Here is a 68,061-nt window from a genome sequence, read left to right on the forward strand (position 1 = left end):
GGACGGACGGACGGAGCCTGCTCTCCGATGTGGATGCTCTTAAGCCCTTACCCAAAATGTATTTTTTTTTGTTTTTTCTACTTCTATGTTCTTTTAAATTTTTGAAAAATCATCTATAGCCCCTTACTAAATAAATGTTTTTGAAGTCTAAATCATCAAAAATTATATGACAAAAGGACTGAAATAAATCTGAAAACAAAAATTGAAGATAAAAAAGGACAACAATGGTTGTTCGGTGTTTGTGAAGAAGATGATTCAATTTATAATAATACTACTAGTGTCTAAAAACTGTGTCAAATTTTTTATTGATTTAAAATATACTTAAAAGCTATGTTGTTTATTTATTGTTTTAGAATAATAATGCTACTACTATTTCTTTCATTAACAGATAGTAATGAAATACATAATGATTTTTTTTCTTTTTTTTAACAGATGAAATACATGATGGTATCACAAAATTGCATAGTACAGAGTATTAATTTTCCTTCCAAATTCTTAACCTATTTTCAATAAATTGTATCCGCTTGTCCCAATAATAATGAAACGTTTTCTTTTTTGAATTGTTCCATTAAAAATGAAACGTTTCTTAAAATAAAAATACCATCATCTCTACTTTTCTCTCTCTTAATTTTATCTCTCTTCATTAACTCACAAAATAACACTACATAAAATTTCGCTCCTAAAACAAGCGTTTCATATTAAATGGGACGGATGAAGTACTATATTAACAAATTATAAATCTATCAACAGATTTAATGTTTTGGGTTTAATATTTTTATAGTTGTTGTGTTTGTGATTTCTAATATCTTTTTGTACTATTTTCGCTCCGTAAATGTAGACAATTTTAAAACGATACTAGTTTTAATGTGCAATTTGTAAAATAAAAGAGAGATAAAAAATAATTTAAATATTATTAGTAGAGGACGAAAAAAATAAAAAGATTATTTACTATTCTAGCACTAATAAAAAAGAAAATAGTGTCTTGTTTTTATGTAAAGAAAGAAATATAAATAGTAGTTATAAGATATATAGTCGGCCCCGACTAGGATAATTTTCTGCGTCTGCCTATGCATATGTCTAATTAATATGTAACCAAATCTAGTAACTAGCATCGTGAAAAGCAACTGCAAGAACAATTATCGGTATAAAAGATATTCAGATAACTTCCCACTAGATTAATGCGTTGATAGGTAAAAATGTCCACTTTCTTTAAAATGAAAAATGCCCACTTTTTACAAATGCATACATCCTATGCCAAAACTGAAGTGCACAGGCTATATTACTCTTATTTTGACTTGTTTTATTGGTTATTTTATTAACTCACATTCTTACACAATTATGTTAAAATTACCTTACTGTACATGTAAGAAAAAATGGGGCTTTAATTTTGGGATTTGATTTATTTTTAATTTAGACATTAAAAACTGTGGTTTAGACTATTTCAGCATTTACGATTAGCTTAGGTAGATAAAAGTTGTAATAATGGAGTGCTCATTTCAGTTGGAAGAAGAAGGCAGAAGAAGGAAGCTCGGCTTTGAGCTGGAACTAGCCGAGAAGGGAGTTCGGTTTTTGAGCCGAGAAGGGAGTTCGGTTTTGAGCCGAGAAGGGAGTTCGGTCTTGAGCCGAGAAGGAAGAAGCAACCTAGAGAAACTAGCCGTTAGAGCAGCAGTTAGTTAGCTGAGATGTAGCGGTTATTCTTCTTGTTTTCTTGATTCTTGTTGTAGTTAGTTAGTAGCAGTTGCTACTTGTTTGTAGAGCTTTAAATAGCTCAAAAACCGTGTATGTAGTAGTAGTTTAATCAATAAAGAGTTTTCCAGTTTCTCTCCAAGATTATCATCTTCAATACTCAAAGTGTGAGTGTGTGTGTTTCTGCATTGTGTGATCTCATACAACAGTGAGTGTGTGTGTGATCTTCTTGAGTGTGTGAAAGCCTTGTGTGTGTAAATCCCAACAAGTGGCGCCGTCTGTGGGAAGGGATATTGAAGCTGATTTGCAGAGGATCAAACGGTTTCAGAGATGGCAGCAAGGCTTGATGCAGAAAAGTTCACAGGCAAGAATGATTATAGCCTGTGGAAGATGAAGATGAAGGCGGTTTTGATTCAACAAGGCTTGGCCGCAGTTCTTGCAAAACCAGAGGAGAAAGGAAAGGCTCCAGTGCTTGATGATAAAGCTCAGGCAAAGATGGAGGAGATGCAGCTCAAGGCACATTCTGCAGTGATTCTGTGCCTTGGAGATAAGGTCTTGAGGGATGTTCAAGAAGCCAAGACTGCGGTGGAGATCTTGGACAAGTTGGATGAAGTTTACTTGGCCAAATCCTTGGCTAACCGGCTGTATCTCAAGAAGAGGCTGTATGCCTATAGTTTTTCTGGAGATAGGTCCATCATTGAGCAGCTAGAGGAGTTCAACAAGATCATTGATGACCTGGGATCTGTTGATGTCAAGATTTCAGATGAGGATAAGGCCATTCTCACATTGAATGCCTTGCCTAGCTCGTATGACCAGTTAAGTGATGCAATTATCTATGGAAGAGATAAACCTATCACCTATGCAGAAGTCTATTCAGCCTTGATGGCCAAAGAACTCCAGAAGACAGCCAACAGAGGCTCTGCAAGCTCCAATGTTCAAGCTGCAGAGGCCTTGAATGTGAAGAAGTTCAAGAAGCAGAACTTCAAGAAGAAGTTTGAGGGCCCTAAACCCTCAAGTTCTGATGCTCAGAAGGAAACCAGAGCTTGCTATTGGTGCAAGAAACCTGGACATTTGAAGAAAGATTGTCATGCATGGAAGAGAAAGATGGCCTCTGAGGGACACAACCAATCTGATTGTGTGGAGAGTGCTGATCCCCCGGCTCAACTTATGAATATTAGTGACAGTGGGGTCAGTCACAGGTGGATAATGGACTCGGGGTGCAGCTTCCATATGTGCCCCAATAGAAGCTGGTTTCATGATCTTCAAGAAGCATCGGGTACGGTTGTTCTTGGAAATAATCATACTTGTCAGATAAAAGGGATAGGGAAGGTGAAGCTAAGCCTACAAGATGGCTCTGTGAAGATCCTGACTGGGGTGAGGTATATTCCAGAAGTGAAGAGGAACCTCATCTCATTGGGAATGCTGGAGCAGAGGGGGTTCACTATATTAATGAGTCAAGGAAAATTGTTTGTGAAATCTGGAGATGCAGTGATGATGGAGGCTGACAGAGAGCATATTCTCTATTATTTGAAGGCTAAGGCTGTTGATGGAGAAAGCAATGCTGTGTCAGATGATTCCCTAATGCTATGGCACAAGAGGCTGGGCCATCCAGCAGAAGGAAGCTTGAAAGAACTCATCAAGAAGGGCCTGATCTCTGGAGATTTCAACAAGATGGACCCCTGTGAGCAGTGTATACTTGGAAAAGCAAAGAAGGCACCCTATCCTACAGGTATTCACTCTTCTACAGCCCCTTTAGACTACATACATAGTGATCTTTGGGGGCCTTCGCCGGTGTGTTCAATTGGTGGAGGAAAGTATTATCTAGCTATCATTGATGACTATACAAGGAAGTTGTGGGTATATATTCTTAAGGAAAAATCTGAAACACTCACTAAGTTCAAGATATGGTGTAAGGAGGTGGAGCTAGAGAAAGGAAGGAGTGTTAAATGTTTAAGAACTGACAATGGCTTGGAATTCTTGTCTGCTGAATTTGATATATTTTGCAAAGAGAAGGGTATGAAGAGGCACCGTACTGTTCCTGGTAATCCCCAGCAAAATGGTGTTGTGGAGAGGATGAATAGGACTATCCTAGAGAGGGTGAGGTGCCTGCTTCTTGGTTCTGGTTTGAGCAGCAGGTTCTGGGGAGAGGCGGTGTATACAGCAGCCTATCTCATCAATAAATGCCCATCTACTGCCCTGAAATCTGAAACTCCTGATTACATGTGGTATGGAGCTCATAGTGACTACTCAAAATACAAGGTGTTTGGGTGTGCAGCCTATGCTCATGCTAGGCAAAGTAAGCTTGAAGCTAGGGCTCTGAAATGTATCTTGCTGGGATATCAGAGGGGTGTTAAGGGGTATAGGCTCTGGTGTATTGAACCTGGTAGGCAGAAGGTGGTGGTGAGTAGGGATGTGGTGTTCTTGGAGGATCAGATGCCCTACTTGAAAGATAAGCTGGACTTCAGTGACTCCAGTGAAGTTGAGAGTGATTTCTTCAAGGTGGAGCCTATGGGAGTTGGCCTAGGAGCAGGTGGAGTCACTGACTCAGAAAATGAACCTGATCCAGAGGGTGATGGTGCTCCAGCTCAAGGTAGAAGAAATGATGAGCCCACAGCAGATCCTACCAGAGAGTACCAGATTGCAAGAGATAGGGGAAGGAGAAATGCAAAGCCTCCTGAGAAATTTGCAGATATGGTCTATTATGCACTGTGTGCTGCTGAGAGTATTGATATTGCTGATCCTCTCACCTATAAAGAGGCCATGAGAAGCAAAGACAGAGAGAGATGGATAGAGGCCATGAATGAAGAAATAGAGTCTTTACTCAAGAACAAAACCTGGATTTTGGTGGACAAATCCAAGCTGAATACAGATGGAAAGGAGAGGAAGCTGATCAGTTGCAAGTGGTTGTTTAAAAAGAAGGTAGAGACCACTGATAAAGACAGAATCAGGTTCAAAGCAAGGCTGGTGGCAAGGGGATTTACACAGCAAGAAGGAGTTGACTTCAATGAGGTGTTTGCTCCGGTTGTTAAGCACACTTCTATTAGGATTTTGTTGGCTGTGGTGAATCAGCTAGATTGGGAATTGCAGCAGCTTGATGTGAAGACTGCCTTCCTAAATGGAGACCTAGAGGAGACTATCTTCATGGATCAGCCAGAGGGCTATGTGAAGAGTGGTGAAGAAAGCAAGGTGTGCTTGCTACAAAAGAGTCTTTATGGTCTTAAGCAAAGTCCTAGACAGTGGAACAAGAAGTTTGATGCACAAATGAAGAAGATTGGCTTCATTAGATCAGAGTTTGATGATTGCATCTACATCAAGAGGAAGGGCAAAACACCTATTGCCTATCTATTGCTCTATGTGGATGATATGCTACTTGCAGGACCTTCTATGACAGAAATTCAGCAAGTCAAGGAGGATTTGAAGTCTAGCTTTGAAATGAAGGATCTAGGAGAGTCAAGGAAGATCCTAGGCATACACATTCAGAGAGACAGAGGCTGCAAGAAGCTGTGGATGCTTCAAACTGACTATATTGAGAAAGTTTTGCAGAGATTCAAAATGGAAAATGCAAAAGCTGCATCAACTCCTCTGTCCCAGAGTTTTAAGCTTTCAAAGGAGCAGGCCCCTAAATCTAAGCAAGAGGCTGAGGAGATGGAGTCTATTCCTTATGCTAGTGTGGTTGGAAGTGTTATGTATACCATGATCTGTACCAGATCAGATCTGGCACATGCTATCTCAGTGACTAGCAGATACATGGCTGACCCGGGGAAGGAGCATTGGAATGCTCTTAAGTGGATATTGAGGTACATGAAGTCAACCAGTGGCTGGGGAATTGTCTTCAATGGCTGGGAAGGTGAATCTGAGGAGGTTGTGCAGGGCTATTGTGATGCAGACTATGCTGCAAACCTGGACAACAGAAAGTCCCAAACAGGTTATCTTTTCACCATGTTTGGAACTGTAATCAGCTGGAAATCAGGTTTGCAAAGTGTTGTTGCTCTCTCAACAACAGAATCAGAGTATATAGCTCTCACTGCAGCTGTACAGGAGAGCTTTTGGATTCAGGGAGTGATTTCTGACTTTGGTTTTGACCAAAAGACAATGGTGATTCATTGTGACAGCAGCTCAGCTATGTGCTTGGCTAAACATCCGGGTTTTCATGAAAGGAGCAAGCACATAGACATAAAGTTGCATTTTATTAGAGATGAGATTGAGAAAGGGAGAGTGAAGGTGATTAAGATTAACACCTTGCACAATCCGGCTGACATGCTAACAAAGTCTCTAGGTAGAGACAAGTTTGATCATTGCAAGAAGTTGATCAATGTTTGTGCAAGAACTGAGATGAGCCCTCAGGTGGAGAATTGTAATAATGGAGTGCTCATTTCAGTTGGAAGAAGAAGGCAGAAGAAGGAAGCTCGGCTTTGAGCTGGAACTAGCCGAGAAGGGAGTTCGGTTTTTGAGCCGAGAAGGGAGTTCGGTTTTGAGCCGAGAAGGGAGTTCGGTCTTGAGCCGAGAAGGAAGAAGCAACCTAGAGAAACTAGCCGTTAGAGCAGCAGTTAGTTAGCTGAGATGTAGCGGTTATTCTTCTTGTTTTCTTGATTCTTGTTGTAGTTAGTTAGTAGCAGTTGCTACTTGTTTGTAGAGCTTTAAATAGCTCAAAAACCGTGTATGTAGTAGTAGTTTAATCAATAAAGAGTTTTCCAGTTTCTCTCCAAGATTATCATCTTCAATACTCAAAGTGTGAGTGTGTGTGTTTCTGCATTGTGTGATCTCATACAACAGTGAGTGTGTGTGTGATCTTCTTGAGTGTGTGAAAGCCTTGTGTGTGTAAATCCCAACAAAAGTAATTAGAGTATTTCATCATTAATTAAGAGGATGAGTTGGAACTTTTGAACATTCATCAATATTTTGGCCGCTCACAACCAATTGATCGATAGATTAAATACAGTAGATGCTAGAAACTAGCACAAAGAAAAAAAGGGAAACCAAACAAACGACAGAACAAAACAAATAACTAAATATACTATAACGTCGTAATTTATAATCTTACGATCGCTATCAATAGTATTTTTTATTCGATAATAAGAATATATTGTAATTTGAATATATACATATTTCAAGTGAATATGCGTTTCTTTTTTTTTTAACATTTGTTCATGAAGATATGAATCTATGACATAGTTGCACCATGCAAGTTTTTATTATTTGACAACAATATATAAAAGTAAATATTTATGGGATTGAACGAGTAACGTGATACGATTCCCCAATGCACGAATGATGAGGCGGAGGTGGACGCGTCGGAGGAGCACGGGACGACTCCGCAATGCACGAACGACGCGTCAGAAGAGCTTGGAACAGGCGACGTAGCGCGCGAAGAGCAATCTATCGCGAGATCGAAGCCCACGAGGAACCGACGCCCTCCCGAGAGGCTCGGCGACTTTGTTCCTAAATAAGTCGTTTTTTTTATTTTATTTAATTTTATAGTTTTATTTGTCGGTTTATTTTATTGCAAAAACAATTGCTTTTGCTATTTATTTTACGTAAGTGTCGAGCGTAATTATAAGCTCCGTTTCGGGTTTTCTTTGTTGGTTCTTTCCCGAGATGAATTAGGATTAGGAGTCGAACCAACCCTAGGGTCCTTAGTCTATAAATAGGGCGTTTTGTTCATTATTTCCATCGTGAATAAAATTATTAATTTGGCCCAAGTATCGTTTACTATCTAAACCTAATTGACGCCCTGCCCGACGGGAGAAGCATCCCGCGCACAGGAGCTGATCAACGTCCGCCGACCCAACCTTGGGCGCCGGAGAGTGACTGTTCATCGACGACAGTGATCGTCGAAGCGTTGAGGGAGCAAAACCCTTAACATCTGGTGCTTTCATCCGTGAATTCATGAGTCGTTTCAATAATTTCGGTAAGTCTGCATGGGGCGGTAGTCGCCCGGATACGTTTCATAATGGGGCCTCTCGTCGCCCGAATTATAATATTCGACGCAACGAGATCTTTCAACGTCAGGAGACCGACGATGGCGAATTGGAGGGTCGCCCAACTGGGGAGTCGCTTCGTCAGGACCCCATGAACGAGAAACTTGATCGGTTACTTGACAAAATGGAGAAGTTCGATCAATGGAGGGATACTGCGGATCGCCGTTTCGAGAGTATGGATCGATCGGCGCCTCGCGCGACCAACCCCACCCTAGGGTTCGACGACGGGGACGAAGAGGAGTACGAGGAGCTCAGACGGGGGAAGTCGACAGAGATTGGCGCTCGCGCGAGAAACCCTAATTTTGAATTTCGCGACTATGCGCCGGATGAGAGGGTTCGACGCACGGCAAGGGGATACGGAGGCTCCGACTGGGACCCACCAGGGAATCGTTATGGTCGAACGTGTTGGGACCCCCCCCAACGATTTCAGCCAGCAGCTTCGCGATTGGACAGGAACCAAGTATCGATGAAACCCCCCCGGTTTGATGGGAGCGAGGCTACGAATTGGATTGCCAGAGTTCAGTATTACTTCAATCACCTCATGATGCCGGACGCACAACGCCTTCACTACGCAGTCATGTTGTTCGATCCCCCAGCATCGGAATGGGTATTTAATTATTGCGCGAATAACGAGTTTGTGACGTGGCAGGAATTTCTGGAGGACGTGCGACATCGTTTCGACAGACAGAGCTTCAAGGACTATTTTGGCTTGATCGCTAAGCTGACTCAGACAGGAACAGTTCTGGAATACCATGATACTTTCGAAAAGTACCTAAATCGGGTCCAGGGGGTTCCGGAGGCAAAACTGTTTACTCTGTTCGTGGCGGGCCTGAAACCAGAGATACAGGAACGTCTCACATTACACCGCCCAACATCTTTGGCGGCAGCCATGGCACTGGCATTAGAGATTTCGGATACACATTCGGAACGAGCAAGTCCGCATCCTAGTTCCACTTTCCAGCGCAGACAGTGGAATGGACGTGAAAACCGTCCCTCTGCGGGCCCATCAGGATCACAACTGCCGTCGACAACGGCAGCCGGAGTGAGCCCCGCTCAGGTTCAACCACAACGGCAGAAGGACCAGCCACGCCAGCCAATGATAAGGGTGTCACAAGCAGAGCGATCCGAACGATCACGGCTGGGTCTATGTTGGCACTGCCCCGAAAAATGGGTCATTGGGCACGTGTGCAAGCAGCGGATGCTTTGTTATGCGGACGAGGATGAGGAGGCGTTTGAAGAGGGCGAGTGCGATAGAGGAGATGAGGAGGCGCCGACGGAGGTGGCGCATATTCATTCCCTTGATGGAGGACGGCGTGTGAGACCACTTAGGGTGGTGGGTCAGATTCAGGGACGTGACATCTCTATACTTGTGGACACAGGAAGTGATAGGGACTTCCTCCACCCGGACGTCGCGGAGCGTCTACATCTGCCATTATCCCCGGTCCGCCCCTTTCGAGTCTTTGTAGGGAATGGAGCTGCCTTATTGTGTACTCACATAGCGAAGCAAACAAGGCTGAAGTTACAGGATGCCGTTTTCATGGTGGACCTTCATATTTTACCGATTCATGGCCCGGATGTGATTTTGGGAATGGATTGGCTGGAGTCGCTAGGCAAGATCTCAGCAAATTTCGCTAGCAAGACCTTGGAGTTCGTTCACAACGGCCAGCCGTTCACCCTCCAAGGTATCACGGTCCCACCGCGGAGACTGGCAGCTCATTCTGTAGTAGCATTGCATTCTTCATCAGATGTGTCCGTTTGTTTTGAGATAGTTATGTTGGATCTCGATTCGGAGACCCCGGAGTTGGAGGCGTTCCCTGCGGATTTACCGGTAGGGATAGCGAGGGTGTTGGAGAGTTTTCGATCGGTATTCCGCGTACCTACGGAGATGCCACCAATACGGCAATATGACCACCGAATCCATTTGTTACCGGGGTCCAAACCGGTTAATGTGCGACCTTACCGATATCCGTATTTTCAGAAGAACGAGATAGAACGGCAAGTACGTGAGATGCTGGAACAAGGAATTATTCAACGCAGCAACAGTCCTTTTTCGTCACCTGTCCTGTTAATAAGGAAGAAAGACGGTTCTTTTCGATTCTGCATTGATTACCGAGCGTTGAACCATGCCACAATCCCCGATCACTTTCCAATCCCTACAGCAGATGAACTCTTTGATGAATTAGGGAAAGCACGAATATTTTCGAAATTGGATTTAAGATCGGGCTATCACCAGATTCGGATGCATGAGGAGGACGTATTCAAAACAGCTTTCCGCACCCATGATGGCCACTTCGAGTTCTTGGTGATGCCGTTCGGATTGACTAATGCGCCTTCCACTTTCCAGGCCGCCATGAACTCGATATTTCAGCCTATGCTCCGTAAGTTCGTGATTGTATTCTTTGATGATATCCTGATTTACAGCCCCACCGTCCAAGATCACGAAGCGCATATATCAGCAGTGCTAGCAGTGTTGCGGGAGCATAGTTTCTTCGTCAAACTGTCAAAATGCTCTTTTTGTAGTTCGACGGTGGAATACCTTGGTCACCTAATCACGGACGGTTCCCTAAAAGCAGATCCGACGAAAATTGAGGCGATGACAGCATGGCCTGTGCCCCGAACAGTCAAGCAGTTAAGAGGATTTTTGGGTTTAACGGGCTATTACAGGAGATTCATTGCTCATTACGCCTTGATTGCCGCCCCGCTTACTGATCTCCTCAAAAAGGAGGCGTTTTGTTGGTCACCGGCCGCGGACGAGGCTTTCCTGTCGTTGAAGGAGGCAATGACAAAGACCCCAGTACTCCGTTTGCCTGATTTTGAGAAACCTTTTTGCATTGAGACTGATGCCTCGGATTCAGGGATTGGAGCAGTATTATTACAAGACAATCACCCAATCGCGTTCTACAGTAAAAAGTTGGGACCACGTCGCAGGGTTGCCTCAACGTATCATAAAGAACTGTATGCTATTGTCGAGGCTGTTCAGAAGTGGAGACAATATCTTTTGGGCCGTGAATTCGTAATTCGCAGTGATCAGAAGAGTTTGAAAGAGTTGCTTCAGCAGGTAGTTCAGACTCCGGATCAACAGTTGTACGTGCGAAAGCTCATGGGATATAAGTTCACTATAGAGTATAAGAAAGGGAGTTTGAATAGGGCGGCGGACGCCTTATCCCGTCGGGAGGAGTCCCAGGTGACAGCCGACGCCGCATGTGTGGAGGACGACGCAGCTCAGTACTGTCAGGAGCTGATTGCGGTCTCGCAACCAATCCCCGAACTCCTGGACCTGCTTCGCCGAGAGACAGCCTCGTCGCCAGAAATGCGAGAGCTGACTGCGGCTATTCGAGGGGGAACGGCACCCCCACACCTTCACTTCGTCGACGGGCTGGTATACCATAAACGTCGCATTTTTGTTGGGTCCCGATCGTCCGCACGAGCCATGATACTCACGGAATATCACAGCTCTCCGTCAGCGGGACATCCGGGATTTGAGCGCACTTTGCGACGAATAGGAGCAGATTTTTATTGGCCGCGGTTAAAGAAGGAAGTTAAGAAGTTTGTGGAAGCGTGTATGACGTGTCAGACGACAAAATATTCAACGCAGAAACCGGCAGGTCTTCTGCAGCCGCTCCCGGTACCCACACAAGTTTGGGAGGACGTATCAATGGATTTCATTACAGGGTTACCACAGTCTAGAGGTTATACAGCGATTATGGTTGTGGTGGACCGATTATCGAAATATGCCCATTTCGCGCCACTCCCAAATCGTTTTGACGCTCTGCGGGTGGCTCATTTATTTGTCAATATGGTAGTTCGTCACCATGGATTCCCCGCGACATTGGTGTCGGACAGAGATCCGATATTTCTAAACCAAGTGTGGCGGGAATTGATGCGTTTAAGTGGAACCAAGTTGAACTTCTCTACCGCGTATCACCCACAATCGGATGGGCAGACGGAGGTTCGCAATAGGGGCCTGGAGCAATACCTTCGAGCATTCACTGCGGATCGGCCTTCTAAGTGGGCCAATTTCCTTCCTTGGGCGGAGCTTGCTCTTAACTGTTTTCACCACGCCGGATTAGGCGTTTCTCCTTTTAAGGCATTGTATGGTCGTGATCCTCCAAATTTGGTGTTTGCAACTCCATCGAATTCTACCCCCCCTTCAGTGGCCGAGATTATTCGTCAGCGGAGCGAACTTCTGGTCAAGTTGCGGCATAATTTGAAGAAAGCTCAGCAACGTATGCGCGAGGCAGCAAACAAACATCGTCGACACGTGGAGTTTGAGATAGGGGACTCGGTGCTGTTGAAACTTCGCCCATATAGGCAGCATTCGGTGGCTCGCCCCCAGTCGGCAAAATTGGCTAGGCGATACTACGGGCCTTTTGAGGTGATAGAACGCGTGGGTCCGGTCGCTTACAGACTACGCTTGCCAGAAGGGAGTCGAATACATAATGTGTTCCATGTTAGCCTTCTTCGGCCGTTTGTGTCAGGTGACGCAGAGGGAGTAGGCATGCAGCTGCCAACCGAGTTTTTTGGTGATCACCCAGTGGTCTACCCAGTCCGGGTGCTGGATCGAAAAGTCCTATGGCACGATGGCCGACCCATGGAACACGTTTTAGTACGATGGTCCGACGGGACCGATTCGCCTACGTGGGAGCCGACCGAGTTGGTGCAGAAACGTTTTCCTAATGTGCTCCTTGAGGACAAGGAGGTTGCTTTGGGGGAGGGGGTTGATACGATTCCCCAATGCACGAATGATGAGGCGGAGGTGGACGCGTCGGAGGAGCACGGGACGACTCCGCAATGCACGAACGACGCGTCAGAAGAGCTTGGAACAGGCGACGTAGCGCGCGAAGAGCAATCTATCGCGAGATCGAAGCCCACGAGGAACCGACGCCCTCCCGAGAGGCTCGGCGACTTTGTTCCTAAATAAGTCGTTTTTTTTATTTTATTTAATTTTATAGTTTTATTTGTCGGTTTATTTTATTGCAAAAACAATTGCTTTTGCTATTTATTTTACGTAAGTGTCGAGCGTAATTATAAGCTCCGTTTCGGGTTTTCTTTGTTGGTTCTTTCCCGAGATGAATTAGGATTAGGAGTCGAACCAACCCTAGGGTCCTTAGTCTATAAATAGGGCGTTTTGTTCATTATTTCCATCGTGAATAAAATTATTAATTTGGCCCAAGTATCGTTTACTATCTAAACCTAATTGACGCCCTGCCCGACGGGAGAAGCATCCCGCGCACAGGAGCTGATCAACGTCCGCCGACCCAACCTTGGGCGCCGGAGAGTGACTGTTCATCGACGACAGTGATCGTCGAAGCGTTGAGGGAGCAAAACCCTTAACATAACGTGTCACAGATTTACAAATAGACCTTATATATCAATCAATATCAATATTTAAAATGGAGTTTTCAATTTGCAATCAACTGAAAATTGATTACAGTGAAAATTGAATAAAAATCTAGGTCAAATCTATTTAAAGAAATGTCATTCTCCCTTTCAAAACAACTAATTCCTTGCGGTGAGTGCTCGTATTATTTTCAAAATTATATACCTATGAAAATTCAAATTGAAGATGATCGAAAGAGCTTAAATTTTGCTATATGTCAGTGCGTATTAAAATAAATAGATATAAAATGTTTTGATTTGTATGCTTATGGAGAAAATGGATAACTCGTTCCGCATCCCAGTAGTCATTCAGTCGGATGATTATGTTATCACTCTTGAATTAGTTGATTAATCATTTTTAATCCATATTACATGTTCTTAAAACAGACTTATAAAATTTATTATTAACTTTATTTATTCACAATTTTACGTATTTTTGTATGATTATAAATAAATCCCAATTTATCGTATTTTAATAAAATTCTTCAATTTACCATACACATAACACACCTATCAATAAATTCTAATATAAAACGAAATAATCTAACAGTCAATCTAATTGAACTCATACAAATGCCCCCTTCAAATTCTAAAGGCTATTATTAACTTGTTAAAACTATATGATATAAATAAGTATTATACTATATATAATAGCAGTTCCTCTCACGACAGCTATACAGCTCTTAATCAAGATTGAATATGTCATTAAAAAATAGTAGGAGTAACAGTTACGACTTACCAGTTCAAGAAATTGTGTAGACCTTTTGCCCAACTTTAGTCTGGCTCAACTTTATGTTGGTTTGATTAAAGTAATTGTTTGTATATTTAAAATTTATATTGGTTTTATTGATTAATTTATTAGTGATCCTAATTAGTAGTATTAACCGTAACTGCATACCTAAAAGTATAATAATAATAATAATAATAATAATAATAATGATGATGATGATAATTGTTTCATATGTCAATTTCAATATCAAGGGATCTGGTACTTCATTTCTACCTGTACATACTGATTACTTTAGCAGTTGATTGGTATATTATTCAATAATTTAGTCTGATAACACACGCGTAATTTCCAAATTATTTCAATTGGTTAAGATTGCAATTTATAGCGCGTGGATTCGTCACAATTTTGTTCGTCAACGTAGATTATATTGCGTGGATGTTTTCGGTTAAACTAGAACATAATTCAATGGTAAATTAAATCAACTTATGACAATTATTAATTTATACTATGACCGAACAAAATTAGTAGTGGAATCCAAATAATATTAATCTTAAGAGCATCCGCAGCGGTGCTTGCTGGGATGAACGGCGTCTGTGCTGCTGGCGCGGCAACGCGCTGCTCGATGCATCGAGCTCGTCCGTGCCCTGAGCAGGCTGACGTGGCGGGACGGGATTGGCCAACGGCAAAGCCGTTGGCATTTTCGATTTTTTTTTAAAAATCAAATTTAATTTAAAAGATCAATTTTAAATAAAAAAATATTTTCCCACTTCCCAATAAATTATACTCCCTCTGTCCCGGACTACTTGCACTTATTTCCTTTCTGGGCGTCCCAAGTTATTTGCACTCTTTCCATTTTTACTAAAAATTATCACCTACAGCAGCAATTGTTGACTTTGCTATACACTCATTCCTTAATCTCCGTGCCGAAAAGGAAATGTGCGAGTAGTCCGGGACGGAGGGAGTACTATATGTTTTCTCTCCACTTTTAATTTATTTTTCAATTTTTTCCCCAAAATTCACATTTTCATCTATAAATACCCCCACTTCCACACAAAAAATTTCACACCACACTACACAATTCTCATCTAAGAGCATCCACTACGATGTCCCCCCACCGTCCCTTAAACTACTATTTGAGGGCCCCACTGTACTTTATTCCTCCATCCCTTAACTAAGGGACGGAACCTGCAACGCTCCGTCCCTTAACCTTCCCTTAAATTACTATTCATTAAATTTCATTTTTATTTTTTTCTAACCCAATTCAATTAAAACAAACACACTTTATTAAAATTAAAACAAAAAAATGTCCGGCTTCAGCGATCACTCCTCCACTCCCGCGATTGAAACCACGAATGGTTCGGCTCACAACCATTCCCTAGTCCGGAAACGCAATTCTCGGTCCCTCCTCAAACCCAAGGTTCTCAAGTTCCGGGTGGCTACCGGCCTTACCCGGTGGACGACCAAGATGCCCCCGATGGGCGATACGGGTGGGCACCCGAACCCAGATAGGGAGGGACCGGCGACTCTCAAACTCCTCCTCTTCTTACTCCTACTCCTACTCCTTGTGGTGTCCGCACTTCGTACACTATGGCGGAGAAAGATCAATTATTCAAAACCTATTGATTATCTCCGAAGATTAGGAGGTTGACACGAACCAAAGCAGGGATAGGTTTTGGTGCCGCATCTCTCGCCGGTACAATGAAAACCGTCCGGCTGGAACCATCGAGCGCAATGAGAGTATGGTGCGCAATGTCATATTCAGAGCCAACGAAGAAATCCAAAAGTTACAGGGGTATTATCTCCTGGAAGAGCGGTCGGCGGGGAGCGACAGGAACGAGCTCGACATCATCAGTGCCGCCTTGGCGACCTACCAATCTCTAAATTACAAACCATTCAAGTACCTCAGCGCTTGGTAGGAGGTACGTGTGCATCCGAAGTATAGGGGAGGCGTATCCTCCTCCTCCAGCAAAAGGTCAAGGTCAGTATCCCTATCCGACGCCGACGAGGATGAGGTGGCTAGCCAGCTTGCCGGAGCTAACTTGGGTAGCCCCGACGCCAGCCCGAGCAGTTCCCAACGCCGGCCGCAAGGAAGGAATAAGGCGACGGCCAAAGGCCGTCGCGCCGCGACTCCATCCGCCCCCGCTCCCTTTGTGCCACCTCAACCCCCCACCAACTCGTTGTGGTCCCTTTTGGCCAAACTCAATTTGGCCGATAGGTCAAATATGACCCCCGAGCAACTTGATTCACATTTGGCAATGATATTGGGTCTCCAAAGAACATTGGGGATAGGGCCAGAGGAATAGTCTTCCACGTGGGTTTTTTTTAACCTTTAATTATGTATTTTTTATGTTTAGGATTTTAATTATGTATTTTTATTTTTTAGGATTTTAATTATGTAATTTTTAATTTTTAGGATTTTAAGTTTGTAATTTTTATTTTTTAGGGTTTAATTATGTAATTTTTATATTTAATGTATTTTTAGTAATTGAAGTATTTAAATTAAATAATGGAATGATGGGACTTTTGAGCATGTCTTTGCGAAAGAGCATGTATGTGGGTATTGTGTTCTTGGGGAAGAACATGGAGTAAAAAAGTAATAAAAGTGGGTCCGGGCCCACATCCGTGCTCTTGCACGGATGTGGATGCTCTAACTAGTTCTTATTTAAATTTTCATTTGATAGTTTCATAAAAAGTTAATATATACAGATAATACAGTAAAAATTTACTACAACTAAGCAAATTCGACGTGTGATATGGCTTTGTTTATGATAGATCATAAATAATTTGTGAGCATAGTATCATCTAGAGCTTAACTAACATACTTCTGATTTCCGAGAATCACTTAGTCTGGATTTTTTAAAACCGCAATTCATTTCTAATTTGCAAGCAAAAGACGAAAGATTTTTTATAAAAAAATCAATGTTTCGATTAAAGAACATCATTTCATGTCAATATATAGTTATTTGAAAGAAAAAAATATCTTATAATCACATTATGCACCTCTGAATCTTGAAGCTCCGAGACACCATGATCTTCCAATTCAAAGTTATACTAGATCTTAGAAAACGAATCAATAATTATTCGAAAAGCTTGCCTATCATAGTTAATTTAATAATTTAATATCATATATAAACATTTTAATATTACATCCATTTAAAACTGAGCATTGGTTAAAAGTGAGTATTCTAAAGGGTGTTTGCCCTCAACTCGAGCATTTTTTACTTATAAGACATAGAAATCGGAGTAGGGTTGGGGAAAAATACTAAAATATTGTTCTTATCATATCGAAAAAATATCAAAAATACTGAATTTTCGGCATACCATGATTTTCGGTAAGGTAACGGTATGGATTTTCATATACCGCGGCATACCGAAATTCGGTATATACCGTAATTTAAGGTATATACCGTGAAATATAAAATATATTATATATAAAATATATTTTTTATATTTTTAAATTATAAAATCTATTATGAATTACGAATAAAAATATTCAATATATTTTTTAAATTATAAAATATAAATAATATTATAAAAACTCAAATATTCTATTTTTATTGATGTTGAAAGTCAGGTATACTGCAAAAATACGGTACAACAAATTTCGGTACGGTATCGGTATGGAAATTCCCCATACTGAAAATAAGGTATACCGAAGTTCGATATATCGAAAATTTTGGTAAGGTAAAGGTATGATTTTTTCACATACTGAATTTACGGTAAGATATACGGTATGATGGTTTCGGTAAGGTATACCGCACCTACTCACCCCTAGACAAGAGATATATCCGACACCGTATTACTTACTCGATCAAATTAATTTTTTCAATAAAAACATTGCTATATATTTATTAACCATATAATTAGATGGATATTTAATAATGTAATTATAAAATAATTAAGTTCGATTTGTTGTTAAATGAGAGAATAGATATGGTGTACTAATTATCACATGCTATATGTTTTCACATGCTATATGCGAGAAAAGATTATAGATAAAATATTCAATGTGAGATTAAAATTATAAAATGATATAAACAAGAATTTTGATGAATAAGAACTGAAAAGAAAGGTACAGTCATTTTTTCTATCATATGTATGATTAACATAGTCACTCTTATTTTTGTTATTTAGTCGAAGATCTAACATTTTTTATTTTTATGCATAAAATCTAATATTATTAAATGTACGTAATAGATAAGAGTAAGTACTCCGTATATCGTTTTCTATAATTTAAAATTTATGATATAGTCAGAAAATTTGTCTTTTCTTATTCTGTAATCATAATTTTGCCAATTTTGTGATTTTTTTAATAATGATAATGATAAAACTCAGAGCAACAAGTTGTAACTTTAGACTGATTAATATAATGGAGTAGTAGTTATTATGACATAATTAAGCGTTATAAAGAGTATACTAGAGTACTACATACCCTCTGTTTCATAGTAGTAGAGTTATTTTGACATTTTAGTACGTTACATAGTAGTGAAGTCATTTATCTTTTTAGTAAAAGTCAACACATTTCTTTCAACTTACTTTTCTCCATCTCTTACTTTCTTCCCCTTATTTTTTCTCTCATACTTTATTATCTTTTTATTCAATACATTACCTAACGTTTTTTGTAATTTTCATGCCAGTATGGCAGTATGCTATAACTTATCATAGAAACATTTTGCTGTTGGCATGACAAAATAGAAACTCTATCGATGCACTATTTTCTAAGACTATAATTAACTACAAGTGGATAAAATAGAACCACTTTTTTTTCAAAACTTAATAAACTAGTCAAAACAACTAACCATAACGCTAATCTATTTTCTTATTTCAATTTTAAACTAACGATAACGTTAATCTATTTTATGGTAATTACAGTATAATGTAAAATGCAGTTTGAGAGAAAAAACTTTAACTCCTATAAAATCTTTCAACATGACATTGACTGATAGTTGTATTTTGTACTTGCAATTATTTATCATTTTCGAAGATCTAATGGTCCCAATAGTGTGTATAGTGGGAATGGGATATGTTGACTAATAATATTGACAGTAACTTGTTCATGTGGTGAAGAAAACGAAACGTGTAGCCCATACGATGTTGTATGCATAGACATACACTACAGATGCTTTGATTTAGACCTATTGTGACATTGATATTTATTTTTAGGTAATGAAAATTGTGTAGTCTCTAGTCAGGTCCCCCTATTTTGTGACTAGTGGCAATTAGTGAATTAATTGATATCCTAATTATTGAGGGGCAATTTTGTCTTTGTTAGACAAAATTAGGCAAATTGCGCTCAAATTCAATGATATATTTCTAATGGTTTTTTAGTATAGTAGTAGTATTTTGATCAAAACAGGAATTAATCTTAATATATGCCGATGGTCAATAAAAACGCATTTTACACGAAAGCCATTATTAATCAGTTTTTACGTCATTTTATAATATTATCTTTCTAAAATGATATAAAAACTTACATACAAAAACCTTTGTTTTGTTAAAAAATGACCTCCGTATTTTAGTTCTATGTTTTGTTTTAAGATTAATTTTTTCATAAATCATAAACCTATTACGATAATATATATAAGAATAAAAACAGTTGAATTGGTAAGATACTTACTTTCGACATAGTTGTGAGTGGTGTTATAAGTAAACAATTATTGGACCTTATGAAAAATGTTTGACACTTCCATTTCTGAAGCAAAGATTTTCTTACAACCAAGCAGGATTCTTCAAAGCAGTCACCACAGCTTTCACTTGCAGGTAGTTGTTAAGGCTGTAGATCCCCTTCTCCCTCCCGATGCCGCTCATCTTGTACCCTCCGAACGGTATCCCGGCATCGAACACGTCGAAGCAGTTCACCCACACCGTGCCTGCCCTCAACCCCCTTGACACCGTGTTGGCCGTGTCAATGCTCGATGTGAACACACCCGACGCTAGGCCATACCGCGTCGCGTTTGCTCGTCTTATCACCTCATCGATGTCCCTACACGCCCCAAAATCGATCATTTGTGCAACAATTTTTCCAAATTCGCAACCAAACTAGAGTAGTGCAAGACTTACTTGAACTTCAAGATGGATTGGACCGGTCCGAAAATCTCATCCCGTGCTATCAACATATCATCCTGATTCACACACTTCAATTAGGACCGCAAAAAGGCATGATCATTTACTAAGTCGATGCGGACTAACCAAATCCACGTCGACTTGGGCCTACTGTGATACCATATCAAAATTAATACAGACGGTGTGAAACAGCACCTGTACGTTGGAAAACACCGTTGGCTGAATGAAGTAGCCTTTAGATCCGAACTGCGCCCCTCCACACTCCAGAGTAGCATTGCTATCAATGCCGGATTTTATGTAGCCAAGAACCTTTTGGAACTGCTTTTCGTCGATCTGATAAGATGTCGAAATCAATCATGAGTTTCGACTAAGAAGATCGTGACAATGTACTAGTACAGGAAGCTACCTGTGGGCCTTGTTCGATCTCTTTCTTGAAGGGGTCGCCAACTGTGCGCTTAAGAGCGCGCGCCTTAGCCTTTGCAATGAACTCGTCATAGATCTTCTCGTGGACAAATGTGCGCGAACCAGCACAGCAGCATTGTCCCTAGAGATTTGATGGTAGATTTAAGTGATGAAAGTTGATTATGACATTATGTGATGATCATCAACAAATTAAGGTAGATAATATAACCTGGTTAAAGAAGAGAGCAAAGTGTGCTATCTCCACGGCGCTTTCAATATCAGCATCCTCGCATACGATGAACGGAGATTTGCCTCCTAGTTCGAGTGTCACCGGCTTCAGATTGCTCCGTGCAGCTAGCTCAAGCACGACTTTACCTGTCTCAGTCGATCCGGTGAAAGCAATCTGCATAAGAGCAGCAGAGTTTTCGTAAACTAATAATAAATCAATTTATAGCTTAAGCAGTTTGAAACACAGAATCAACAGTATGTTTGTTTGCAATAACAGCTTAAAAACCTTGTCTACATCCATGTGAGTGGCAAGAGCTGCACCGGCAGTTGGACCATATCCGGACACGATATTGAGAACACCATCAGGAAGACCGGCCTAATGAAAAGTAAAAAACAAAATCAAGGTATGGATGCAGACTTGAATCCTAAGTTAGTTCAGTTGTTAACAGCAAATTCAACGATATCATGAATAAAGAAGCTACCTCACGGAACAGTTTGGCAACGTACAGAGCAGTCAAGGGCGTCTGCTCTGCAGTTTTGAGGACAATGGTGTTTCCACAAGCAAGAGCAGGGCCGACTTTCCAAGCAAACATGAGCAGCGGAAAGTTCCATGGAACGATCTGGCCTGCAACGCCAATTGGCTCGTGCAGAATTTGAACGTGGTGAGGTCCGTCAGCAGGCACTGTTAGTCCATGGATTTTATCCGCCCAACCTGCACGACTCAGATGAGTTTCGCCTCATTGAACAGCGTATAGGCGACTCAAACATTGATCAGAGGATATGTTACCAGCGTAGTAATGGAATAATCGAACAAATATTGGAAGTTCAGATGTCAAAGCTTGCAGATATGGCTTGCCATTGTCCCATGTCTCAAGTTGAGCTAGCTCTTCTATGTTTTTCTCGACTAAATCAGCAAAACGCAGCATTATGCGCGACCTTTCCTATATCACCACACATATAAACACACACACCCACCCTCAGTCATTTAACAAATGTAGGGAAGTACAAATTCATATAACCTTACATAAGCACTCATTTTAGGCCATGGCCCTTCGTCAAAGGCCTTACGAGCAGCTGAGACTGCGCGGTTAATATCTTCCTTATCGCCCTCAGCAACGTGGGCAATGACTTCTCCTGTCCGGGGATCCAACGTGGGGAATGTTTTTCCTGAACAGATGATTCTTGATTGAGTCCATATGCAGAAAATCATAAATTTTAGTACAATGATTGAAGTTGTGATTACCAGATGCTGAATCCACAAATTGGCCATTGATGAAAAGCTTGGTGTGATTAATTTGAACAGAAGGGGCTATTGGTTCCTCAACAACTGCAGCACTCTGCATTCCCCTCCTCAATTCATATTTTTTGCCTATAAAAAACACATCAATTGTCTAAAACTAACACGTACACAAATGTCTTTTAATTTGCATAATATCAAGTTATCAAAAACTATGATTATCAAGAATATCCACACCCTTCAGTTTCAAAGTCCTAAAACACTTGAATCACGAGCAAAAGCACAAACTTGTGATCAAACACATTTTACACTAAGAAAAACACAAAGTGGAGGTGAAGTCAGTCACCAAGTGAAGTAGCAGCAGAGGGGAGAGAGAGAGAACGAGAGAGCATGGTGGAGATTCTGCGAGCTGCCATGAATCTTTTCCTGTTGTAATGAGAGTGGTTTAAAATTTTCCACTCTCACTCTCCACTCTATATAATCTCAAAGATCCCTTAAGGCCTGTTTGGTATCCTTGAATAATTATTTGGCAAAGTATATTCCAGAAATATTTTGTAGAAATAATTGGTTTTATAACTACCTTTTATAACATATGACGTCCAAATCCATATAATATAAGCTCATAGATAAACACTATTTTGTTGTTGTGTGATATTCCATGCATAGAATATTTACAGCAATAGAGAAATGAACCAAACACAGCCTTATTTTCTCCAGAATCCACTCTTTTTTCCTGCATGTGTGTTTTTCTTTCAACCTCTACAGTTTCTGATTAACAGTTATGGTTTACCTTTTTAATGAGGGTTTATAGTTACGTTTAATAATTAATCACATGCCAACCAGAGAAATTGGAGGAACAAAAGAGAGATGTTGCACCAAATTAATTAAAGCAGCTTTTAGTTAATTAATCCGTGGGGACTCTAACCTCTTCTAGACCCCTACTAACAACCATCCTTGTCCATCAACAAATCATCGCAAATAATTTGAAATTTAATAAAAATTGTCTATATTATCTCGTCAGGAACGCCCACTACAAATAAATGCATACATTACAAATGAGGCAAAAATGACATAAAGATTGGGAGGTACTAACATGAAATCGATTTTCAACTAAAACAATAAATTCATTTGAAAATTAGTGTTAGGTAAGGCTTAGTTGGTGGATCCATTTCTCGTGTGTCAAACTCCAGCAGCTGTTACAATTCTTGTCACAGTTTCGATGTTGTTGTTTACCATGATTTTGTTTTGAATTAGTTTGTTGGGCATGCATCACCTAATTTCTTACTCCCTTTACAATTCATTTATGTAGACACTTTAAATTGTGTGTGATCATACTTTAAATTGATCAATTTAAGCAGGGGATTCAAAAAATGGACTCAGCATTGTCTTCTCTATCATCAAATGACACATTCTATCATGGAATTATTTAAACAAATTAAGTGCACAAATCTCGTCGTTGTCCATAATTTTGAATTTTATTGTTATAGGGATCAGATCACTCGGGATTCACTGACTACTGAGATGGCTAATCCCAGAATAAGGGTTACAATCTACAACTATAGCTCAAACAGATCCTCAATCGGACCAGAGCTTCCAAGTTTAAACCGATTGTACATTCTGCACACTTAGCAATAAAGTCAGTAATACAAGAAAGAGATCCTTTCGGATCTTAAACCGGAAGAGAACAAAAGACAAAAGGAACAGAAGATTTTGGATATGGCTCAGGTCGCACACACGACTGCACAGGGCAAAGGACCTCCTCAATCTTCACCAACAAGTTTCAAGGGAGCACAGTGAAACAATCAGACCCCAAAACCCTAGGGATACTCCGATTACTACAACATAGAAGCCGCCGCGCCTCACAATCACGACACGTCTCACAAACACTGCCAAAAGGCCTCAAGAACACAAGAATCTCACGGATCTAAGAAATCAACCGAAAATATTCAACCAAAAGAGCAGACTCGAGCACAACCGTTCGAATCCAAGGAAATCTCCAAATCAACACAAGAGTTGAGAGATTAACACTCAGTTCTCACAAAAACAGAGAAGAGAGTCGCCGAAGAAGAAGATCGGAGCACATTTCGTTAGAGAGAGAGAGGATAGTTCTAGAGAGAAATCAGAGAGTTTTTCGCAAAGATAGAGAGAGAGTAGAATCGAATAAGGCGGATAGATGGGTAGGGTATGGTTTATCACACACAACAAAACCAACCCTACATCCAACGGTCCATATCACTGATCCGCGTGAGATGGCCACATGGCAGCCATCGGAGCGTCCCACTTAAGCATTGGGCCAAACCAATTTGGGTCACCAATAATAGAACGGGCTATACAAATTAAATCAACCCTGCTGATTAATAAGAGCATCCACAATGACTTTCGCCCAGCCATAGCACAGCCACAAACTCCTCATGCCACATCATCAGCACTAAAAATCCTCATGCCACATCATCAGGACAAGCAAATAGCACAGCAATAGCCTAGCCACATCACTCCTAATTATATAAAACAAATAATTGACAATTACACAAAATACGGAATTAAATTTACGACACAGATATGAGAAAATTCAATAATATTATTTAAATTAAAAAAAGTACATTAAGAAAAATACATTAATTTTAAAAAAAGTACATTAAAAAAATACATTAATTTAAACAAAATTACATTATTAAAAAAAAACGACCTCCGCCTCACTCCTCGTCTCCGTCGCAGCCGGTACCCCCCTGGTCTTCAAATCGTCACGCATGCTCACGAGCAATGCGTGAAGAAAGCTCTTCTCCTCGGGGTCCTCTGCCGCTTTCCAATCGGCTAAGATCTTGACCATCTGAGCACGCGTTTGTTGACGCGCGAAGAATTTGAGATCCTCTATCGACTGGCCAAGGGGGGATGCCGACTGGACCTCCTGGGACCCCCCGGCGCCCCCCTCGCCTCCCGTTGCGCCCGCCTTTGACCAACCGGGCGAGTTCGGCGAGCAAACGATGGAGGGGACGGGAGCTCCTGAGCACCATCGGGGAAGTCGTGGGAACCACCGTTGCTGCCACTGTAATCATCGGTATAGTTCAGTCGTTGCTTCTTCGGCCAGCCAGCGTCGACACCTGCCCGGAACTTCTCGGAGTCGTTCAGCACCTCATAGCAGTTCCAGTAGGTGAACTCCTTATACAACCCGGGCTGGGGGAAGGCTTTCTCCGCTATCCTCCTGCAGTCATCCTCTGTTTGGCCACTACTCTGCATGCGGAGGGCGTTGGCGTACAAGCCCGAAAATCGGGAGACCCCAGCCCTGATTCGGTCCCACGCCTTCCGGCACTCCTCCCCGTTATAAAGCGCGTATATATAGTGTTTCGAAAATTTAAAAAAAAAATAAAAATTCGCTCGCCGATCGCTCGCCGGTCTGGAGCCTGCAATGGCGGCGAGCGCATCGCCCAGCGCTGGCCAATCGGCGTGCGCTAGCCGATTTTTTCGCCGAAATGGCGCTTGCCGGTTACAATAGTTCGGCGAGTGAACCGGCGAGCGCCGGAGATCGGCTAGCCAGTCCGCTCGCCGCCATTGTGGATGCTCTAACAAGCCCGCCAATTGGAGTCCATAACATCTCACAATTTTATTTCTTATTTTCTCTAAAAGACAAAATTAAAGGAACTATTTCGATAACAGTGGGGTATATGATTTATGTCGATTAGTGATATTACTTCATGCTATGTTTTAGAAGTAGGAGGGAACATTTTTTTGGTCTGCGAACTTTATCAAGGTATCAATTTTGGTCAGTATTATTTGAAAATATCTTCCAAGGTCCATTAACTTCGATGTAATATCGTTTGAGCTACTTTTTTACTGTTTCATACTTTTTCAGACAAAAATACCCTCAAGCAAATGAGGGCATTTCAATCTATTTATTCTCTATCCTTTATTAAAATATTTAATTTATATCCTTTAATTTTTTTTGCCACTTTATTAAAGGAGATCGGAAAAAATGGGAAATAAGAGAGAAAAAGAGAAAGAAGAAAGGGATGAAAAAAATTAAGAGAAATAAATTAAATATTCCTATGTCCTACTCAAAATGTACACATTCTTGAGTAGCACGAAATTTTAGTAGGAGTTATTATGTGAAATAAGTAGAGATAAAAAAGTGTTGCAATCATCCTTGTGGCAGACCACTTCAATAAAGCACAAGCAATCCTTCTTCTCCGTCGTCGCCGTCTCAATCGCTGCCACCAGCTCCTCCTCACACTGCACCTTCGAAGTCCAGCAGTTTCCCTCCCCCGTTCCACATCGCCTCCACCAATCCCGTGTAGTTCCAGTTCTTGATCACGTTGTACGGCCCGTTGTGGATCTCCACCTCGATTGTGTATCCTCCGTTGTTGATCAAAAATATTATGCTCTTCTGCCCGCACCGTATCATCGTCCACGTCACCTGAAATTACAGATGAGGAGCCAGGAATTAAATTTAGATGGGACAAAAATATTCATAAGCAAATAATTTGTAGGAACTCAAATATGCAAAATTCAACATTTTGAGTTCATTTTAGTAAGGATGACATAAAATGGTTTAATAATGACCTCTGTATTTTTAAAAAGCCGAATTTTAAAAAATGACCTAAAAACGAACTATCAAAGATCTTTGTGTTACCTAAAAATGATTAGTTCTACGCGTTCTGTAATAAGATGTATACTTGTTTTGATCATAATCCCTCAAATAAATGTATAAATTTGAAGAAATATCAGTATATTGTGCAAATTTTTGAGGTTCATGTGGCTCCGCCCTTGCCTAAAAACTCCCATCGCACGCTTCTTCGGCACCCATTGCGCGTACCCTAACGTGGCTCCCACCGACCACCCGATCGATCCGTACTGCATCTGGAATTCATACCTAAAACACCAACTTTTCCCCCTCCAATTATATAAATTAAAATAAAAATAAATGTATAATTAAAACGAAGATCGTAATTACCCGCATCCTTCCGGCAGCTTGAGCTTCTGGCAGTTGAACAACGAGTCTCCGGTCTCGGATATGACCGCGGTCTCGCCGGTGAGTAGCTTCTGCACGTGCTGGAACAGCACATTCACCCTCAGCGCCTCCGCGGGCTCGCTCTTCACAGGCTGCCCATCCGGCACGAAAATCCTCTTATAGTTGTCGAATGCAGCGGTGTGTTTAGTGACCTTTTTGGATAATTCTCTCAAAAAATCTCTCATGAGCACGAAGCCGAAGGCAGGGCCGTTGCCGACGACAACGCGGTCGGGCTGCACGATGATGGCCTTCTCCTTCTTGAGGAGGAGGGAGTAGCCGACGGAGCTGTAGTCGTTGAAGATGGGGCCGACGAAGATGTAGGCGTCGGCGGACTCCACTATCTCGCCGCAGAAGTGCGTGCCCACCGAGCCCCAGTAGGTCCCGATGAAGCGGGGGTGGTGCTCCGGCACCTGCCCCTTGGCCGAGGGCATCGCTGCGACTGGGTACCCGGATGCGTCCGCTAGCTCTAAGAAGGCTGACTCCGCCTTGGCCAGCCGGAGCTTCGGCCCACCTATCATCACCGTTTTGCCCGCCTTGTTTAGGAATTCCGCCGCCGCGTTCACTGCCGCCTCTATCCCTACCTTGTTGCTTAATCTGTAATTTTGAAATCAATCCGAAAAAGTATGAAGTTAAGATTTGTTAGCAACTATCACATAACCATTTTTAAAGTGAAGTTGAATTTGATATGAACCCAAAATCATACGTGGATATCATTGTTTGTTAGTTAAACCATGGTGGCTATTATTCGCTCTGGTTTTCTTATTTGGACGATTCCTAATAAATGTCTCATTTCATTCTTAATATTTTTAATAAGTGGATCTCACATTACATCAACTCATTATACTCACACAATTTCTTAAAACTTGCATCGGTCAAATATAAGACATCTTGAGGATCAGAGTGTATTAAAAAGACGACTTCTTTTGGCTGGAAATATAAACAATACTGTATCATTCCACCAAAAATAGTCATATCTTTTCCATTTTTGTTCCTCCACTAATATTAGTCATATTTTAAAAATGAAAAATTCGTCTCAATTTCTTCTCATAATTTTTATCCTTCATTAGTACTTCATTCACATTTTCTCGTATCACCTACTTTACCTACTTTATTTTTTCTCTCATTCTTTATCAATTTCCTATTTAAGATCGTACAGTCCAATAATTGAACTTTACTAATTTCGTATTAAAACTTGTGTCATTTACCGATGAACATATTTTGATGGACATTATGGCCAAATTCCATGGTTTTCAAACCAGGAATTTGACGAAAATTAATGGTTTCTCAAGTAATTTGGTAGATACTATATCATGAAGGAGAGAGGGAGATAGATTTGAGTTCATGAATATGTATACATACATACCTTGGAGAGAGAGAAAAGGGGATAGGATCTATTGCAAATGTAGGATGAGGCAAACCAGGCAAATTGCAGCTAATGCTAATGTAGTGTGGTGTTGAAATGTGGAGGAGAATAGGTCTTATTTATATAGTGGCTTGGATATCGGGAAATTAGGACTTTCACAATTGCTATGAATTTGGTGTAGTAATTTTGTTAATGTTTTCTCGCGGAAGGAGATTATCTCCCTAATTAATGTGTACCATAAGAGCATCCGCAGCGGTGGCGAAAGACGCCACCGCCGTCCGCGCCGTTGGCAAGGCGCAGGACCGCCGCCGCTGCAGCCGCGCCGCTGGCACGGCGCTGCTCGATGTATCGAGCACGTCCGTGCCAGCGGACGCACACGTGGCGCGCTTCCATTCGTCAACGGCATAGCCGTTGTGTTTAAACTTTTTTTTATTTTTTTTTAAAAATCGGTATTTAATTATAAATAATGCTAAAAAATAAAAAAAAAATATTTTCCAAATCCCAAAAATATGGCCGTTTTTTTCCCGTTTTTTCTGAATTTTTTTGATTTTTTTTTATTTTTTTTTTCCCCAAAATCATCTATAAATACACACATTCATCATCCATTTATCACATCAAATCATCTCTCATTCATCTCTCATTCATAATTCTCATACAAACTATCAACACATTCATCCCCCACTCAAAATCTCAAATGGATTTCACCCATATTATGGCGGAAGCGGAACGCGAAGAACAAGAATACTACGAACAACATCGTGCCGCTTACGAAGCATATGTCGCGGCGAATACCCCTGCTCCTCCTCCTCAACGAACCAGATCAAATCGACGGTACATCCATCGTGACCGGGAGGGAGCCCACGAAAGGCTCGTTGCCGACTACTTTGCCGACCAGCCGCGGTTTCCGGCAGATTACTTCAGGCGCCGTTTTCGCATGTCAAAGCGCTTGTTCATGCGAATTGTCAACACATTGTCCGCACGTGTTGAATACTTTATTGTGGGTTTTAAATGAATTTTAATATTATGGAAATGTTTTTGTGTAATTGAATTTTATATTAATTGTGCTCGTCCTTGCGGAAGAGCACAGTTGTGGGTGTTGTGCTCTTGCCAGAGAGCAGACATGAATAGTACCGCCCGGGCCCACAACCGTGCCGCTGGCAAGAGCACGGTTGTGGATGCTCTAAGAAGTGGAAATGGACCATGATTTTTTTAGACTATATATTTTCTACTCAAATTCTATAAAATTGTCAGGCTATTCGGGTCGGGCCACTTATCACACATTTCTAATTAAATTCACATCCCTAAATGACGTTCTATACATATTGGGCCTGCAAATAATAGCACTCAAGACCGGTGAAGCCCAATAATCACTATGAGTTACCGCTTTATAGAAAAAGAAATGGTGTTATTGTTGACTTGAATTTGCGGAAAGGTAAAGGTTAACACTCACTCACTACTATCAGCAGTTCATCTCTCAAATTCACTGATTCTACATCGTCGTAGCAACCATTACGGAGCGCGAACCATGGGTTTTAGGGTTTCTATTCTACTCCTTTTTCTCTTGGTTACCTTCCTTTCCTCCTCAGCGCAGGTAATCTCTCTCTCTCTCTCTCCAAATAAATAATTAAAATGTGGTACATGAACTAGCATAAGCACGATCATCGAAAACCTTGCTTTTCATCATTTGTAGAAAAAAGCCCACATTATTTGCGTTCGTGCGTGTCGTTGCTTCCCCTTTCTTCAGATTTCTTTTTTTGGCAATAGGCATGTTCAGAAGAAGAATCATCTTTGCCGGAGCTCTCATTAAGACTGTCGTCGTCTTTCTCGAAATCACTCGCTAATCTGCAAAAGGAGATCAAGTAATCCTCTGTGTATTCACTCACAAACACGTGTATTTTGTTCTTACGCAATTTTGTGAGATTCCTCTGCGTTCAACAGTTGAAATTTTTCTCTATACTTAAATTTGTTGAATTCTTCTGTGTTAGCTATACATTTAATGGAGTTGGATTGCTGCGACGTGCAATGACGCACTCCTCCTACTCAGAGGAGAACAACAAGGCTCTCGGTGTGTTGGGAGAAAGTGTCATTGAAACCTCTGTGGCGCTGCAATCACTGAGGAGAGATGTGGATATTTCTGCCAAGGATTTGAACCTTGCGATCTCTGAGGCCTCTAAGGTGGAGGGTTCCTGCAATGCTGATGGAATTCGGCTCGGTTTGCAGAATGTTGTGAGAGTTGCAACCAACACTGATGTCACAGCTCCTTCTGTGGTCTGTGGTGCGTTCCGTGCACTTTTTGGGGCAATTGCAATTGATGCTGGGAGTTCAGATGAGGCCGGGGAGGTCTATGGAAAAATTCGTGCTGGAGTTAGGAGTGCGGTGACAATGTAGGTAAATGATGTTAATATTAGTATATGTGTTTTTGGAACTGTATAATACCACTGATGTATGCACTTGATAGCTCCAAGAGTTGTGATCTTTGCTTGATGTTATGTGTTTGAATTTGGTATATTGAGTGTTCTGTGTGTATTACTTGATTGTGTGTTTTAAGTATGTCATGGTGAAATTGATGGTTGCAGCTTGTTTGACAGGCTAGTTTCTTTAGCTTTTCAGTGGTCTTATAAATGGCTCTTGGTCGGGTTCTTGACCTTGTGCAAGATGATAGTACAAAATTGTAAGCGAAAGGCCTCGTTCAACATTCACAAATGTTTCTTTTACTAAGATCAGTTCATATGTAGGCAGGATAATATGATGTTTAGTTTTCTTCAACCACTTTGCTCAAGTTTCTTTCTTGTGTCTTGTTATTTCTCATACACAGATGCAAGCCTATGATAAATTATCCATAATTGGATGTATGTTTACAAGTATACAAGTTTTGATACGTAGAATGTATGTATGGTGAGAAACATATAATGAAATGCTATACTAATTTAGGAGCTGAAATACATGATGGACGCCCGATGTAACTTGTTTGTGCAATTTTGATATCTCTTGTTGGGAACATACATAAATTCAGACAATAGGCTGACCTTGTGGAAGGTAGACAGACAAGACAGGATGGCATTCATAAGACAATATACTATTTCATGTATCAGTGTACAGAATCTTGGTAAATCAATAGGAGTACTTCATTCTAGCTAGAAACACTGCATTCATATGTGAGTATGTGAAGGATTTAGTTGTAATAAAAAGATTTAAAGATCTTGGATAAGTTACAAAGCAATGCGCAATATGAATGCAATGAATCCTTTAAATATTAGTTTGATTTGTGACAATGTTTTGTGTTTGGTTAGTTGTGACCTTATAGCATCTAGCTACTTAAGTCAGAATGAATATTCCAGAGTCTGGGCCTCAACTTCCTTGCAACCAGATATGTTGTATCGGTAGGGATAGAATAAATTGTCTGCTTGTTGCTAGTAAACACTCCATTGCGCATCTTCATGTTAATATTCTTTGAGAATGACTCGTGTATAATCGTGCGAACATGTTGGATACGATAGGTATCTCATTCGGGACATCTGATTCGGTCTGTCAATCCTCTTGGTTGCGATACTTTCGGACATTGATGAAGAGCTTACTTAATTTAACAAAAGTGTCTAAGCAAATATTTTTACAGATTTTTGTGACATTTCCTGGTTAAGCATCTCGTGAAGACCAGTACAGTAGTACTCTCAAATTTTTGCTGGAATAGGAAATAGTGAAATCAGTCAATCACTGTTTTAGGCTTTTGGCAAATATAGTACTTACTACATACGGCAAAGGGCACTGATATTATTCCACAAAAAAATCAAAATTTAACAAAAGTGTGTTTTTATTAATTATATGGAATGATGATTAGAGCATCCACAACCGTGCTCTTGCCAGCGGCACGGTTGTGGGCCCGGGTGGTACTATTCATGTCTGCTCTCTGGCAAGAGCACAACACCCACAACTGTGCTCTTCCGCAAGGACGAGCACAATTAATTTAAAATTCAATTAAACAATAACATTTCCATAATATTAAAATTCATTTAAAAACCACAATAAATATTACAAATGACAAATAAAATTAAACATTACATAATTAAAATCCTAAAAATGAAAAATTACATAATTAAAATCCTAAAAATTAAAAAAACCACTACTCGTTGCCGAATTTCGCCCACATGTGGTTGAGGAGGATGAGCGGGGGTATTCGCCGCGACATATGCTTCGTAAGCGGCACGATGTTGTTCGTAGTATTCTTGTTCTTCGCGCTCCGCTTCCGCCATGAGATGAGTGAAATCCATTTGATGTTTTGAGTGAAGGTTGAATGTGTTGATAGTTTGTATAAGAATTATGAATGAGAGATGAATGAGAGATGAATTGATGTGATAAATGAGTGATGAATGTGTATATTTATAGATGATTTTGGGAAAAAAAATAAAAAAAAATCAAAAAAATTCAGAAAAAAGGGAAAAAAACGGCCATATTTTTGGGATTTGGAAAATATTTTTTTATTTTTTTTATCATTATTTATAATTAAATAACGATTTTTAAAAAAAAATAATAAATGTTTAAACACAACGGCTATGCCGTTGACGAATGGGAGCGCGCCACGTGTGCATCCGCTGGCACGGACGTGCTCGATACATCGAGCAGCGCCGTGGCAGCGGCGGCGGCGATGGACGCCACCGCTGCGCATGCTCTTATATCTAAATAAATTCAAATGTAAAGTCCCGAAATGGGTAATAAAATCATCAAATGCCACCTGTCTGAATAAAAGTGGATTTCAGTAGATAAGATTTCAACGGTCAACCACAAACACATTCTCAAATCTCAATTCATCTCCTATCCTTGGTTCGATATAATCGAAGCTCTCTACTGAAATTTGATTGTTGTCAAGCAACTTCTTTCACCATTACCAATTTTATTCCTTCCGTCACCACCAACTTTGATTGCAGCAAAATGACTGCTTATGGTGCTGTGCTTTCTCTTAGGAATACAATTAACAATATTCTCCATTGTTCTCGTTTAAGCCTTGTTGGTCGCTCTCAACAAAGCTTAGAAGTCGTGTACGACGAGTTGGAGCCATTGAGAGGAATTCTGGAAAAATAGGACTACACTAGTCCAAGCAGAAGCAGGAAGAAGGTGAATGCTTTGGATGGAAGAATCAAACAGGCATTATGGAAATTTGAAGACTCATTGGAATCCCTTCTCATGGAACATATTCCTTCACAATTTGAAAGTATTCCGGAAATAGTCTTCATTGATCTGCAGAATCTGCAAAATGATGTTAATACCTTGATCCGCTCAATGATATGGTGGAGAAGGACTACATTTATGAAGTTGAGAATATGCCTCAAGATGAACCCATTTCCTCATTAATTGGTTTTTATGGAACCAACTCAAAGATGGTTGGATTATCAGACCAATTCCAACATGTCAAAACCCATCTTCTAAGAGGATGTAGCGGCTGGATTAATTTCTACGCACTTTATGGAACTGCGGGAGTTGGGAAGACCACTCTTGCTATGCAAATTTATCAAGACCCACCAATTCAGAGCAAATACGAATGTCGGGTGTGGGTCACCGTAGGCAGAGTACCTCAACCGACTAATCAAATTTCAAGAGGCATTCTAGCTCAACTGTCTGGGATTAATCAAGGAGATGAAGAAATAAGTGACTGCTTGAAAGAAAGATTCCATGACAAGAACTGTCTCATTGTGTTGGATGATGTTTGGGAGACAGATGTATGGAAATTCTGGTGCAGAATTGGGGCTGCCGGAGCTGAGAACGGCTACCGGAATCGCACCTATACAAATAGAACTCGGCGAGAGGGAAGATAGATTGAGAGGAGAAGAGTTTTGCATTAATATTTGAATTGAATGAATACAAATGAGGAAGAGATCAGCTTATATAGCTGAATGTGTAACTAATCGACAGTTAACAGCTCTAACCGCCTCTAACTAACTTGATTTCAGCTCAACTAACTCTCAACTACACAGCTAAACATCATTCCTCCCCGCTATAAGTATCATTCCTCCCAACTACAAGTATCATTCTTCCCAGTTACAAGTATCATTCTTCCCAGCTACAAGTATCATATATCAAATTCATGGAAGATTCATCACCATTCTTCCCAGCTACAAGTATCATATATCAAATTCATGGAAGATTCATCACCATACATAAAAAGTGGATGTAATCTGGTATTGCTTACTGGTCGACATCGAAAATTGATGAATGATGGTGTGCGTAACGAATCTTGGTGTGAGGTGCGGTTTGGTTTTTGAACGAAGAAGAAAGTATGGATCTACTATGTGACAAGGTGTTTGGGGATTAGGGTTGCCCTCCTCAACTTCACAAAGCTGCCACCAAAATTGCCAAGTTTTGTGAAGGTCTCCCTCTCATGATACTCGCAGTTGCTGAGTCTTTATCAAGATCAAAAAATAGAGATCCAATCTACTGGAATGAAGTAGCACAAAAGAGAAATTCACTCTTTACGGATGCATATAATGAAATATCAAAGGTACTTTTCTCAAGTTACGACTACTTACGTCAACATCTTAAAATGCCTTTTCTATTTCTCGGAGTTTTCCCTCAAGATTATGACACTCCACCTTCCAAGATCATCTTTATGCTCGCCGCTAAGGGGTTGTGGGATGATTGGGAATGTTTGATGGAGCTAGCTATCGACTACAGTCTTGTTTTACGCAGCTTGAAGAGCGTGAATAAAACTTATAGTGAATTTTCTGTTAGCGAATACAAAACTTGTCGGCTTCATTCTTCGTGGTGGCACGTGTGTAGAGGAGAAGCTAGTAAGAACAAGTTTTATCATGTCCTAAATAAGTTAATTGATGCCAAAGAAAAAAGTCTTAAAGGTCAATGCGGCTTGTGTCTCGAAAATAATATTTTGTTTGGCATCAAAGAGTTTCGCGAGTCAGTAAGACTAAATTGTGCTTTCTCTACACGTTCTCTCCTTTTGTACGGTCCTTACCACCAATATCCGATCCCTATAGATGTTGGTTTCATGTTATTAAGGGAAATTGATATTCTTACACAACGCGTATATACTTTTCCAATAGAAATTCTTTCACTAGTCCAACTGAAGTACCTTGCTCTAACTTGCAACGGAGAAGTTCCTGCAACTATATCCAAAGTTTTCAACCTTGGAGTCTTGATTATCCATCCACATCTGATTATTAGACATTGTAGAGCTCCATCATATGTACCAATACAAATATGGGATATGCTTAAGTTAGAGCATATTTAGATACTGGGAAAGAGTTTTATTGCTCCATCTTATGTAGCTTCTTTGAAAAAGCTCTCAACACTTTTAGGAGTGAATGCTAGTATTTGTACAATCTTAGAACTCTCCAGAAAAATTTCAAACATAAAGAAATTAGGAATACAGATTGAGCTAACGCCTTATGACGACCATAATGATATTTTGAATTGTTTTGGTTGTATTTCAACACTTGGAAGTTTGGATACACTCAAATTGAGTATCACAAATCTCGTGGTCAAACATGATCATGTTTTCCCAGTGAATCTTGGGTTAATGAAGTTGCCACATTATTTGAAAAAGTTACATTTGAGTGGTATGGGTTTTGCTTGGAAATACATGGATGTCATTGGCTCTTTGCCGTACCTTCAAGTGCTCAAATTGCGATCTTACGCCATTCAAGGGTCATATTGGGAAACACAAAGGCGAAGTTTTAGGAGCCTTGAGTTTCTTCTAATTGAAGAAAGTGATTTGGTGCAATGGAAAGCGGTATACGAAAGCTTGGCCAAATTCCACAAAACTACCTTATGGGAGCTTTAATCCGCCGTTTGTACGCTGAAAATAAAAATTTCCAAGGAGGGGAAAGACGCGAGAGAAATTCGCGTGTTTATTTAAAACACGCATCAAGCTCTCGCGTGTTGACTTAAAACACGCATTCTTCTCTCGCGTGTTTTACTCATACACGCGTTAGGCAAACGCGTGTTTGCCTTGGTTCCATCGCTGCTTCTGCCTCTCATTCACAGAGCACCCAAACCAGACCGGGCGCGACTCCACTTAAAATATGAATTGGAGCAGCTAGATGTCGGATTAACTTCGATTTCCGCCGGCTGGAGACGTTGGGAGCAGAAGGTGTCGCGCTGAGAGGTGTCGCGGTGTGAATGAGGAGCGAGTTCCGTAAGGATCTGCCTTCTGGTGTGGAGATCTAACCAAGGCAAACACGTACTACCGTCTCGCGTCTTTATCAATATACATGCATGAGCTTCTCGCGTGTATAAGGAAGAGACGCATCAGCTTGATGCGTGTTTTAAATAAACACGCGAATTTCTCTCGCGTCTTTCCCCTCCTTGGAAATTTTTATTTTCAGCGTACAAACAGCGGATTAAAGCTCCCATAAGGTAGTTTTGTGGAATTTGGCCACGAAAGCTTCCCTGTGCTTAAATACCTAAGCATGAAACATTGTCACAAACTAGAGGATTTTAGCTGCAGGCCTTCTTTTCTGCACCAGTATGATTGTACCATAGAGATTGAATTAGAAAACTGCAATCCTTTAGCCTTGGCTTGGGCCAGCCAATTACAGCCAAGTCTTGGTGTTACACTTCGTGTTATTGCCTCCACTTCGTTTGACGAGAAACCAACAACTTTCAAACCTGAAAGGTTAGTCTCCTAACGGCAATTCAATCTTATGTCTTAGTCTTATTATATACTCTCAAGATAATTAATTGTGACTGCGAGATTTTCAAATTCTAATTAGGCTCACAGTAGATTGAATTCAAATTTATAGTATATTATATAATACTATCAAATTAAGTGTTTTAACAAGCTAGGTTGTTTCCGATGATTTATGTGTCAATATTCCGGTGCGGTGGCAAGTTTATAGCTGAGGAGCTGGAAAGGTGAGACACCACATTTTGTGTCCTCTTGTTAAAAATCAGTAGTTGTATTATTTGGGTAGTTACAGATAAAAAGTTGAGTGAATTATATAGAATCAAAACTGCTCATTGTTCAGTTTTTCTGAAAATATAAGTCCCCTAGTTTGTGATTCAAGGATGGTATTTATTTTTGTGTTATGCATGTTTTTCACTTTGTTTGATATCACTGAGTAATTTCATTGCATATATATCGTTGTTTTGAAGTATTTGTCTAACTCATGTAACTGATGTTTTGCATTCGAGGCATAACCAAGGACAACCTACAAATCACTTTGCTACAAATTAGATGTGACTGCTGAAAACATATAAATTAATGTCAATTTTAACTGTGTACAGTTGTTCTCTTTCGAATTTATTATTGCAGACCGAACATTTGAAGATGAGGAAGAGAATGATGATAATAAAGAAATTGCCATTCGGATGAAGGTAGTATTATACATGTGAATGCTGTGAAACAATTAAGCTCTGTAGTTTGTAAGAAAGATGTGAATGCATAAGAAAGTGGGATGATAGGTGATCTTCTTAAGTTATAACATTGTGACTTATGATTTTGGGTTGGATGGTTGTGTCTAATTGAGTTGCAGTATGTTTCCATAAAAGCTCTTTAAATCAGAAGGAGAGAACATAGAGTGGGAGTGTTGTATAGTTTCTCAAAAGATGAGAGAACATAAAGCTCTTGTTTGTTTTATGTAGAAGCATGTAGTTTGTTACTTAATGTTGTGTTTGTTTGTTTGTTTGTTTGGGCAGAGGAGTGTTGGAGAAGATGGTAGGATTATGCTGGAGTGCCAATGTCAAAGAGCATGTGGGTTAATAGGGCCATTATTTGATATTCTGTTTGGTTGTTTGGGCTTCAAGGTATTTCTTCGGCATCAATTAAGCAAAAGATATGATTCTTAGTAGTTGAAAGTGAACAAAACTGATGTTATCCACATCTGATTTGCAGGATAGGAGGGCTCTTTGAGCCCTTAAATCTGCTGCTACAGAATGATACACACATGAATCAAGTTATGAATTTTACTCATTCAATTCAATAACTTCTGCAATGATGTCTTGGTATTTTGGTTTGATTTTCAATAAATAAATCATTTGCATTATTGGGTTGTCATCTGATTTCTGCCAAGGATTTGAACCTTGTGATTGCTGAGGCCTCTAATGTGGAGGGTTCCTGCAATGCTGAGGGGATCTGGCTTGGTTTGCAGAATGTTGTGAGAGTCACGCGCAACACCAATGCCACAGCTCCTTTTTTGGTCTGTGGTGCTGGGAGTTCAGATGAGGCCGGGGAGGTCTATGGAAAAATTTGTGCTGGAGTTAGGAATGCGTTGACAATGTAGGTAAAGGATGTTAATATTAGTATGCGTGTTTTGAACTGTATAATACCACTGATGTATGCAGTTGATAGTTCTAAGAGTTGTGATCTTTGCTTGATGTTATGTGTTTGAATTTGGTATATTGATCGTTTTGTGTATATTACTTGATTGTGTATTTCATGGTAAAATTGATGGGTGCAGCTTGTTTGACAGGCTAGCTTCTTTAACTTTTCAGCTGTCTTATAAATGGCTCTTAGTCTGGTTCTTGAACTTGTGAAAAATTAGTACAAAATTGAAAGCGAAAGGCCTCGTTCAATATTCACAAATGCTTATTTTACTAAGAGTAGTTCATATGTAGGCGCAGCATAATATGATTTTTAGTTTTCTTCAACCATTGTTCTCATGTTTCTTTCTTGGGGCAAGGAAAGGGAGTTCGGGTCTCTTTGGATTCTCATATTACAGATGCAAGCCTAGGATAAACTATCCTCTTATATAACTGTCAATACGTAGTATATGTATGATGAGAAACATATAATAAAATGCTATACGGAGTACTAAATAAAGAGCTGAAACGGACGATGCATGTCCGATGTACCTTGTTCGTGCAATTTTTTGATCTCTTGTTGGGAACATACATAAATTCAGACAATAGGCTGACCTTGTGGAAGGTAGACTAGAACAGAATGGTTCATAAGAGAATATACTGTTTCATGTATTAGTGTACAGAATCTTGGTAAATCAATACTTGGATGCAAAAGTGTGTTTCAACAAACAGACACAATTTTTGTGACATTTCCTGCATTTAGTAGAAAGTGGGATATCCTGGATTTAATAGAAAGTGACATTTATGTAGATTTTTGTGTTAGGGAGATAACACGTTGAAATGCACATAACACCTAGATATTGATTCTCACTCTGCATTTCTATTTTTTGTTCCTAGATATTGTTCTATAGTTTGTTTTAGATGGTTTTTCTTCTTTTGGTGATATTCTAGTATCTATGTGGTTATATATGTATGCTGTATGCTTGCCTTGTCTTTTAAAAAGTTGTGTGTGTGTGTGTGTGTGTTACTAGCTGGTATATGCATTGCCAGTATTGAAAATTTGAGAACATGTTATATTTATGAATAGACATTGGGTACAGCTGCCGTAGAGGGTAAATACAGACATAGGATACAGCTGCTGTAAAGTCTCAAGTTAGTTAGTTTTGCCATCTAGCTTCTTAAAATAATCTGGAAATTTTTAAACAATCATATTTTAGCATATCTTGGTTTTTAGTTAAAGGAGACTTGTCTTTTAAAAATGTGTTTTCTTTAAAAATGCTTTTTGTTTTGGCAAAGTTGGTGGCTGTCTTCCTACAATTACAATTAATAACTTTATCAATACTTCATTTTAATTAAAACTTAAATAACTTAATTAATATTCAAATCTAGGTAATTAATACTCTCTCTTCGTCCACTAAAAATGGTGTACCAGTCGGAGGCATGAGTTTTATTGCGAATTTGGTAAAGTTTGAGATAAGAGAGATATATTAGTTTTGATGGACAAATAGAAATGAAAAAATGAAGCTATTTTTGTTGGATTAAGTAGAGAGTAATATTTAAGTGAAGAGCGGACCATACATGCTGTTAGAAAAGTATTTTGCTTTATTTTATATACAATAGATTAATATTTTGTGGCTCCCGCTATCTTATATCCAAACTAACTCTTGATAACAAGTTAATCAAAAACATAGTTTAAAAAGATAGTTGTGAAAGAGTAAGTTTGGATCTAATTTGTTGAATTTGAATCTAATAATGTACTTATTGACAAATCAAATGCGATGTAAAAGACCCATTAAATTTATAGATCTAATTGGCCAGAGATCAATACAGTATACTCTCATGCTTGGTGACAAAAGAAACAAATTTGATTATTTCATCATCGAAAGTTTAGTGTTGTCTAATCTTAAACATTCCGTTTACAAACATGAAAGATGCTCAAATGTTAATACTCCATGATACTCGCAAGTAAGATACGAATATCAGAATATGCATGACTTATGAGTATCATCGTCCGGTCTTTTAATAATTATATACTCCCTCCGTTCCATAGAAATAAGTCATTCAGGATTGACACGAATTTTAATGTGTAAGGTATAAAGTAAGAGAGAAAGATAAAATAGTTGAATTGTATAGTGGATGGTAAAGTCCATAAATATTAAAGTAAAAGAGAACAAGAAAAATGTTGTCATAAATAAATATATACTCTCTCTGTCTCATAAAAGATGTCACATTTTCATTTTTGGAAAAAAAGTACTCTCACATTAATATAAGGTCATGTTTGGTTGTCAGGATTCTGTCTGGAAAAGTAATTTGATTCATTAAATTTTAAATTCCTGTGTTTGTTTCGGTTTTTAACCAAACTAGGAAAGTAATCAGATTCCCGATAACAAGGAAAGTTAGTACAACTTTACAGGAATCTAAATCCTAGCTTTTCTTACGTATTCTTTTTCCCAAGTTTAGGACTCTTACATATTTAATGTAATATATTATTATTATTATTATTATTATTATTACTATTATTATTATTATTGTTATTGTTATTATTATTATTATTATTATTAATTATAATGTTTTAAAAATAATTTAAAATTATAACTCATACTTAATTTCAATAATAAATAACTATAATTAAAATTATCATAATTATAACTATATTATTATAATATTTATATATAATTGTTTTTTTATCATGATAATAATTAATAATTAATTAAATAACTAAAATATAATTATATAATAATAAATATTATTTATTATTTAATAAATTAATAAATAAAATCACAGTGAATTTTTAAATTATAAAATTTATTTAATTATAATATCTGTAAATATAATACTAATAATAATAATAATTATTATTATTATTATTATTATTAATATAATTATTTATGATTATAATTGGCCATATTCTAATGCTTGTAGCACCATAATCCAAAATTAAGACCAAATCTACACCCTTAGATTTTAAAATGAGTAGATGAGATTAAATCTTACGAATTTCAATAAACAATAAACAAAATATCAATAAAAGGGGTAAGATCGTCATTCTGTTATCATATCATAATTCTTGTGTTTTTTTATTTATATCAACATAGTGTATAACAAATATCAACACATATTTATTGAGATTTTTACATGGTTTTATTGAGATTTTATATGCATTTTATTGAAAATTTTTGATGTATTTGTTGATAAAAATCTACTTATCCACATTTACGAAAACTGAAATAAAAAATATCAAATTTCATCATCCGAACGTTGTCGGAACATATGCAATTGAAATCTCGTTAGAATCCTTATAAAATTATCTTTAATTTGATATAATTTTTGTGAAAAAATAATTTAAATCGAGAGAGTTATTTAAATTTAAAAGTTTTGAGATAATTTTAATAAAAGAGAATTGACATTAATACCCTTTAATTTTAATTAATAACTATTTAAATTTAAAATATAATCCAGCATTATATCAACCACTAGATCTCCTAATCTAATGATTAAGAATTAATCTAAATTTTAGATTGATAATTAGTTAGCAATTGATCATTTGTAATAGTCCATGTTACAATTATATTATTATAATTATGATGGACAATCCATATTCAAACAATCTGTCATAATAATAAATATAAGAATATCCTATTATCATTTGTAATTAATAATTTATTAAAAATTTTATATTATTATTCTATTTTATAAATAAAAAACATAATAATAATAATAATCCAATTACTATTATTGGGGCGATATTTTTTACCCAAACATCCGCGACGCACCGTTTACCACTTTAGCCCTATTTCGGCCGATATTATTCCAAATCAATAATTATTCTCTTCAGCCGTTATGTGCTGTAAAACCAGAGCTCTCGCAAACACATTTCATACAAATCGAGAGAGATATGAGTGAAAAGAAAATACTTCGCCGACCATAACAATCTCCCCCGCGCTGCCTATACAACTCTATATATACAATGGATCCTCGCAAAACGCCGATCCAGATCACACAACCGCTACACGATTCCTCTGAATCGCTCTTCCGCCGCCGCGGCTGCTTCAGCTTCCCCTGCTTCGACCGGAACTCCGCGGGCCCCACATGGTGGCAGAGAATACGCCCCGCGGAGATCTCCTCCAGCGGCAACTCCTTGTGGCTTCGCGGCGTGGGCGCGATGATGAAGATCCGCGAGTGGTCGGAGCTGGTCGCCGGCCCTAGGTGGAAGACGTTCATCCGGAGGTTCAATCGGAACCGCAGCGGCGGAAAGCACTCGAATTTCCAATACGATCCATTGAGCTACGCCATGAATTTCGACAACGGCAGCGGGGAATTGTCGCCGGAAGGGGACGACGCCGACGGCTACTATTACGCGTCGCGGAATTTCTCGTCAAGGTACGCCAAAGGCTCGATGGACCTCGGCAGCGATGGGCCCACCTTCGTCTAGCTGTACACGCCACATTAGATACTGTAGTTGATCTCAAATGCAGGCTCATCCGACGTCGTTTCTTTTTTTGTTCGTACTATTGTAGAATTTGTATTTGAATAATATATGTAGATGCGTGCAAGCTTTAAAGATTTCATTTTTTGTTTTATGTGTGACTAATGGATTTAATTATTATTGTTGTTTCTTGTTGGCGGTTTGATGTGGATTAGTCAAATTGGAAGTGATGCTTCTTTTTCGTGAGTTTTTTAACATTATCTCATTTATGACAGGGTGGTGCTTCTTTATTATTCTTGACCTCAAAATATCCACTTTCTTAGTGCGCGAATTTTGAAGCCAAATAATGGAGGAAGACGAATAAATCAAATGTTGATTTTTTTATTTATTTTTAAAGAGAATTAATATTGTCTCTCCATTTTTTCCAAACTCAGAACATTCAAATTACTGGATGGAGGAAAAACATATCTTACTAATTAGATTACGTTTTATAATCAGATCAAGAGCTGATGTTCTCATCAAGTATTACTATCATGTGAATATAGCAACTTAGTTAATTGTTGAGTAGTACTTGCCATTGGCAATTCAAACTTTATTATGAACATTAACAATTCAACTTAAAAAATAAGTCACATCTACATGGTTCCATCATTTATCTTCTTAATTCATTTATTTTCAAATTAAAATTAAAATATCTTAATGTAGTTTTTCCTTCCAAAAAATTATGTCTACACATTATATTTTAATACTATTAAAACTTTAAATTAATTTATTTGATAAAGATCAACTTGCCAAAAACATACTCCCCGTCGCACAATAATTATCACTCTTTTTCATTTCAATCTGTCCCACAATAATTATCACACTTCATTTTTACCATAAATGGTAAGTAAATCCAACATTCCACTAACTCGCTTCGCTCATATTTTATTATAAAACCAATATAAAAAAATAAATCTCACATTCCACTAACTTTTATTTACATTTCTTAAAACTCGTGTCACCATCAAGAGTGACAATTATTATAGGACGGAGGGAGTAATTACGTAGAATATTAAACCTAAAAAGGATAAAAAAGGTTGAAAATAAAAATCAAAATAAAAGACAAAAAAAAAAAGAAGTTGCGAGAATTATTTGGACATGTTGCAAATGCAGAATAGCTAACAGTGATGATTAGTAGTGGTCCGTAAAATAAACACATTCATCATCGGCCACACCAACCAACGAGCCCTACCAAACTTTTTTTTTTCTTTTTTTTTTTAACATATGGCATTGCCGAATTTTTGGCGAAACCCCTGTCATCACAACGAAATTTAAGTTAATTTCGTCTCGAAGTTCTGGAGTTAAAATTTAGAATATATAGCCCTTGTCGAAATAAATAAATTTCTGCATCCGCACCTGCATGTCACTCAACAGAGTACTCAAGCAGCATCTTACTTTTAGCTTCCTTTATGTCCATTAAGATATCACCCACACTCCATGGAAACCCTAGGCAGTTCCGGCTGCCACTCGAGTAGCTCCGGTGGTACGTCACATAATACCATGCCGACGCCAGCTTCTGCTGCTCCTCGCCCTCGCTCCCGCAACAGCTCCTGAACCACCCCTTCACCTCCTTCATCAAGCTCTTCACTGACACCAAGATCCGCTCCCTCACCTCTCCATACCTCCGGTTATCGTACTGCAAGTACCCTGACTTGCGATGCAGATTCCCGGTTAGAATCTCCACTTCGCTCTCTGCATCGTAGTAACTGAAAAGCGCATTCATCCTGTCTATGTACTGTTCCTTGTGACTCTCAGCAGCTGCAATGAAGGACTCGTAGCCATCGACGATGAGATCCGGATCAAACGCGTCTGCTGGGATCTCATCTGGAAAGACCGGGTCCGGCTTCATCTGCTTGATGAACTGAATGGTGGCGCGATAGAGCTTGCCTAACGCGCCATGTGAGACGTAGGTGGGCTTCTCCCACCTCTCCATGAAATCGGGAAACTCTCTTGGTTTTAGATACCTTGGCATCTCAGCCGGAGCACCTGTTTTCGCAAAGTCGACTGCCATAGAATGAAGGTTTGCTAACTCAAGACATTTGGGGCTCAGAGCTTTTTCGGGTTCACAGTCCGCGTGGACCAAATGTGCGTTAGAGATTGCGCCCAGAGTGTCGCTTATCATGTAATCGGCGAAGAACGTTTGTATTTCCTGAAAAAAAATGCAGAAAAATATGTATTGGAACAAATAAAAGCAAGAAAAAAAACAAGTTTCAGAGTTCAGACTACCTCTATGGTCACTTCATGGTCCATGATGCGTGGCCGTCGCCCGGTGTAGTCCATCGGGGTCACAGTTCGAGGTGGGATAAGATCTACGTCCCAGCTTATGAAATAGAGATCACCATCAAGATCTCCACCGGAGCATTCATTCGGATGAGGCCTGCAAAACCATCGGTTTAATTCTTAACCGAAACTAGTATAGCTAAAAGTAAGAACCTAGGACAGAAAGAAAATTGTACCTTTCTCCTTTCTGGGGGAAAACAAGGCAATCCACCATATTATCCTCCAGTAGTTTCACGTCAAATATAGCTTCAAGAACTCTGACATCACCTGGATGGAGGCATGGGTTTTTTGTCACCACAACTTTGCCTTTAAGGATGGAAGTAGTCTCATCCACCCTTTGGAAAAAAGGCTTATCTCCACCCTCCAACTCGGCTGTATTCATGGTTAGTCTAACGAAAACCTGGCCATACTCCAAAGTCCCGGACTCATCTAGGCATCCAACTAAAACACGCCCCTTTGGGACAAAGATGCGGCCCCTGCTTCGTATATCTGAGATCTGGTTCTCAAGATGCGATTGTAGCATTGTCAGAAGATATGGCTCTTTTTTTGGTTCATAGCCCTGGAGCAACATTCTTGCCATGAAGCTTTTCATATCACCCCCACCGGTGCTCTCCAACACGTTCAGCGCTGCCTTGGCGTTAGTTAGCATTGTTCCCAGCAGTTGTAGTTGCTGGTCTTGCATTGCCAAAAACACGCTATCCTTGACTCCCAAAGTTGAAAACAAAGTAATGATTTCCCTGTTCAAGTAGCACGGCTGAGATTCACTCCACTTTGTAATGTTGAGCATGCAATTCGAGGACTCAAATTTAAGCATGCTGCTTCGCAGTGAAAGCTTCCGGAAGGAATGTCGGTCGACAGCTATCACCCCTTTATAGCCGCCATAGCGGATCTGAAATGCCGATGGGATATGAGACAAACCCAACTTCCTGACAACTTCTCTAGCAAATGCAGTGGAAATCTTTCCAATTCCATCTGAGAAACAATGTTTCACGCCATCGGAAATAGCTTCAATGTCAGGAATAAGCTCTACATCCCTCGGGTTGACCTGCAGAGTTTGCACCGACGAGCTGAACATCTGACCCATCCGCGCTGCACATTTTGAGATGCTTCGGATCTTGTTGAAACATCCCATCCACTCTCTGATATCCTCTGCTTTGACATGATCGTTCGAAGCAAACATCCAAACTGAGTTCGAACGCAGTTGACTGGCAGAAAAAGCCAAGAATTCGAACTTTTTGTCTCCAATAACAATCCCATCCCGGAGAACAGAAACTATTCTGCGATAGATGTCTGTTCTATAAGGCTTTGCAAAGATGCCCTTCATTATGCTCGTGGAAACTGCACTCACAGAAAGCCTGCCCCAATCTTCATCAACAAACGTGACTCTCATGAAGTCTGAAGCGTAATCAGCAAAGTTCTTCACAATGTAGTTTGAGGATTCAAGTTCAGGACCCAAGCAAAATATCTTAGTTGGAGTCACCATAACTCTATGACAGCTCATTATGTTATGCTCGATCAGTCTCTTGGAAGCCGCTGAAGGAAGATTCTTGCAATTGTGAGTGGTAATGGAAGGTTGGTTCTCGATAAATGACTTAGGTTCATAACAAGTAGAGTGCAACTTGTGCATTTCCTTGAGAATTAACAGAGCAGTATCCATGTCCATTTTGCTAAGGACCTGAAATACATCGTTGTTTATCGCTGAAAGGCTCAACTTTTGACGATGCACCAGTGAATTAATCTGAAAAAGGACCTCATAAGGTACTTGAAAATCCGAGTTGTTTTTCACAATTGGAACTAAATTGGAGGCATGTTCAAACTGCACTTCCTCAAACCATAGTTCAGTCACATCTTCTGTGTAGTACGGCAAAGATGTGTATAGGTCTAAATTTGAGAATCCTTCTTCAATCTCCCAGCAGAGTGCGGACAAATATCCAATTGACTTGATACCCGAAAAATCAGTTGTTCGAACCCATATAAAGTCATTATCTTCTTTGCAGATGTGATACCTGTCAGTAGTGAATCTTGATGCAATCTTTGGCCCAGAAACCTTTTTGAATACTTTTGGTGCATGTCTAAGCTGGGGAATAGAAAGGAAAGAATAAAGCTAGACTGCAACTAGAATTGACTTATACAAATTCTAACTAAACAAAACAAACAAATCCAAACAGAAAAATATCAATGCATGATCTTTAGACGTAGAACAAAGAAGACTTCAACTTGGACATGATCAGTCAATAGTGAAATGGGTGCAAAATGAAAACAAATAAATGGCACATGTATGGCCATAAATATAAACACAACAAGCTAAGTAAAGCCTTCATAGAGTATACATGACCCAGCTCACTATCTTTCTGCAGTTGTTTGTTTGTTAAACATTGGTCAAGATAAGCAACAGTTAGCTCTCTTGGAATTCAGAGAAAAAGATTCAAAAGCAATGAACCTAAGGTGCCAACAAGTGGGAAGAGAGGACACTGTGCTCATCTAAGTTCCAAACCCAAATAAAGCCAATACAAATCTTCAACCTTAGTAACAGTTTCTCCACATCGCATTACCATATATAAGCTCTTCGACCAACGTATGTCCATACATCTATTAAAGAATAATAAGCCTTAAACACAGATCTCCATTAAGAATAATAAGCCTCTACATTACCTAAGTGGTACAACCAAATAAATCAATCATAACTAACTCACAGCAACCAAACTTCAAGAAATCATCGTGTTAGACGCCAACCAGTTCATGTATACATTAATTCATCATTCTGATCAAACTGGAATAAAATAAACACGAAATGCCAACTGTTAACAAAACCAGAAAGCCCTACTCCAATAATCAAATTAAGAACAATAGAACTTGATCACCACCCAAACAGTAACTAGAAGGAAACTCTTACCATTACAGCATTCATCATCGCACAACACTTAAAGAAACACATTATAAAGGAGAACTTGTGCAGAACCCCCAAAACCTTAAGCATAGAAATCCAAACCACTAAAATTTTTTAAAAAGCCATACCTTCAAAAGAATGGCGTTAACCTTCTTATGAGCCTTATCCAAGCAACACGGTCTGCTCTCCAAAACATCCCCAAATTGCACCTCCAATTTGTAGCTTTGGAGCGCGTGTTCCACAAAAAAATGGATGCATTTCCTGTCAGGCATAAACCAGAGCTTCATTCCACCCCAAGATTCCAAAGTCCCCATGCAATCAGGCCTAATCATTATCCCAGCAAACAGGACGGAGCCAGCGCCGCCGCCGACCCGGTAAACCGGGTCGACGGGTCGAATGATGATTTCTTCCAATGAGTGGGCGAGTGTGAGGTAATAGCCGTTGAAAAGGAGGTTCCTGTGTTGGGAGAGGGATAAAGCTTCGATCTTGGCTTCTGGGGTCTCGAATTGGACGCGGCCATGGCCTCTGGACTTCCAGTTGTCACGCTCCGTGAAGATTTCGACGGCGTAGAGGGTGTCTGGTCCGAGGATGGACTGGAGGAATGCTTGGAGGTCTTTGGCAATGGCTATGGGAGGGATGTTGGATACCTTTAGTGTGAGAGTGGGTCTTGCCTCTGCGAGACAGGGGATGATCATGGTGAGCGAGGGAGAGAAAAAGAAGAAGAAGGGGTGGGGGGTGTTTGTGTTTGTGTTGTGTGAATATTGATGGGACTTCAAAAGGGGGGAATTTTGAGAAACCTTCAAGTGGCGGCCCACGCACGCGTTTGATGTACACCAATACTATACAATTTGGGCGCGTACAGGTCACGAACCCAATGCGTGACTAAGCGAGTGCCCTCCGTATTAGTATATTTCTTTTTATCTTTTCTTTATTTCTGTCTGTTATTTTCCTTTCCTCCGTCCGATCCTACAGTTTTTCCTCTTTTGTTTTTTCTTTCCTTTTTTTTTCTTTTTCGAATCATATTTGAAATTAACTAGATATATATGACTCCACAATGGAAAGAGTTTGGAGGAATGTGAAATTATGAAATTATTGATGTTCTATCCAGATGGGTAAGAAGAGAGGTTAATTGCTCAGATTTTGATTTGAGTTCGTGTGGGTGTGACTTTTAAATTTAAATTTATTTATTCTTCTAAGAAAGAATGAGTTTGGACAATTTGGCCACTAAACAAGACGCACACAAAATTCACATCAAGTTGAGATGGGAATTTTCAGGTTTATCTAGAAGGAGAATGATGGATGAGTAGACTGTAGACCTCTTGAAGGCAATTTTGGTAGCATCTCAATAGATCAGATCAATTCATAAAAAATCAGAACCAGGAAGATAAAGAAAAAGAGCCAAGAGAGATTAATTGTGATATAAATTAAAAAGAAATAAAAATAAGAGATGATGACAGATTTTAAAAAATACTATTAGTAAGTAAGAAAAAGTAGGAATGGAGACCTAGAGCATTCTAGTCTTTCTCTATCTAATACGAACTATGCTGCATTTACTCTAGCTAACTGTGGAAGATATATACTCCATTTGTCGCAGGGCCGTAGCGCAGTTGGCGGAGGGGCAGATCTTGCTATATATACTCCATATCCATAGAGCTAGTTATCCTTGGCTGTTTCGAGTTTAAGAAAAATTACTACATTTACATTTACGGGACATGTCTAACACAAGACTTTTCAATTATTTATATATTTGTCTTTAAGGTTTTATAGATTTATTGAAATCATAATGTGTCTAGTGAACTACTCCATAATTGATCATTCTAGATTAAATTATGTTTTTTTTATTTTGTCTAAAGAAGGATTATAATACAAATACAAATACAATAATAAGATCAATCAACTAAAAATCACTCCACAGATAGCAAGTGGGAATCCAATTCCAGTCACAGCTTTCACCACTAAGAAGGAATAAAGTTTTCGACATGCCTCTTACTTTGTGGCCTTCCCTTTTTTCCTCTAAAGGTGCAACGAAAATCTTCTTCTTTAAGCATTGTACTAACTTTTTCATGTTTACTTTATTGCTTGCCATTTTTTTTCATTCCACAATGCACGAAAGGTATTCAAATTCAACACAGTCAAGTAGTCCACCACTTGTAATATCTGAAACATTTTTTATTACTCAAAATCCTCACAATTAGAATCACTAATACACAATCCCCAGTTTACTGGTGATCAATATTGACCAAATATTTAGTCAAAAAGGGTGGAACATAAAAAACAGCATATTATCAGCAAACAGCAACAAGATACCAACATCTTGAGAAACAATCCGGGATGTGAAAAATGACCACATACTTGTTTACCTCCATCTAACAAAACTAGTTATAGTAAAAAAAATTAATCATCTTTGCTGCTAAGGTAAAAAACTAATGCTGTGTGTATAGTTTACTATACTTTTATCTCATCTAACACTATAATAAAACAACCCCTTTTTCATACTAAATCACTTACTACTATATTTTCATTTGCTTGTGATGAAGTAGTGAGCTTGCCTTTCTTGGACCATAGCCAAATCTTGGATACAGAGAAGCTATCCCCTCTACTCCTACCACCGATCTTTTTCCCATCCGCTTCCACATTATCACTCCCAAGTGGCGCTTTAGCCCTCGTTGCAACGCCACTGCCACCAGGCAACGCCACTTAAGGCTGGCCTCGCCAACAACGTATTGAAAAGCACCCATAGAATAACATCTCCTAGCATCAATGCTGCTGCTAGTAGCCTCTTTTTGCATCTTCATTTCACTCTCTACTCCTTCATTAGTGCTCCTAAACTTCCCAAGACGAATGGAGAGCGTCCTGCCCAGGCCAGCATTGCTCGTCTCTGGCCTACTGTGGGCCAGAGACGCGCCACTAGGGAAAGACAAGCTGTTCCATTGGTGATCCAAATCACAAGTACTGAACAAGGGGTTCTCCATATAATTCCCAATTCCGATTAGGCTTCGACACAGAGGGCACGTGGAGTTCGACAGCAGCCATGTTTCGATGCAGTGGATGTGAAAGGCATGGCTGCAATTAGGCAGGACCTTGGGCTTGTCAAGAAATGACAATTCAGAGAGGCAGACAGCACAATTAAATGGCTCCTTCAATCCTATGATGTCCTTGTAGTAGAAAAGTGGCAGAGCATCAATGAGTGACTGATCAAGGCCGGAGTCGTGCAGACGGAAAAGGTGCTGCAGCTGCCTCTGGAATGTGTGGGAAGCAGCATCAGGGAGCCTGCTGGAGTGTGAGATTGAGGAAAATGATGGCCTCTTCATCACAAACCTAATCACAAACTGTAGTGATCCAAGTAGGAAGAAGCCAATTGCAAGAATCACTATCACTAGGAGAACTAGTTGGCTGATTCTACCCATTGATGACACAACTACTGAAAATGAGGGCTATTCACAAAACAAGAAAAACTTGAACAAATTGCCCTTCAAATGGAATTCAGACAGGAAGATGTTCAAACAAGGATATATATATATAACATGTCAAAAAGCACACTGGTAAAAGGATTCAAGAACTGTAATAGTAAGAGAGGGAATAAAAATCTGAACTTGCAGGCAAACTAAACTGATTTAAGCTGACAGGAATTGTGAACAATTAATCCACTCAGGGATTTATTTATAGGGTTGGTAATAAATGGAACTATTTTTGAGAATATCAAGATTGCCAGAGAAAATATGTCCAAACAAGATTGGCATAGAAAAATAGATAAACTACTCACATATTGTGCTAGTGTGTATAAAAATGGAGTTTAGAGTGTGAACTAAAATTTGCAACAAGATTTGAGAGGAGGCAAGGTTGGGTGTAATGACAAATTTGAAACTATGGTTTCTGTCTTTTAGTTTACCTGATATCAGCATAAGGGCTCCTTCATTTGTCGCTTTCACCAACCTTATGGTGTGTGTTTGAGGAGTTTCTTTTCTTTATCTAAGATTTAATTAGGGCAATCTTTTTGTCTTCAAACATTATTAGTCTTGTCCTTCTATGAATAATCCTCATGCTGACTTCACATTCTATTTTTTTTTTCATTTCGTAATTTAAACATGTAAAAAGCTAGGAGTATCAAATAAGCAATCAAGATCCAGTAATGAATCATTTTATTGTAAGAGAATATATATTTAAAGGGGTGAGAGGGTGGAAATCAAAGGGTATAATAAAACTATGGAGAATGGCATGACTAATGCAGAGTAAAGCATTAAATTAGTTACATAAGCATTGAATAGATAAATTTTGATGATGATATGGAGGGTCCATTTCAATAGGAAAAAAACACTGCTAAATTTTGCCTTGCACGCATGCCAACTACTCCCTCTTCAAGAGGGTGATTATGACTAATCATAATTTGCATTTGTTTTCATGTTTTTTGTTGTTTTTTCCTCCAACTGCTGAGTCACTGAGAAGCAACCCCTTTGGTAAAAAGCATTTGTTCTTTTTGTGTTTTATAGGTGAAGTATAGAGTACTTGTTCTTTTACATATCATTTATGTATGCTTGTAACATACGTTGTTAGTCAATTGTGGAGAAGTTTAGACAAAGTTGTCGTAAACATATGATCGTTTTCTTAAATTTTATTACAACAGATAAAAAAAAGTACAAAGGTCAAAGTCTGCTCTCAAGAAGTTATGTTTGTTCTTATTGTGAGAGAGAGAGAGAGAGAGTGGTATATGGATTGTATTTGTATAAGATTGATTGAGGATTTTAATGACCTGCATCTGCTCCTTGTTCGCGCTTTCTGATCTGTTGAGAACTTCAGCTGTTACCAAGTCTTTTCGAGTTGTGGAGTTCATCAACTTAGCTAGACATGTCCATTGTGGCTTTGGACCGGCTTTCCTATGAGTAGCTTGAGGTGGACCAGGCCGGAGCTGTAAGTATCTGCCTCGAACGCCTTATTTTGGGCTACAGCTGCAGGCAAGTTGTTTGCTTGAAAGCTCTTGATTCTATCAAGAAAGGATAGTCTTGTCTCACTTATGCAGGACTGTCTTTCGTCGTTATGTAGTATGTTCGATGTTTTATGTTTCCATGAGGAATCCATCAGCTTGCAGCCCCTCATGCATGAAAGCTAGTGCATTGAAGGTTTTGCCTGCAATGTTCCAGCTTGGCCAATCCAATGATTCGACGTGTTGGATTCCTGGAAATTGGCAAGAATGTCATTACTTTGCTGTAAAAGTAGAGGGAAGTTGGACCAACAAGCATCATCAGAATGATGGAAATTCAGTGTCACAAGAAAAGTTATGACCTTATTTAGGTGTTTCTGATAATAACTCAACGCATTATAGAATCTGCAAGAACGAAGGAATTTTTTTCTTCTCAGCTGGGGCAGTAGAAGCCTAGTGCAGGCATCACATTCGATGAATCACGAGGTCCTTATGCTGCATCCTCGTCTTTAAATCAGATACAGAAATGCCCCAGTCCTTGATTCTTTTCACGACTAGAGCCATCACCTCGTTTATGAAAACTCCAAAGACATGATTGGAGCTTGAGGTTAAGAACAGAAATAGCCTTGGTCACACACAGAGGCAGCATCTTGCTCAAGCAGTGAGGGTGGCCTCAGCAAGATCGATTATGTGGATGAAGTTTTTCTCACAAGTCACGCCTTTCCAGCCAAAGTTGCATGGATTTGCGCTCGTATTCCAGCCCCATTTCACTTCTCTCTGATTCTATCCTGGAGAAAAAGTGCTGCAATGAACTGGACTAGAGCATCATCCCTTGCTTCTGGTGTTTCTGTATTTGTCACTGATAGCAACAGATGATCAAGATGAATGGTATATCTACGCAATCCATATCACACATCAGCTGAGATGATGTTATGTAGTCTTATTATTCTGCTCAGCTGAAGTGAACAGGTTCCATGTGAACGAAGAAAAGAGCTGAAAATGGTTACAGAAACTGCTGCAGACTGACTATCAATTGGCTTAGTTTACCTTAGAAACAAAATACAACGGACAGAGCAAGAGTCTGCACTTGAAAAGCTATCCTATTACTCAAATATGTTCTCTAATAGCTCTAAATTAATTTCAAGAACTAGTCAGACAATGTATTTTTCTTCTTTTGTGTCAGTTTGTGTGTGTATTCTATTTTATGTACTAGCTCATTTACATCCCTACAGTGTATCCGAATGACTCAACCAAGAAATCAAGAAAAGCTTGCTAATGTATAGCACTAAATAGTTGTCATTCATATCCGTACATTGGGCTAAACAATAGTAGTTACAAAGATATTACACCATATCACAACCACAAGATGGTGAGGATTTCTGAAAGCAAAGACCACCAAAAATTATGTGGTCAGTACTGCCGTATTACTACAAAAACCATTGGAGCCTTTTGTAATTCTCTAATCTGAGCCAAGACAAATCTACTTCATCGCAGAATTGAGTAAGTAATGAACTCAGTCGAAGTGAAGTGAAAAGGTTGGTGGGGGATGGGATTCCTGCAATATATTAGACAATAATGTCATTTACTTGTACAGGGAAAAATACACTTTTAAAGATAGTCATTGAGCTAGAACTTCAACTCACGGTCGAGGTCCATAAACTTTGATTTGGCGCAGGTGGGTATCCCTTCCGTTCAAATGATTTGACAAAACAGCAATTTGCAACATGAAGGTATTCACAAAAGTTTCCCTGAAATAGTCATCATCAATAATCTTCTTACAATGAGGGCACATTAAGGTTCGTGTCTTTGGCAGTAAAATGATTTGTGTCATAAAAAAAATCATATAAGAAGGCGGCCTCAAATTTTTCGAGGATGATTAACCAGTCTGAGAAGAAAGTCCTGACATGCTTCTAGCTTCTTGTTCTTCTGTGTGTGAGTTAGGACAATATTTTAGAGTTTGAAACTAGCATGTAATAGCTACTGCTACCAGTTTAATCAGCAAAGAGAAAGACTAATGAATCTATTACACTAATGTATGTTGTTATCAAATGATGAAAAAACATAGTACTACTACTATATTATCAAGATTAAAGAAAAGGGTATGCTAGTCACCTCGGATCAGTCCCAGACAATGATATATACACCCAACCAGTTGGTTTAACAAGCTCCACTGTTTTTATCTCCTGAAAATTTTATTGGATACATCAAACAAGAACTTGAGCAATCTTTGGCAGAGTTGATGAATCGACAGTATATGTGCATATAAAGTGATGTGACCCATACCGAAACTGATGTATACAGCATTCAATTCACAATTACCTTCAAGTTGTGGAAACCATCACCAGCTCGAATCGAGATTTTGCTAGGAGTGTAGCTCTCATCAAGCTTGAAATCGACATACAGAACAACTAATTGAAGCTTAACTTTCTTTTGGAACTGGATGTTAACAAGATGAGGTTGTGCACCATCCGACCTAAAAATGAATCAAAAATTAAAACTTTAAGCATTTCGCCTCAGCCAAACAACATCATTACCGGAAAATTCAAACATTCATGAAAGGACTCGTATACACAGTGACAAATAAGCCTCAATTTCATAAAAAAAAGCTTAGAATTTAGTCTAAAGATGCAAAGAGTGAAAGGGTAGTAACTGCCAGTAGGTATCGAGATTGTCGTCGCGGAGGGAAGTGACGCCGTTTCCGGGCTTGCAGGAGCTGACGCTCCAAGCGGCCTTCTTGGCCATATCGCGAAGGTCATCGTCCACCACCAGCTGCGGGTTTCCTCCGGTCAGCTTCCCTTCCTCCTCCCCCTCTGACGACTCAGCCATTTTTCACCGTCGCACCTGATTTGGGTTTTTAGGGTTAAGCCCTAAATTCGAAATTTGATTTCAACTTATAAGGATTAATTCGGTTGAGCAGCAAGGCAGGTGGGCGGCAAGGCGGCGGGTGCGGCTGGTGAGGGGCGGCGGTAGGCGGCAGATTTCGCTGGAGGCGCCACTTTAAAGTAGTTTGGGAGTTAATTCTTTTTAATTAAATAGAGATTTTTTGTTAGGCCCCTTTTATGTGATGGGCTATAAGAGCATCTCCAATGGTGGGGTGAGCGTAGGCACGCCGATTTTTCGCGGACGCCGGTGCTAACATCGAACCATTGCAGTCGGCGTCAGCGAAACCGGCGTCAAAATCGGCGCGCCTACGCCGATTCTTGGACTGACGCCGACTCTCACGGCGCCATTGTAGGCCCCGAATCGGCGTCAGAATTTTATTTTTTTTAAAAAAATTTCGAAACACTATATATACGCGCTTTGGACGTCATTTTCATTCGCACCACTTGTATTAACGAGTACTCTCTCTATCTTAATTTCTGTACAAGATCAACAACGAGAAATGGAGAACAACTACTTGTGCTCCATGAGTCGGAGAAATTCCGGACAGGTGTCGAGGCTGGCTGGCCGAAGAAGCAGAAACTGAACTATACCAGTGAGTATAGCGGCAGCAGCGGTGGTTCCCACGACCTCCCCGAGACGGCCCAGGAGCTCCCGACCCCTCGTTCATTCGGTCACCGACCTCGCCCGGTTGGCCAAAGGCTGGCGCAACGGGAAGCGAGGGGGGGCACCCCGAGTTCCCAGGAGGTCCAGTCGGCGTCCCCCCTCGGCAGGTCCATCGATGAGCTCAAATTCTTCGCGCGTCAACAAACGCGCGCTCAAATGGTGAAGACCTTAGCCGACTTCCGGTCGGCGGTAGACCCCGAGGAGAAGACTTATCTTCGCGTATTGCTCCGAAGCATGCATGAAGAATTGGAGGGGTTTCAGAGGGATACCGGCGGGAGTAGCGGCGGCGTTGGGGGCGACGGAGGCGGCGGCGGCGACGACGAAGGGCTGGGCGACGACGGAGGCGACGACGGCGGCGAGGAGTGATTTTTTATGTATTTTTTTTTGTACTTTTTAATTTTTGTATTTTTTTAAAATTAATGTACTTTTTTATAAATTATTGTACTTTTTTATAAATTTTAATATTATTATTCAATTTTCCTGTATTTGTCTCGTAAATTAAATTCAGTATGCTGCTACGATTGTAAATTAAATTATATAATATTAGTGATGTGGATAGGCTATGGGAGGGCTATTGCATGTCCAGTTGCATGTCCAGATGATGTGGCAGGAGAATTTTAGTGCAGGTGATGTGGCAATGGGAAGGCTATGGGAGGGCTATTGCATGTCCAGAACCATTGTAGATGCTCTAACTGTGCTAGTTTCATTTTAGCTAGTGTTAACATCTAGATGAAAGATTTTTAAATAATGAGGATATATTAACTTAAAATAAAGAATATAAAAATATAAGTATAAAAATATATTTAAAGATAAGAACTAATTAAAATAAGTATTTATAATATTATAAATAATTAAAAATATTATAGACAACAACATAAAAATATTTGTACTTCTTTCGAACTCATTCTTAATGAAACATTTCATATTTTAGCAGATGATTGTATACTCCATTCGTTCCATAGTAATGGAGGCGTTTCTTTTTAGCACACAATCTTTGAAAAATTGTTTTAAGTGAGTTAAGTAAATGAAGGATAAAGTAAGAAATGAAAAAAAGTAGAGAGATGAAGGGAGAATAAAGTAAGAGAGAGTAAAGTAAGTAAGAAGAATATGTTGACTTTACTAAAAAAGGAAATGACTCCATTATTATGGAATGTATCAAAATAACAAAATGATTTCATTGCTATGGAACGGATGAAGTACTATTTTAATATTTGATAGGAGTGTGGTAATATAAAATAAAAGAAATAACAAAAGAGGAGACATGTGAATGAAATAGAATAAGACATACAAATAAAAAAAATGTAATACTACTATTTACAAAAGAAAAAAACTATTTGAACGAATAAATAGTTCACCAGTTTCGATTAACAAAACATAAGTATTCATAAATGCAAACAAAAACAAAAAATAACACAAACAATAACAATCCAGTAGTTCGTAAGTTTTGAAATTGCAACGTAATTGTTTATAACTAAAAACATATTTTTTTAGAATTTAGTAGACATGATCAAATGAATAAAATAAAATCACAATTAATAAATGCATTTTCATCAAAATTAAATTTAATAGTACATGATAATATTTTGAAAATTATAAAAAAGAAATAGAACTCAAAGTCATAAACAAAATTATCTTATCTAGTAGTAGAATAAATCAAATTGAAGACAAATTAATTAATATATAAATTTAATTACTTAATGAAAAATAATAATTTGGACAATATATATTATACAAAGTACAATAAATTAGTAGTCCATATTAAACCTTACTTTTAAAACATAATAATATAGCTCTAACTTTAGAACTATATTCAAATTAAAAAAAAATCATATCTATTTAATTTTAATTGTTATTCTAGATAAAGAGTAAGATTGCGACACATTATTTTGTCATAATCTTATCCGACAATTCCATCACCCAAACATTATTGTGTAATTAATTTGTTAAGTATATTAGTATACTACTATGCAAGTTTAGTGGTTTTTCTTTAATTTCTCTAAAATTCTAAAATAGTAGTAGTATTTTTTTTCTCTAAAACTGTAAAACATACTAAAAAACTCATAAAATTGCAACAAATATTAGTGAAAGTCTAAATTTGAACCCAACTTTTAAGATATAACTAGTATCACGCCCGTGCGATGCACGGGTCATTTTAATTTCTTCATATTTATTTCATTATGCGAAATAAAATTTGTGAAATGATAAACAAAAGAATATTCGACATCCTCTTACTTATGATTATACTTTTCCAATCACATTAACCCCACATGGTCACAAGAGAGTGCGTTTAAATACTAATTTTTATTAAAAATGTCAATACGATCACATTAAAATTTGAACACATATTTGTGTTGACATTTAAATACCAGACTTAAAATTAAAAAGAATTTTAATTCTGTGAAAATATGAATTAACCGTTGAGGTATAATTGCAGGAGCAAGTTTACGTTGCAATAATTTAAGATTGCACTGGTGAGACACTTCATAGTCGAGCTTCATTTCATTGCAATATAGTGACCCTATACACTAAAAACCAAAACCTTGAAACCTAAATCCTAAACCCTTAACTTTAAAATATACTCATCATGACCAACAAATGAGCCAAATATCAATAAAATTCTCCCTCCGCCCCTGTTCAATTTTACTTTGTTGATCACTCAAACCTTGGTTGAAATATTTAAAAACATCAATACTTATGGATTCTCAAAGTTGTATATAATTAGAAATAATATTATTTATAAAAATGATAAACAAAAATGTATATAATAAATGTAATAATATATATGAAACAATTAACGCATACTACAGTATTCTATTATTAAATCATACTAAGAGATAAAAACCTATTATATTAAAGAATTAAATAAAAGAGGAATCAACTACTCCATAAATTTTGGAAAACTTTGTTATACACTATATTATATGTAAAAGTAATCAAATATAATTCAAGTTCTTTATTAGTATTGTAAAGCATAACTAATTGGAACATAAGTTATATTCATGGCCTCATGGGCGCATTTTTTATGGTTAAAAAACTAATATAGGCGGTAAGTTGCACTCAATGCACAATAAACTTTAAATAATTTCTCAATCACCCCATAATTTTACACAAAGCATATAACATATTTAAAGTAATTGATCAATACATCCCAACCCTAAATCAGCGCCCAACTTAAATTAATATAGTGAATAAATAAGAAAAACATCGCTAGAATCAGCCCTCAAAATTCGCTACCAATAAAATTTTCTATATAACTTTTTCTTTCCAAAATTAGTAGTAGTAATTTTTAAAAATATCATACACCCTACTTTACAATTCTCAATACTGCAAATTTTCTTTTTGTAAAAATATACTTAATATAATATATATTTCACTCCGCATGATCACCTATAGATAAGATAATTAGATTCTTTATATAAAATCAGTTGTATCCCTGAATAATTAAGTGCTAAAGCCTAATTTCAACAATAGTATTATTAGTAAAGTAACATTTGGTAGTAGACTATTTTATTTTATTTGAACAACTAATTGTTTGATCAACTCGATTTTGATAGGTTTAATTATCCCATCGCAAATATACATATTATATGCACCACTTATTAATTCATCATAAGTGATAAAAAATAATTTTTTGTGTGACACCACTTAATATAATTATAGCGCTATAAATATACAAAAATAATAAATTGCGTAAAGATGAAGATAAATATTATATATGTTTCAAGTTTAGGATGTTACAATTATCCATCTCTAAGAATTGTAAGATATATTAGGATAAATTCTTGAACCATGTACAAGCGGTACTCTAACTATTGTTATCAAAGAAAAAAAAAACCCCAAATGTAATGGAAATTACAATCAAAATTATAAAATAAACCAAACTATAAATCTAGTCGAGAAAAACCCTCTTTCCGCAGCAAGACAAATTACATCACGGTTAGTGCTCTCGAATGAGCCGGCCACCGCTTCTCTATCTTCTCTTTATCTTTTTTACTTGGTGAAAAACTTTCCCCTCAGAAATCGCCTCCTAGCCATTATCGGTGCAATTGTTGCAACCACACACAATACATCCTTTTTTCTTCCTCTCTTAATCCTTGTTGAAGAAGATTTAGATTGAAGCTCACAATACATTCCTTCTTCTTCCCCTTTAAGTCCTTGTTTAAGAAGATTAATGTTAAAGCTCATCTTTTTTTTGAATAACGCAGATCAATACGAAGAATCATGACCTGATGTAAAGCTTCTCCCAATGGTAAAAATAGAAACACCACATCACAATTTTGCATAAAATACAATATAATGAGTGATCGGATTTGTAGGTATCAAAACCATATATTTATAATGATCCTATATTAAAACATTTTGACTCCCAAAACCTGTTCATTTCCCTCATTTATCACAAGAATCTTATACAATTGTCACTCTACTCAGCTATAAAAAAAACGTATTTCATAATATTCGTTTTAATAACAATCATTCATTGTCCATCAAGATTTGAATTGAAAGCCACAGCGAGCGGTTAATTCTCTATTAAAGGCTATAATTAGATTAATTAAATTACAGTTACCATCATTAATTTTTATTAGGCATGAAAAGTTGAAAACGTGTCAATTGCAGTTACCATCATTAATTTTTATTAGGCATGAAAAGGTTGATATATGAAACTGTCCGATTAAGATCCATAATTTCAATAACAAAAATCAATTTAAATTAAATTATATTTTTAATTCAAAATGGCAATCATGTAAATATCCCCAAAACTTAAAAACGTCCATTAATCAATAAACAATGATTGTAAGTAATTTAATTTTATTTAATATGTTAAATATGATAGTTACTGACTTTAAATTTAATAATTTTCTCAATTGCATTTACATCCCTTGCATAAAATAGCTATTCAAAACGTCCCAAAACTCAACTTTTATATATGTATAGATAATAGAGTTCAACTATACTGTAAAACATACTTAGTAGAAATGTACGAGTATAAAATTATTATATGACTATTATTACTCCATTTATTATAGAAAATACATTAAAAAGCCCATTACAAACCCCAAATATCATACTACATTATTCATTCAAACCATAAGAGCATCTGTAACGCGCTGGGCCGGGCCGCAAGTCGCGAGTCCCGGCCCGTCCCATGTGTTACACGGAGGCGAGTCACGGCCCAGGCCAGTCCCGGGGCCGCGTTCCCGGCCTGGTGAGCGTCCCGCGTCCCGGCTTGGGACAGCGTTGCACGGTGACGGGCCGCAAGTCGCGTGTCCCGGCCCAGCGTTACACGCTCTTCGGGCGGCCGGGCCGCAAGTCCAATTTTTTTTCTTAATTCGATGTCTATAAATACGAGCCTTTGTTGTGCATCAATCTTACGTGCATTCCATTTCAATCCTACATTCCATTCAATCCTCTATTATACCCTTTGTTTCAGCGTCAATGGATTGGTTCAACAACGATGAACGTGAGATGGACGAGTTCGTTAACTCGAACAATTGGTACATACCGGGGTCGCAACCAACGCAGCCACAGCCTAGTCCGGGAGTCGGTAGCAACGTTGATGTAACATCGCCGGTCAACACCGATGAATTCGAGCTCAGTGAGATGGAGCCCGCTCAAGAGCGGGGTAAGGGCAAGGTCGGCGAGGAGGATGGGCCGAAGAAGTACAGTCCGCAAGAGACAATGTGACTTGCGAGGAACTACATCGACATCGCCGAGGATCCTATCATCGGCAACCAGCAGACCAGCAAGGTTTTTTGGGAGCGGATTGCTGAGAAGTATAACGCTGGTCGTCCTAAAGGGTCGATCGAGCGTAGCTACGTGAAGCTGCGCAAGCATTGGGGCCGGGTCCAGGCGGATATGAGCAAGTGGAACGGAAAGTGGGCCAACGTAGTCCGGATGTGGCCGAGCGGGCACAGCGAGGCGGACCTCGTCGAGAAGGCGAAGGATGCGTTCTTCGCTGACGGGAAGAAGGCCTTCAAGTACTTCGAAGTTTGGAAGCTCGTCGAGAAGAGCCCGAAGTACACCAGCGGTGCCGAGCCGACGACAACTGGGGCGGCGAAGAGTACCAACGTTTTCGCCTCCGGAAACTACTCTTCGAGCGAAGGAGGTTCCGCGATCGACCTCAACGTGACGAACGACGACGTCTTCTGCTCCTCTCCTAGCATTCAGAGCCGCCCGATTGGAACAAAGGCGACAAAGAGGAAAGCAAAGGGGAAGGCAGCTACGAGCAACTCGGCTATGGTGCCACCGCCGACCAATCCGTCTCTGGATAAGATGTCCGACACTTTGTCGGAGATGAGTATTACATGGCGGATGAGCCAGCTGACGGAGTTGACATCGAGGGATACATCGAAGATGTCGGAGGACGATCTCGAGTTGCACCGTGAGATGATCGCCTACCTTCGCGCCCAAATGAAGAAGTAGTGGTTGTGGCCAGGGTTTCTAGTATTTTAAATTTGCTTCGTCTAGTAATGTAATGTTAATTTCTAATGAATGCATTTTCCCAGTTTCAATTGTTCAACGAATTGCGTTTACGAGTTAAATATGTTGAAGTTGTGAATAGTGTCATTTATTAGTTGCGGCCTGCAGGGTTACAGCAGTTGGGGCCTGGGCCGCAACTGTAGAGGAATGATGACGTGGAGGGGACTTGGGGCCGGAAATGAGGACGAGGTTATTGATGCCCTAATATTTCTCTAGACCTACAGAGGAGGCGCCACCATTTCCTCTTCTCTATCTCTCTTTCTCTCCCTCATCGGTGCTCCATCCGCCTCGCTACTTCGCAGCCCGCCTGCCCCGGCCAGCCTCGCCGCCCTCTCTGTGGTGTGAGCCAACGCTCCTTCGGCCATGTCACATCGGCGTTCCTTTCGCACAGCCTCGCCGCCCATGCCGCCTGACTCGCAGCTCCACCGCCCTGCTTCAACGACGTCGTGGAGTTCTTCGTGTGTCTGAACGGGCACCTCCACGGCCTGTGCTGGCTGGTGCTCCTGTCCTCCGACGCCGGCAATGAGCCAGCCGCCGCCTTGCCGCCACCACCCCTCCTCCCTCAGCCTTGCCGCGCTCGTCATCCGTCGTCAGAGCTGTCGCTGGATTCCAAGAGCTTTTCTCTGCTGCAATCAAAATTAAAAATAAAAAAATTAGAAATCAGTACCAAAAAAATGCAGATTCAATCAATGAGGTGAAAGTGTGTTTATATAAGTGTTTAATATGCTATGAGAAGCCTCTACTTATTTTTGCCCAATCCCCCCTCTCGTTTCTCTATCGATCTCCCTCTCTCTCTCTATCACATAAAAAAATAGTAAATAAGTGTGTTTATATAAGTGTTTAATATGCTATGAGAGAATCAACAACCGTGCGCTTGCCAGCGGCACGGTTGTGGGCCCGGGCGGTACTATTCATGCCTGCTCTCTGGCAAGAGCACAACACCCATAACTGTGCTCTTCCGCAAGGACGAGCACAATTAATTTAAAATTCAATTAAACAATAACATTTCCATAATATTAAAATTCATTTAAAAACCACAATAAATATTACAAATGACAAATAAAATTAAACATTACATAATTAAAATCCTAAAAATGAAAAATTACATAATTAAAATCCTAAAAATTAAAAATTACATAATTAAAATCCTAAAAATTAAAAAAACCACTACTCGTTGCCGAATTTCACCCACATGTGGTTGATTAGGTCTTCTTGTAGTTGATTGTAGCAGAACGAACGCCCTCGCAAAAATTCTTTAAACAAAGGATTCCAGTGGACTCACCGATATGCAAATACTCGTCGAAGATGTCGGCCGTTTGCCCAGTAGCGAGTTGTCGGATGGCACACGTACACTTCTGCAACGCCGTGATACTTTGCCGGCCGGCTGCATCTACACCTGTTTGAAAGTATTCAACACGTGCGGACAATGTGTTGACAATTCGCATGAACAAGCGCTTTGACATGCGAAAACGGCGCCTGAAGTAATCTGCCGGAAACCGCGGATGGTCGGCAAAGTAGTCGGCAACGAGCCTTTCGTGGGCGCCATCCCGGTCACGATGGATGTAGCGGCGATTTGATCTAGTGCGTTGAGGAGGATGAGCAGGGGTATTCGCCGCGACATATGCTTCGTAAGCGGCACGATGTTGTTCGTAGTATTCTTGTTCTTCGCGCTCCGCTTCCGCCATGAGATGAGTGAAATCCATTTGATGTTTTGAGTGAAGGTTGAATGTGTTGATAGTTTGTATAAGAATTATGAATGAGAGATGAATTGATGTGATAAATGAGTGATGAATGTGTGTATTTATAGATGATTTTGGGAAAAAAAATCAAAAAAATTCAGAAAAAACGGGAAAAAAACGGCCATATTTTTGGGATTTGGAATTTTTTTTTATTTTTTAGCATTATTTATAATTAAATACCGATTTTTTTTTAAAAAAAAGTTTGAATGCAACGGCTACGCCGTTGCCCAATCCCGTGCCACCACGTGTGCGTCCGCTGGCACGGACGTGCTCGATACATCGAGCAGCGCCGTGCCAGCGGCGCGAGCGCAGCGGCGGCGGATGGCGTCCGTGCCAGCGGCCCGGACGGCGGTGGCGACGGACGCCACCGCTGCGCATGCTCTGAGAAGCCTCTACTTATTTTTGCCCAATCCCCCCTCTCGTTTCTCTATCGGTCTCCCTCTCTCTTTCTATCTCTCTATCACATAAAAAAAATAGTAAATACACCTACTTTTATCATTTTCCCTCTAAAAATGGAATTATAGTAACTTTAACCAACTGCCACTTTTAACTTAGTATAAATTTAAAATTTTAATTAATTAGACTTTGTATAATAACAGATTAACAGTAGTATATATTTTAAAATTAATATTTTTACTATTTCAGTAAATGAGTGTAAGTACATATTAATTTACTCTCTCCTTTCACCATTTAAAGAGTCGTTTTGATTCGACATGAATTTTAATAAATTGTTTGAATTTGTGAAGAAAAGTAAAGGGCGAAAGTGAGTGGAATGTGAGACCTATTTAAAATATTAGTTTTATATTGGATTATGAGTGTAAAAAGTTGGTGGTATGTTGGGTCCGCATGCTAAAAGTGGAATAAAGTAAATGGTTCTATAAATCGTGGACAAACCAAAATGGCAAAAGAGTTTTTTAAATCGTGGACAGAGGGAGTATTAAACATGTTTCATTATTTTTAGTATCTGAAATTATTTAAGGTTTATATTTTTACATCACTAAAGATAGTATACATAGTTAGAATTGATTATCATTCATTTGAAAAGGATTTAAAAACGTCTTTGTATCAATTTTTATGGTGGGACGTACAAATTTATTTTTATTATAATGTTGGTATATCGAATTTAATAGGAGTATCGAATATTTCTGATTAGTTACACTTAAAAGGTATAGATGTAATTTTTAATTTTTAAAATTTTAATTATGTAATTTTTATTTTTTTAGTAATTTGTAATAGTAGTCCGAATATTTTGAATACATTTTAATATTATATTATGGAAATGTTAAAAGTAATTGAAGTATTTAAATTGAATAATAGAATGGTGGGACCCTTGAATAATGTAAGAGCATGCGCGGAAGAACATGAATGTGGGTGTTGTGCTCTTGCAGAAGAGCAAAGAATTAAAAATGAATAAATGTGTGCCGGCCCCACATCCATGCTCTTGCGGATTAGCATGGATGTGGATGCTCTAATTATTAAGTTCACTCTTTATTAATAAACTGCATAATATAATATTTAAAAATTAGAATTCATATTTTACCAATTATTTCTATTTATTTTCTTTTATATTTTTTAAAACTCATATGGAATTAAAATGAGACATTTAATTGGGACGGAATGTAATACTTTTCATTTATTTATAACATTATACTTGTAATAATCAAATACTCCTTCCGTCCCACCGAAGATGACTCACTTTACTTTTTCGTCCGTCCCAACCAAGATGACTCCTTTCTTATTTAGGAAATATATAAAATACTCAATTATATATATTTCTTCTTACTTTATTCATCTTTCTTAGTTTTAAACATCTAATAACATTTTCTCTCTTACTTTTTGCATCTCTCCTACTTTTAAATATCAACAACATTTTATCTCTTTTACTTTATTCATCCCTTCTACTTTTAAACACCCAACAAATTTCTCTCTCTCTTTTTAAACACTTTAAAAATAGCATGCATAAAATCCCGTGCCGTCCCAAGAAGGAGTCATCTCCCTTGGGACGAAAGGGAGTACATTATTTTCACTATTTTGGTGGATTGACCAAAATGAAAAATGTTACTGTTTTTTTCATATGAACGGAGTATATGCATATTATCATGCTTTGAGATAATCCGACATGGCTAAAGCTGATGGTATGCAGTGAGTCGCCAGAATGTCCACAATTGCGGCTTTAGCAGTCTTCGTCTGGACCACAAGCTGCACCACCAACAACAACAAGATTGAAGGTGTTCAACAAATTACTAATATTACAACTAAAAACGATTATCAAACTATAAAAGCTTGGCTATCACCCATACTTCCCGATTGCACATTAAATTGACTTGTCTAAAAACATGCACTACAATCATTACTGCAAACATAGTTGATGCATATGAGTACTAATGATATTTTTAATTCATTGAGTTCTTTTATAATGACTTTTCACCATCATTTGTGGTGTTAATTAAAAAAACAGAAGAAAACTTAAACCAATATATTTTGGATTCCTGTCATAATCTCGGATGAAGTGCATAATGACCGGTGTTGGTATGACACGACCAATATTCTCAACATCCTCGCCCTTTAGTGATTGAAACGCGATCCCAACACACCATCTCTTATCATTGAAAACAGCCCCCCCCCCCCCCCCCCCCCCCTAAATTTCCAGAATTGATAGCTGCATCAATATGTAACAAACAAAATTTCAGAATGGTCCATTCGGTATACGGAATTGAAATTGAATCTACGGAATTGAATTTGAATGAATTGAATTAGTATTCAATTTCAAATCCTTTGTTCAGTAAAAATGATAGTAAAGCGTGCGCACAATGTGTAGTGTGTGTGCGGGCAGTGGGCAGTGTGTACAATATGTTTTGTGTGCAATGTGTATGATTTGGAAATTAATTGAAGGAGCTCTTATAATTGTATATACCTGCACTCCCAAAAGATCCGCTGATCCGTGAACGTACGAAACAATTCCTATTCACGAAACAACTCCACTCGTTACACTTACACAGATGGTATCGCCCTCGCCCCCAATCGGATAGCCAACAACGGTCACCGCATCTTGAAGCGCCGGCAGATTCTACCGGCGAAACTCCTCATCCTCTACTGTTAGCAAAGCTGTCCAGTATCATGCAGTTAGTTAATGGAGTTTGAATTTTCCCACGTAAAAGTTGCAAACACAAATTAGTAAGAAGCCTCACTCACCAATATCGCATTCTTCCCCAATTCTAAGCACAGTAGCTACATAATTGGTATCCGAACCCCTCTTCTTCATCTTAACCTGCGTATAGTGCTCCACGGAATGTGCATTCGTCAAAACCCTCCTGCCCTTGATAATAAAGCCGCTGCTGGTCGAGCTGTTCTGCCGATTTCTCTGCTGGAAACAAAAAACCTTAACCACCGCGTCCATCGCTTGAGGTTCAGGCTCGGGAACTTCACAGGGACGGCGATC

General features: G+C 39.0%; 4 protein-coding genes, 1 long non-coding RNA gene and 1 pseudogene across 5 annotated transcripts; 2 read left to right on the forward strand and 4 right to left on the reverse strand.

The window, feature by feature from the left end:
* Positions 1–19,352: 19,352 nt before the first annotated feature.
* LOC121762588 (aldehyde dehydrogenase family 2 member B4, mitochondrial-like) lies at positions 19,353–22,218 on the reverse strand. Its single transcript, XM_042158517.1, has 11 exons — positions 22,050–22,218; positions 21,710–21,835; positions 21,491–21,633; positions 21,254–21,407; positions 20,949–21,178; positions 20,753–20,842; positions 20,468–20,641; positions 20,243–20,380; positions 20,032–20,169; positions 19,834–19,895; positions 19,353–19,756 (listed from the first exon to the last, which is right to left on the reverse strand). Exons 1-11 carry the CDS (start codon positions 22,117–22,119, stop codon positions 19,483–19,485), a joined length of 1,599 nt encoding a protein of 532 aa, XP_042014451.1. The 5' UTR covers positions 22,120–22,218; the 3' UTR covers positions 19,353–19,482.
* Positions 22,219–29,489: 7,271 nt separating this feature from the next.
* On the forward strand, positions 29,490–30,597 carry LOC121760665 (protein NUCLEAR FUSION DEFECTIVE 2-like). The gene is made up of 3 exons (XM_042156302.1): positions 29,490–29,659; positions 29,833–29,927; positions 30,054–30,597. The coding sequence occupies exons 1-3, from the start codon at positions 29,594–29,596 to the stop codon at positions 30,454–30,456; spliced, it is 564 nt and encodes a 187-aa protein (XP_042012236.1). The 5' UTR covers positions 29,490–29,593; the 3' UTR covers positions 30,457–30,597.
* A 2,238-nt stretch (positions 30,598–32,835) lies between these two features.
* Positions 32,836–38,230, forward strand: LOC121761734. The gene is made up of 4 exons (XR_006042084.1): positions 32,836–36,685; positions 37,325–37,386; positions 37,708–37,815; positions 37,904–38,230. It is a non-coding gene; the product is annotated as an uncharacterized LOC121761734 (long non-coding RNA).
* A 5,627-nt stretch (positions 38,231–43,857) lies between these two features.
* On the reverse strand, positions 43,858–48,708 carry LOC121762034 (RNA-dependent RNA polymerase 2). The gene is made up of 5 exons (XM_042157780.1): positions 48,074–48,708; positions 45,235–47,135; positions 45,005–45,155; positions 44,135–44,927; positions 43,858–44,031 (listed from the first exon to the last, which is right to left on the reverse strand). Exons 1-4 carry the CDS (start codon positions 48,638–48,640, stop codon positions 44,142–44,144), a joined length of 3,405 nt encoding a protein of 1,134 aa, XP_042013714.1. The 5' UTR covers positions 48,641–48,708; the 3' UTR covers positions 43,858–44,031; positions 44,135–44,141.
* A 1,596-nt stretch (positions 48,709–50,304) lies between these two features.
* Positions 50,305–51,886, reverse strand: LOC121760176 (annotated as a pseudogene).
* A 2,229-nt stretch (positions 51,887–54,115) lies between these two features.
* LOC121762930 (anaphase-promoting complex subunit 10) lies at positions 54,116–55,886 on the reverse strand. The gene is made up of 5 exons (XM_042158958.1): positions 55,511–55,886; positions 55,180–55,333; positions 54,973–55,043; positions 54,504–54,608; positions 54,116–54,415 (listed from the first exon to the last, which is right to left on the reverse strand). Exons 1-5 carry the CDS (start codon positions 55,684–55,686, stop codon positions 54,346–54,348), a joined length of 576 nt encoding a protein of 191 aa, XP_042014892.1. The 5' UTR covers positions 55,687–55,886; the 3' UTR covers positions 54,116–54,345.
* Between the last annotated feature and the right edge of the window lie 12,175 nt (positions 55,887–68,061).

The sequence above is a fragment of the Salvia splendens genome, chromosome 13 (assembly GCF_004379255.2).
Source record: "Salvia splendens isolate huo1 chromosome 13, SspV2, whole genome shotgun sequence".
In the NCBI taxonomy this organism is placed as follows: domain Eukaryota; kingdom Viridiplantae; phylum Streptophyta; class Magnoliopsida; order Lamiales; family Lamiaceae; genus Salvia; species Salvia splendens.

Excerpts from the sequence above, each read along its gene's own strand:
- LOC121762930 (XM_042158958.1), bottom strand. The coding sequence starts at position 55,686 with ATGGCTGAGTCGTCAGAGGGGGAGGAGGAAGGGAAGCTGACCGGAGGA. Across the intron at positions 55,044-55,179 it reads ATGGTTTCCACAACTTGAAG|GAGATAAAAACAGTGGAGCT; the intron begins GTAATTGTGAAT and ends TAAAATTTTCAG. Across the intron at positions 54,609-54,972 it reads TTGTCTGGGACTGATCCGAG|GGAAACTTTTGTGAATACCT; the intron begins GTGACTAGCATA and ends TGACTATTTCAG.
- LOC121760665 (XM_042156302.1), top strand. The coding sequence starts at position 29,594 with ATGGGTTTTAGGGTTTCTATTCTACTCCTTTTTCTCTTGGTTACCTTC. Across the intron at positions 29,660-29,832 it reads TCCTTTCCTCCTCAGCGCAG|GCATGTTCAGAAGAAGAATC; the intron begins GTAATCTCTCTC and ends TTTTGGCAATAG. Across the intron at positions 29,928-30,053 it reads AATCTGCAAAAGGAGATCAA|CTATACATTTAATGGAGTTG; the intron begins GTAATCCTCTGT and ends CTTCTGTGTTAG.
- LOC121762588 (XM_042158517.1), bottom strand. The coding sequence starts at position 22,119 with ATGGCAGCTCGCAGAATCTCCACCATGCTCTCTCGTTCTCTCTCTCTC. Across the intron at positions 19,896-20,031 it reads CGGTGTTTTCCAACGTACAG|GATGATATGTTGATAGCACG; the intron begins GTGCTGTTTCAC and ends TGTGTGAATCAG. Across the intron at positions 19,757-19,833 it reads CAATCCATCTTGAAGTTCAA|GGACATCGATGAGGTGATAA; the intron begins GTAAGTCTTGCA and ends TGGGGCGTGTAG.
- LOC121762034 (XM_042157780.1), bottom strand. The coding sequence starts at position 48,640 with ATGATCATCCCCTGTCTCGCAGAGGCAAGACCCACTCTCACACTAAAG. Across the intron at positions 47,136-48,073 it reads TTAACGCCATTCTTTTGAAG|CTTAGACATGCACCAAAAGT; the intron begins GTATGGCTTTTT and ends TCTATTCCCCAG. Across the intron at positions 45,156-45,234 it reads TTCCCCCAGAAAGGAGAAAG|GCCTCATCCGAATGAATGCT; the intron begins GTACAATTTTCT and ends ATGGTTTTGCAG.